The sequence below is a fragment of the Lactuca serriola genome, chromosome 2 (assembly GCF_051521515.1).
Source record: "Lactuca serriola cultivar US96UC23 chromosome 2, Lser_US96UC23_V15, whole genome shotgun sequence".
NCBI lineage: Eukaryota > Viridiplantae > Streptophyta > Magnoliopsida > Asterales > Asteraceae > Lactuca > Lactuca serriola.
The window spans coordinates 39740296-39812384 of NC_136409.1; the positions used below are offsets into that span (position 1 = coordinate 39740296).

General features: G+C 38.4%; 2 protein-coding genes across 2 annotated transcripts; both read left to right on the forward strand.

The window, feature by feature from the left end:
- The first annotated feature begins 32639 nt into the window (after nucleotides 1-32639).
- Nucleotides 32640-33830, forward strand: LOC145089178 (uncharacterized). Its single transcript, XM_079027653.1, has one exon. It carries the CDS (start codon nucleotides 32640-32642, stop codon nucleotides 33828-33830), a length of 1191 nt encoding a protein of 396 aa, XP_078883779.1.
- A 19448-nt stretch (nucleotides 33831-53278) lies between these two features.
- On the forward strand, nucleotides 53279-55786 carry LOC145086177 (ammonium transporter 1 member 2-like). Its single transcript, XM_079023925.1, has 2 exons — nucleotides 53279-53883; nucleotides 54545-55786. Exons 1-2 carry the CDS (start codon nucleotides 53376-53378, stop codon nucleotides 55567-55569), a joined length of 1533 nt encoding a protein of 510 aa, XP_078880051.1. The 5' UTR covers nucleotides 53279-53375; the 3' UTR covers nucleotides 55570-55786.
- Nucleotides 55787-72089: the final 16303 nt, after the last annotated feature.

Below are 72089 nucleotides of genomic sequence, written 5' to 3' on the forward strand. Positions count from 1 at the left end.
ATGACTAAATAAACATATGGGTGTTTTAAAGCGTTTGCTATGGATTGCTAAAAATTCACAAGTTATCTATTAAGTTAAACTCCATTTGTGAAAAAGAAGAAACACTAATACTTGTAATTCAAAATCTGACAATTTTGACCTTTTTGATTGGGGTCCAATAATGGTTAAAACGGATAAAGTAAAGACTTAACATATTTAGATGAATAATTATGCATTGTCAAAAGTACGTCGCTGCAAGTTTAAAAGTGAACACTAAGTTTTGCAATGTTGTAAGTTTTATAAAGACAAATTATAAAACTAATTTGAAATAAAATAAATAAATAAGGTGTGTTTTGAAATGTAGGCATCAATGATGTCTTTTAAACACATTTGGATTGGAAAGTTGTAAAAATACCATGTTAGGTTACTAGAAAACACATTTAAGTTAAGTACAATGCCTAAATGAGAAAGTAGTCAAAAGACTTAAAACAAAAGTTGTTTGATGATCCGATGAAGCTTTTACACATACTATGAATTTTGATGTCATATGTTTAAGTTTTATAGCATAGGATTTAAACACTTTTATAAAAGAAAATATTTCTAAGTTTTTCGAAAACGTGCCAAAATGGTAAGCAAGGTTAAAAATGGTTTATATGCCCTTAAAAGCACATCTATCCATTGAAATGGATTTGAAATGAAATTGAAATAGCAAGGTTAAAACCAATATTGGTTAAATTGAATTTTGAAGAGGAATGTTAAGTTAAAGCAAGTTGTCAAAAGAATTTTTTTATCAAGAATATGGCTTACATTGTTAGGAAATGTCTACTAAGTTGAATGAAGTGGTTATAAAATATTTTATCGATGATAAATCAAACCGATGAAGCAAAATAACTTTTCGATGGAAGATTAAGAAGTAACGAATAAGTATGTTAGTGTAGCTAATCGTACTAAAATACTAAGGCGAGTACAAGGCGAGTACAGATGTCTTTTCCCCAAGATAAAGGACAAGAAAAATTGTTAGTAAAACGTTTTATGGTGTCAATGCAGTTTATGACCTTTTATAGAGGTCAAAGGGATATCCTATGTTAAGTTTTAAGCTCAAGGTGGAAACAACGTAGAGCTAAATCGGAGCGTAGTAGTAAGGTCTCATTTATGCGTTAAACCTCAGTGTCTCCTCGTGAGTCAAATTGGGAATGCTCTCCAATGATATCCAAGTGGCTTCTTAGAAACGACTCATCTACCTCCTTACGCGATGCTCCAATTATCATTCGTGTCGATATCAAAACGCTTTTTCCTAGTTGTAACTCTAATACGAAGACGGTGAAGAGGTATTAAGGAAAAATTGGTATAGGTTTCGAATTAAGATTATTACTAGTGCATATCTAGCTACTAACCTTACATCTAAAGTCAATAGTTACCAAGGAATACCCATTCTTAGTACTATGTGCATTTCTCCTAGAGCGGCTAGTGATATAACCTAAGTGGTTAACCTAGCACTTGATAAGGGGTAAGAATATTTCTAATTAAAGGCATTGTTATAAAAGTACACTTAGTTTCTAAGTGTATCTAGATGAATGCCTATAATATGCAATGCTCGTACGCACACCGAAAAATTTTGTTTTTCAAAAGTTTAAGTTGAAAATTGCTTTGAACATAATTCTAGTATAACCGTTTCCAGCCTCACATTAACTTTCCTTAATTAAGCATAGTTGGCCAGGCTATACTTAATTAGAGTCCAATGACGCGTAGTCAAATTAGTTATACAAGTAGTATGTTCAGTATTTTAAAAACGTTTAGAAATTTTTTGGATATAGTTGTGGTTTTCCAATGGAAAACCGGTATTCTCTATAACCTTCGGCTCTGATACCATTTTCTGTCACACCCCGCTAAAGCGGAAACATGAGGCGTGGCAGTATAAAGGGTTTCATAGCAAAAGTTAAAAGACAACACCAATTATATTATTAAAATCATTACAAATTTACAATGGGTTTGAACAACTTTTAAAAGAAATTACAATGAAAATTGGAATACAACACATGCGAATGCTCCTAACAGTGAAGTGTCCCTAAGTGCCACTTACTCGATGATTCCTGAAAAAGCATGTAAAACGAGCGTCAACTATAAAAATAGTTGGTGAGTACTCACAAGTTTAACAAAATAATATTGGTTCATGAATTGAAATCAAAGTTTTGATAAAAGTTTCCAATAATAAAAGTATATTGTTAAAAGAAGTAGATAAGCTTGTAAAAATGAAGTTCTTTGTCATCATGAGAGATAAAGTATGTTGCCCGAATAAGATGCAACATACATATTCTCATGGAAGATAAAGTTCGTTTCTCAAACAAGTAAACAAGTTTCATTGCTAAAATGAGCAATCAATTTTGTTGCTACAATGAGCAAACAATTTCATTGCTAAAACATGTATATAAGTTTTCAGTAATAAAAGTTCGTTGTTGTAATGAGAAACAAAGTTCATTGCTATAATTAATAAACAAGTTTATTGCTATAATGAGTAATGAGTTTCGTTGCAAAAATAAGTATTCAAGTTTCATTGCTAAAATAAGTATACAAGTGTCGTTGCTAACATGGGAATACAAGCTTCGTATGTGCATAAAGAATAGTATGTGCATCAAGTTTCCATTCATGAGTTCACAAACCAAGCCTAATGACCGAATCGTGACCTATTGACTACTATGTGTATCATAAACATAGTATATAAAATGGTAAAATGCACTCAAGCGAATCGTGCGAGCAAGGAGTTGTCTACCTCCTGATAGCGCTATCCATAATAACCATAGGCTCAAAAGAGTTAATGAGTTGTGTCTTGAGATTCCAGGGACTTAACCGCGATATAATCCTCATGAATTAAAGTAACATACACATACATAAGAAATATAGCAACCTAGTTTCATGCAAGTCAAAATAAATACAACGAACATAAATAGTTTAGGACATGCTTTTCCACCCCAAAATATTTAAAAACCGAAAATAGGGGAAGTCGTGAATACTCACAATATGCAAAATATAGAAACCAAGTTTATACGAGTCAAATAAAAACAACGAATATAAATAGTTTAGGACATGCTTTTCCACCCCAAAACATTTAAAAACCGAAAATAAGGGAGTGGTGAATACTCACAATATGCTAAATATAGCAACCAAGTTTATACGAGTTAAATAAATACAACGGATATAAATAGTTTAGGACATGCTTTTCCACCCCAAAACATTTAAAAACCGAAAATAGGGGAGTGCGTGAATACTCACAATATGCAAAATATAGCAACCAAGTTTATACGAGTCAAATAAAAACAACAAATATAAATAGTTTAGGACATGTTTTTCCACCCCAAAACATTTAAAAGCCGAAAATAGGGGAAGTCGTGAATACTCACAATATGCATTGAGATGATGTAAATGGTGCCTTGACTACGCTCCACTCGTACCACTATCGATTCCTACAATAATGGTATTCACTAGTGAGTCTCTAATCGAAATCTAACACTAGTATACTTACTATTACAATAGAGTTATGCCAATAGTGTGTCAAAATTTAATATTGATAAGTTAGAAACATTTTTCTGTAAAAATTTAATTTCAATGAATCAATTGTTATATAACAATTTAATTGGAAAATTCACATTATTGAAATGTTAATATTTAACATTTTAAGAGGTGTTCCAATGTTTTAATATACAAAAACTAAATCAATTTATTTCTAAAATTTCCCAAACTTTGCATTTCAGTTTTAATTAAAGTCAAAGACCTCAACATAAATTTTCTTCAACTTTTGATTTGTCTAACTATTTTTCACCATTTTAGTTTCTTGAATAACGATAAAATCATGAAAAATACTAAAAAGTTAATAAAAATTACCAAACTTTAGACTTTGGTTATAAATGTATTAAACGACTTCTAGATAAGTTTTCATGGATTATGGATATGCATAACCATTTTTCATATATTTAATTCTCTAAATGTATAAAAACTCATGAAAAATAGAAATCAGTTTATAAAATGCCCCAAAGTTTTTATAGTAATGTAATTGCACATACATAAGCTGGGAAAAATATACAAATCGTTTTCTAAACTTTTTAACTCAAATTTTATGATTTTTATGCATTTATTCTAATAAAAATGGTGATAAATAGAAAAAAGTTTCCAAAATTACCCAAACTTTTTATATTATTGTTATTACACATTATTAAGCTGAGAAAAATATAAAAATAGGTTTCCAACGTATTTAACCCAATTTTATGATTTTTGAGCATTTATTCTAATAAAAATTAAAATAAATAGAAAATAGTTTCCAAAATTGCCCAAAATTTTAGTAACACTTTTATTAGTCATTATTAACCTAGGAAAAATATAAAAATGAACTTCTAAACTGTTTATCGCGATTTTATGATTTTTGTGTATTTATTCTAATAAAAATTGGGTTTAAGTGTATTAATCTTGGGAAAATAGAAGAAAAATAGTATACAGAAGAGAACAATTATCAAAATTTGTATGTACTATCCTAGTGTACTAAAAGGTGTTCTGGTAAAGTTTCATAATTTTTGGATGACTAAAACTATTTTTCCTGTTTTTAGTCCTTTTATAATTACAAAAATCGGAGAAAAATGGTAATACACTATGAAAAACTCTGAAAATATTTCTATAAGTCTTCCACAAGGATTATAAGCTGCGAAAATTGTTAGGGTGCCCTTTCACCTTCTCTAAAGTGGTTTTAGGATTTATTGAAGCCAAACAAAAATAAAATTCAAAAACATGATAAACAGTAACAAAAATCGATGAAATTTAATGTGAAGTCATTAGCTAGAATAGGTGTCATCCAAGAATTTAACTAGGATTTATAGACCTCATAAAAGTATTTTATATGATTTATTGCCCTATTTTGTTGAAGTAATTATAATAATTCGAGAAAAATGAATTGTTTTCTGGAAATTTACAGATCATCTTATTTTGTTGATGGGAATTTGGGAAAATTGGATTTGGTCAGAAAAGGAGTTTTAGATATTTATTTGGAAATAAATCCTTAATGAACATATTTGAAAGCTTTTAACAACATACTTTGACGATATAGCGTCTAAGCTTGAAGATCATCACATGCATGTTGGTTTAAAGATCATTCATGAGTTTGAAATGTTCAAAAATCGTTTTTGAAAGAAAACTTAGAGTGCATGTGGTGATTTTCCACCAAAACTTATAGAAAAGTGCATTTTCATGATCTTGACTGAGGTTTAGGTCCTTAGATTTCACCATTTACAACATGCATGTTGTTTTTGGGTGAAATCCTACCACCATCATCATCAAAACTGAAGTGAATGAACATGCACACGTATTTTCTAAGAGAAAGGTGTAGAAGAAGAAGGAAATGCAAAAAAAACCTTGAAAACATGGAGGAAAATGAAAGGAAATCGTGTTCTACCTTAATGAACACCACTAGATGATGAATATTTTGAGCATCATGAGTGTTCTTGGACTTGTTTCCTGGAAAATTTCGTGGTTCATAGAGAGAGGAAGAGAGAAAATGTGTGTGAGAGTGTGAGAGAGAAATGAGAGAGAGAGAGAGAGAGAGTGAGAGAGAGAGAGAGAAGTGAAGGAAATGGAGTGTGTGGGAGAAGAATGATTAATGTTTGTTGGGAAGAGATTTCTTGGGAGGTGGAATCCGAATTTTGAATGGAGAGAGGGTCTCCCTCTCTTAAATTTTATAAAATTATAACTTTATTTTATAAAAATAGCAAGTTTTTTATAAAATATGGACCTTATCTTAATTTTAATTCACAAAACCTTGATTTTTTGCTTAGAAAATAAGGTTAAATACCAATGACTTAAATTTTATTTCTCCTTGGTTATATTTTACTAATTTGAGTTACTTTAAATTGATATTATAAAGTCCATACCAATTTTATGGATTTTTAGGTGTTAAAGTTTATAAATTTGAGATTTTAGGGTTTTTAGGGTCTTGAGATTTAATATATATTTGGATATCAAAATAAATTGAATTTTTTGAGATTTCAATTTATGTTAGAGTTCCATAACTCTTTTCTAGTTAAAAAATAATGTTTGTAATTTATTTTTATCGATTTATTGGCATTCTATGTAGTGGTTTCGAGATTCAAGCGAAATTGAGGAATCGAGTATACTAGTCCTAGTTTTCAACTTTCACTTAAGTTTCTATGAGACTTTTAACTAATTTCTACTTCTATGTCATGTGCATGATGTGTGTATATGATTCGTGAAAAGGTGTTCGAGTCAAAGAGTGACCCGAATATGGATAGTCTCTACAGTTTAGTAGTTATAGAATTCACATATCAATGTGAAATCTATACACACTATCCATTGATTCTAATTGTTTCCAAGTTTCTAGTAGGTTATAACTTAGCTTCTAGTTACTAAGTCTAGTATGTGTAGTGCCTATATATGTAACTAAGTTTATTCAAATCTAGAACTAACTCGAATTTTGATGGTTGTCACAACTGTCAACTCTGATCTTTTCAGATACGCGCCCTTTAGATAAGGGATCATATATTCCTCCATTCTATATATCGTATAGACTGAGACATGGATTGAAATCATTCTCTCTGTCTATGTGCTGTTTCTCGATTTCTGATTTATGACGACCGACAACAGACTACATTTGAACACATCAAATTAGTCTTGGCTTGGCTAAGCGATTAGGGTGTCATCACTAAATCATCGAGGGGCCCACAAATATTGCTGTCATCCTACTCTGGATAAAAGGAACGGATAAACTTTGATTCAATGCTTGTTTGCACTCACTCACCGAATCACACACAACAATATGTTTTATGACACCAAGTTACTGCTGCGTTTACAAATTATCAATGTGTAACCGACTCACAAGATACAACTCGCACATCTTGGTTTCAAGAATATAAGATGTTATCATCTCACCAATCACTCCTGATAAAATCCATGAAGTGATCCAAGTGAGTGTGGGTTTAATCCAATGCTCAGATCATATTTATAAGCACTCATGAACATTGCAGCAGACATTTGCTTATGTCTAATACACTTTAGAAAATCCACACACCAATTCACGACAGTCTTCATTCATACCTACTTCCAACATATGAACGACTGTGGTCCGTTCGAATAATTTGGTTGTTCTGAACCAATTTAATTATTCAGGAAGTCAAAACATGAAAAATGAAAGACAAGAATAATACTAATCCCATATGGCCCCAAACTCTGGGTATAAATAAAACATTTTATTTAATCACCATATTGATTACTCATTATTTGTTGTTTCGGGTGATCAACTTCTTACTTGAATTATTACTACACTTGTCCCATGCTCTCAGCATGCACACAATGTTTACATACGGTCCTTACTTTGTGAAATAGATCAAACGGACACATTTCCAATATTATTCTTTTCACAACTCCCAATCCTTATCATAAGTATAAGAATATCAAATTCTTATTACTTATGCTAGATTCTAACACTTTATGCAATGATTCTTTTGTAAAGTCATAGCTCAAAATCATCAAGACTTGGCTAATCTCTATCAAAAACAATTCTATAGATATGATGTCTCTCACTCAAAGTACATTCCTTTGAACATCCTTCTTGCATAAAAGTTTCTAATCTAGATATAGATTCTCAATATCCAACTCCCAATATGGAAACATTTCCATATTTGCCATATGACAACTCATTCTTAATAGAATCTTATCTATTCATAATAATGTCGATATGGTCCATCCAATACCACACTTCCAACTACTCACAAGCGACCAATCCTCAACGAACTTTGGATTGTCCTTTGATAGTTGTTTAATTATCTTAGTCAAAACCGATTATTATCCTTTTTCCCTCTTAATGTGCTAGACATTTGGAAATTTTAGAATGGTCAAATATTATAGCATTTGCAATCGATCCTTTACCCGAAGCGTATGGGATACGATGCATAATAAAGATATGATACTTTATCAATCTTCTGCCATAATATTTTATCTGTCACATTCTCACAATTCGAACTATGAAGAGGGATGCCACAATCATAATCGAAATTTTGAGAACGCACTATGTATCCTTGACTAAATTTGTTAACATTTCACAACCTAAGCCTTTAGATCTGAAATGAAGCATAATATTCTCTCCCTTAATTATAACAAAACAACTATTCAATCCTTACGACTTTGTAAAGTATAACTCTTGTTTTCTATAATTAATATTGCTAACTTGCAATACTTGCCTTAATAATCATACAAGCACAACATTTATGCTCCCACTATTATGATGATTATTATCATATAAGCATAACACTTATGCTCCCACTAGCTTTGACATGATAATCCTTTATCTAAGCTTCTTAAACTTATACACTTTTGGCTTAGATAGCTAATATGTGTGTCTAAACAATTCAGACTAATTGCCAAATATCACAATTCAAATTATGGAAAGGGATACTGTAACCATAATCAAATTTGAGAATACAATTTCAGAATCACTATCTTCTTAAAATCTCTCTTAGTGAAAGCATTTCCTCATAGTCATCTTCATGAAGAAGGAAATCTTATGACACTTAGATTTTAATGGTGTATGTGTTCCTATCCATGCGAATTCATCAAAACCAAAGTTGCGACAAATCCAAATTCATATGGACCGAACCTTCTCAATCTTGATTTCTTGCCTTATGGTAACACGGCTGCCCACCATGTCTTCCAAGTAGTTAAGCAACTCATCCTTTCCTATCAATGTACTTTTCATTGATCAAGGTGCTTGTCTTTTATGCGTTCAAATGAGAACTCATAGAACTCACATGCATAATTAACTCAATTGGAATGGCACATAAACAAAATAATGTCAACACGATAGGTTGTAAACCTCAAGTCGTGTGCTAGTGATGATCGATAAGGTTTATTCTTGATTTGTTCCTGAAACCTTTGAAGACCATTGAGACTCTCACTGACTCCTTGACATATAAGATTCTCTTGTCAATAACCATTTCTTGACAAACAAATATTCAAGAGTTAGTGTAGCTTTTATCAAGACAAAACACTTCACAAAATTGGTCCTAGTTGGTCTTTGTCTTATCCAAGACATCACAACTTTCCAATTTCAAATGTGCAAGAATAAGAAAACCTTTTCCAAATTCCACATTTGATGAATGTTATAAACCTTCTTGAGACTTGTCACTCAATTCACAATCTTAACTTTGAGACTTGATATTGGAACGAAGTATGACTGACTTCTTGATTTAACCATTTCTTCAATTCTTGATTCCTCTTCTCAGACATACAATTACACTAAGACTCTCTTAGAGGATCAATTGAGATATGGTTCTTAATCATTAAGACCTATCATAAAACATAATAAAAAGTACTCTCCCTTCTTCTTGGAATGGAGAAACTTTTATCTTTCTGCCTACTTGATTCTTCTTATTCGTTCTGCTATTGATTTAAACTCTTTCAATCAACTCGGAATTACACTTAATCTTATAAGTATAATCATATTTACTAAACCTTTAGTAAATCATGACGAATATCTTTGTCACTCTTGTGGTGGACTTGATCAACACACAACCTTGTGTACTCGATCTCCTAGTCCTTCACTTGACACTTTGTGAACGAATTAGTCTAATTCCAAATATGAAATTTCTCATTCATCATGCAACCAAGTTGTATGATTCCAAGTTTCTATCCAATTGAAACTTGGGCGATGAGAAACTTTCCCTATTTGCTAAATTCTTGACCTTTCCACAAATAACATAATTAAGAATCAAATCCATTATTGCTAATAATAGAAACTTACAAACATCAATTTTTCATACACGCCATTGCAAGGATAAATAAATAATATAAAATAAAAATTTATTTTATTGCGGAAAAATTTGTCCTTACAATGCAATTCAATTGAAAAAACTATGTTAATACATATTTCTTGGCAATCTATTCTAACTCCAAGTAGTAGGTCAAAAAATCTAATCTTCTAGTAATGCGATCGAAATCCATTTCTTCACGATTAGATTCAGCTCACTTCTTCCCTTAAGCTTCCTTTCTTTTCTTCGATCCTACAAAACATCAAATGTAATCTTATCACATCATGTATTAACAATCTAGAATAGGAACTTAAAAGAGTTAGCTAATGGATTTTACCTAAAGTAGAGCCATACGTTTTGACTCTCCCATCTCTTAGATCTCTTAGGTAAATAGGGCAGCTTCGTCTCCAATGCCCCTTCTCTTGGTAATAAAAGCAAATTGACTCTTTTGGAACAGCACATAGAACTACTTCTGACTTTGCCTTTCTCTTATGATCAAACTTTTCGATCATGGCATGCCTTTCGTTGTCATTGCCTTTTATCCATAGAGGTCTGGAAGGCAGATCCACCAATCAACTTTGCTTTTCCAGTGCGCCAAATCATTGCTGATTCAGTAGCAATAAGCATATAGGTGAGATCAATGAGTTTTACGTTGTGGTTCATCATATAGTACTCTCTTACGAACTCACTATGATTTAGGAAGCGACTGAAGAACCCAGTTAACAGCCAGCTCCTCACAGACAACATATCCCAACATTCTTAATCTACCAATGTGTGATTTCATCTCTAGGATGTGTGCTGACTTTCCTTCTTCATGTTTACTTGCCAAAATGGCTTGAGTGAGTTTGAACTTTTCAATCTTTTGAACTTGTGGGTTAGGGAGAATAATAGGAGGAGGTGGAGGAAGTGAAGCATGATCTCGTGTTCCTCGATCGAATCGTGGAATATCATCTTCATGTGAAAAGCTTGTTCTACGGGATTTGGGAAGACCATAGTTGTCATACTTTGACATCTACAAAACGGGAGAAAAATTAAATTCAAGTTAGTTGATTGATTGAGTCCTTATTAAATCACCCAAATGAGATATTAAGGCTAGGACCCAACACAATACTCTACAACCTAGAAAAGGGATGTCGTAATCTAGTTGCAGAATATTTGAAGGTAAGTGAATGACGATTCACTAATTTCCACCATGAAAAAACGAAAAAGAAATTTACGTTTTAAATCTATTGAAAATTCCTAGATCTTTTGAGATTCATTAACCTTTTCAATGGCATGTTTAAATCTCGATATGCCCCTTTAGTTTGTAGCTAGGATACCGAGGATCACAAAGCGGGTGTGAATAACCATGCAAACTTACAAGGTGCCCCCACTTGTTACAGTCATTTATTCGATGTGCCGGTTAACCACACACACTCCACCGAACTATGACAAACATTGAGTCACCCCTTGCTACCTTTGCTTGGAACCATTTAGTGTGCCGGTTAACCACACACGCTCCACTAACGTCTTCGCAAGGGCACAAAGTGTAATTTCATGGAATTGCATCAATTCACTTTTGCCTAAAGTAACTAAGATTGGGAATTTTATGAAAGCATTTAGTTACTTTTGTACTTCATTATACTTATAATGAAAGATTTATGTCCTATCCTACCTGTTCGGCTAACGACCCTCCACTAGTCAAGAGTGCGGTGGGTAAGAGTGGATACCCATTCAACTGCCATTTTATAGGCAATTTCCTTAAACACCCCCTTATAGACCAGCTTCGTGAATGAGGCCTACTAACGGTAAGATTGACTTTTACTCATACATATATATAATGTTAGACTTTTAATGTTATATATAGTATAGGGTCTATTTTACACTTTTAAAATACTAGGTGGTCTAATTTAATATATTACACTTTTAATTTAACTAAATATGAACCTAAACTTTATGGATTTATTAAATCTCCTTTAATTATACACCTTAATCAATTAATAAAACCATAAGGGTGTGATTTGAACTTTCCAAAACAATACTAGGGTTTTAGAATTTAACATTTCTAAATTAAACGTTTAATCAACTTTTAAATTCCAAAACTTGAGGGCAAGTTTTGAAACATTTCAAAACATTAGGGTTTTAACTATTTAAATTTCAAAACAAAACCTTTAAGTTCAAATTTAAACTATAAAACCTAAAAGGTAGATAATTGAAACTTTTTCACAACATAAAGATCAAATAACAAATAATAGAAATTAAACAATTAATTTGGTCATTATCTATATTTGACCTAATTTCAATTTTTTGCAAGATAAGTTACCCAATTAATACAAATAATCAATCTTTAATCATATAAGGAAGTTATTATCTAATCAATTGGTAATTATCTTTTGTTTGGTCAAGGATATACTCAAATATATGTTTAAAATCGGATTTTAATGACCCAAAACAGTTAAGGCAAGTATCCTCAAGTAAAACAACAAGAAATCCCGAAACTACCTCCTTCTGACGCTCGAACTCGCCGAGTTCCTCTATGGACTCGCCGAGTTAGAGCTACTCGCCGAGTTCATCAGACAGGGGGCCAAAAGATCGATTTTTGAAGCTTGAACAAATAACCAAGGCATCAATACAATAGAAACCAATCAAGGTTCTGATACCACCGATGGGTTTTAGCCATAAGAACATCCTATGTGCTCGTGCAAACCCTAATGCTTGGATCTAGGTTTCTCTATTGTACATGCAATTCATCCAAGAATTCAAACCCTAGTTCTAGCATACAATTAATCATATTAACATATGAATCGGGTTTAGATCCTTGATTGTTATGTAGCAATAACAATCTCAAATCCTCCTTGTAATGACTTTAGAAAGCTTAGAGTCACAATTGTCACTCCTCTAATGGTTCACAAACACCAAGAGCAAGAGGATGAAGAATAAGGAGAGAGGAGGCTGCCTAAAATGTGTAGAAACCCTAATGGAACTCTTAGCCACGTTTTTGGGGCTTAAGGGTACTATATATACATGTAGGCTATTAAGGTTTTCAACTAAGAAACCCTAATCTGACTGCTTAAGCCCTAAACAACCCATGGACCCTTTTAGAATATCCCTTGGACGATTTCTAATGGGTTTCCCCATATAAATAGTGATGCCAAAAATAGTTATGGACTTAGACACTAATCCGACACTGTCAACCTCATACATACATCTCGCAAAGGGGCACTCTCTTCCCTGCAACTCAAAGCATCGCTACCACGTTAGCCTTGCCCGAGTGGTATAGGATCTCGCACTCATAATCCTTTACCACGTCCAACCATCTCCTCTGATGCATGTTCAGGTTGGGCTGGTCCATCAGATACTTCAAGCTCTTGTGGTCCGTGTATATGGTACACTGAAACCCATACAAATAGTGATGCCAGATCTTGAGGGCGAACACCACAGTCCCAACTCCAGATCGTGCGTAGGATACCTCGTCTCATGAGGCTTCAGCTGCCTCGATGCGTATGCTATCACATGTCCCCTCTGCATCAGCACCGCACCCAGTCCCGATATCGACGCGTCACAATATACCACAAAGTCCTCCATTCTCTCCGGAAGGGACAAAACTGGGACTTCGCACAATCTCTGGCAAAGTGTCTCGAATGAGGCTTGCTGCTCCAGGCCCCGACTGAAAGTCACGCCCTTCCGGGTCAGCCTGGTGAGAGGAACTGTAATCATGGAGAAATCCTGAATGAATCTCCGATAATTTCCGGAAAACCCCAGGAAACTCCTGATCTCCGAAAGGGATCTCGGCACTTCCCAACTCATCACTGTCTCAATCTTCGATCGACCAATATCCTATTCTGGCGTAAAGCCTCTCCGATCTCAGAACTCCGAGGATCTCCCTCAAATGCTCCTCGTGCTGCTCTCTGGACCTCGAATATACCAATATATCATCAATGAACACGATCACCGAACGATCCAACATCGGCCTGCACACCCTGTTCATGAGATCCATGAACGGCGCCGGTGCATTATGAGCCCGAAAGGCATCACCACGAACTCGTAATGCCCATAACGAGTCCTGAACGCTGTCTCCTGGATATCCTCATCACGCACCCTCATCTGATGATATCCAGACCTCAAATTAATCTTGGAGAACCAAGACGCTCCCTACAACTGATCGAACAAATCGTCGATCCTCGGTAAGGGGTAACGGTTCTTGACCATCAGCTTGTTCAACTCCCGGTAATCAATGCACATCCGATGTGAATCATCCTTTTTCTTGACAAAAGGATCGGTGCTCCCCACGGCTAGCTACTCCGCTGTATAAACCCCTTTCCCAGCAGCTCCTGGAGCTGCGAGGATAACTCTTGCATCTCTGGAGGTGCAAGGCGATAGGGCGCCTTGGCGATAGGCGTCGCCCCCGGAACCAAATCAATACGGAATTCCACTTTCCTCTCGGGAGGTACACTCGACAACTCCTTGGGGAAAAAATCCGGGAACTCACGCACTATCGGGACCTCATCGACCGACCTCGGTCTCTCTGCACCTACCCTCGTATCCATCACATAAGCCACATACCCACTACAACCCTGCTGTAGACTCTTTTCGCCCTCGCGGCTGAACAAAACGCCGACCCAAGACGGGTACCCTCGCCTTAAACCGTAAGAACTCCCTCACTAGGGTCTCATATGGTCACTAGCTGCCGCTCGCAGTCGATAACTGCTCCAAATTCGCTCAACCAGTCCATGCCCACGATGACACAGACATCTCCCATAGCAATGGGGACCAAATCAATCAGAAACCCCATGCCGAATATCTCGAGTACACATCCTCGAATCACATCAGTGGCATATACTACTCTCTCGTCAGCTATGGAAACTCGAAAAGGTCGACTCAACGCCTCACGACAAATACTGATGTGCTGACTAAAGTCTAACGACAGAAAAGACCGACTCGTACCCGAGTCAAATAACACCAAAGCAGGCCCAGAATACACAAGAAATGTACCTACGCATATCACAATATAAGCATAACACCACAAAATCAGAATAAACATAAGAAAGAATACATACCAACCACAACATCAGGTGCTGCGCGGACCTCCTCCGCTGTCAACTGGAAGGCTCTCCTGCGAGCCTTCGGCGCCTCGACCTTCACCGGCCGACTCTCTGTAGCTCGAACAGCAGCAGGGACAGACCCCTGAGAAGCTCCCTGAGCTGACCCTCACAACTGCGGACACTTGGCCTTCCGGTGTCCAGTATGGTTGTAGTGAAAACACACTACAAACTCCTTGGGTCAATCCTTGGCCATATTCCCCTCCTTGCCACACTTGTAGCAAGACCCTGCTCTGCACACCCCCTCATGACTCTTGCCGCACTTGCCACAAGTGCGGCCCTTCTGGTTCCCAGATCTCGAATCAGCGGGCTTAGCCCACTTAGCGGCCGGCTGGGACTGCGCCAGTCGCCGATCCCCCCTTGAGACCCCGCCTCCTCCCTGGCCTGAGTCTGTAGCTCAATCTCCCTCTTCCGGGCATTTGCCTGAAGCTCGGCAAATGTCCGGTACGTCGAGTTCGCCATGAACTCGCAAATATCTCTCCTCAAAATGCTCAAATACCGGCTCATACATTCCTGCTTAGAAGACACGTGCTCAGGGCAGAACATCGCCCTCTCATGAAACATCCTGGTGATCATAGTAACAGACTCCATACCCTGCTTGAGGGTCAAGAACTCCTGCGCCAATCGCTCCCTTTCCACCGGGGGAACGTACTCATCACGAAACATAGTGGTGAACCTCTCCCAGGTCACCGCAGCAAGCTCTGTAGAAGAATAGTGCACTGTCACAAACTTCCACCAGTCCTTCGCCCCCAAGCGGAGCTGGTTCAGCGCGAACCGAACCCTCAGATGCTTCGGACATGAACATGTGTAGAAGCACCCCTCAATGTCAGAGATCCACCTCATCACATCTATCAGATCATTAGTCCCATCAAACTCTGGTGGCTTCGTGTTGCTGAACTCCCGGTACAGCAACGCGTCACCCCCTGCGGCGTGGCGGCGGCAACGGCCGCAGTGGCTGTAGCAACAGCAACATCAGTAAGAGCAGCATAACGCTCATCAAAAGTCTCGATCAGGGTGGTCTTGATAGACCCGAACATCTATGGAATCTCAGCGCAGATGGCAGCAGCCACCTCATCATGAATCATCTGGCTGAGCTCCTCATCGCTCACACCCGCTCACTAGACCCTGGTCTCTGGCGTTTCCCCACCATGATGTCTCTCTGAAATACAACACAAAATATCAGAGACTCTCTCGAGTGTACACACACTCGATATCCCCATCCTACTTGATCCCTGGTACGCTAAGGATTCTTACTTAGGCTGCGTACTGATCCGTTGCTTTCGGTAGTACGGGCCCAATACTGCGGTCCATACCGCATCAATATTCACCCCAAGTCCTACTCCTAGGATCCCAAATCCCATGTACTCTACTCTCTCTCTATGCACATTCTACTCTCAAGCAGATCTCTCATAAGCTCCCCGCTACTATCTATTCGCTCTCAAGCATCTCCTAGCAGCAAAATCCCTAGGCTAAGGCATCACAAATCAGGCCACTCTAGTCCTCATAAGAAGACCTAACCTACGCTGGCTAATCATACACACTGCTCTGCTCTGCTCTTTCAAAAACTTTTTACTCTTGAGAAAATTTTGTAAATTTTTATTTTCAAAACCTCCCAAATCCTCAGTTTGAGTTCAGATACGCTCGAAGATGTACCCGAATCCCTAAAACCAAGGCTCTAATACCAACTTGTAACACCCAAAATTTCAAAATAATTTTTTTAACATTTTATAAAACACATTTTCATTCATAATCGTTATAAAAACACCATTGTATCACATATCCAAAACATAACATCACATCCCAAGATCAAAATATAAAAACTCCTCGTGTGTGTAACGATCAAGCTGGCGCCTTCCCATGATCCTCATTGGTACCTGAAAAACATAACACAACACTGTAAGCATAAATGCTTAGTGAGTTCCCCCAAATACCACACACAACACCTATTAGCCACTCGAGGCTATAACTCGGTTTGACCCTCTGGTCAATGTGTCTCAGTGGGACCCTCCAGTCCCATAACTCTGTGGGCCGTCTGTCCCTAACTCTGTGGACCTTCCGGTCCTAACTCTGTAAACTTTGTAACATACATAGCATAAAGCACATAAAAATCACATCATGCAAGAACATAAAAATACTCTGTCTCATAACTCTAATTACCACTCTAGGTAAAGTATAGTGAGAAGACTCACCTTGGGTAACTCGGTAAACCTCGAACTCTAAAATACTGCACTAGCCTTCGCCTATTCACAAAATAGTTACTCTAATTAATACAACTTCTAAAGGCTAGGCCAGCCCCTCTCTATAAATCCTCTAAGAAGGGTAAAAGACTATCTTACCCTATTAGTGACTCATAAGTCCAAACACTGACTAAACCCTATTAGTCAACAAAGTCAACGGTTAGCATTCACCGGACTCGCCGAGTGCACGAGGGTGACTCGGCGAGTACACGCCTGCCCTCTTCGCCCTTGGTCCTCTCTTGACTCGATGAGTCAACCCTATACTCCCCAGGTCGTCACAGGTCGCGAGTCTCGGGGCAACCCGACTCGACTCGTCGAGTCTCTTATGGACTCGGCGAGTTTCTCCCATGAAAACTCTCAAAAGATCTCTTTAGGCTAGATCTGCTTCACCAAACAGTAGATCCATCCTTCTAACACTCAAAAGTCACGTAATGGTGCAACCTTTACGTGCATGCAACCCATATCAAGCCTCAAATGGAGAAATAACTCTAGAAATGGCAAGTTAGTCTCCAATTGCTTACTTGCTTGCAAAAAGCTAGAGGGTAGTAACTCTATGGACCTCTTAAGGCCCAGATCTGATATCATCAACACAAGGGAGACATCATACTCCCTAGATCTCATAAAAAGGGGAGATAAAAACCCAAAAATCATGGAATCTATCATATCAACACGAAATAGAAGGAATATACCTCCAAAGGTGAACTCTCAAGATGAACAGCTCCAATCCAAGCTCCCTTCTCGCTTTAGATGGATCCTCTCTTCTTTCTCTAGCAAAATCACCCCAAAAATGAAGATTATAAGCCCTTTCTTGCACTCAAGCCTTTCCCCCCTCTCTCTCTCTCTACGCTTTCTCTGGAACAAGGTGGCCGCAAATGACGGCCATAAGGGCCTTTAAATAAGGCACAAGCCCCAAAAATTAGGGCTTCATTTAACAGCGAGGACTCGCCGAGTCTACGCATGGACTCGCCGAGTCCACGCATGGACTCGCCGAGTCCACTAATTAATCCAGGCTGGGAATGCGCGATTCCACTCGGCGAGTTTGAGCGCCTACTCGCCGAGTCCCTCTATAAAATTTAACGGAAATACTTAAAACAAGATACCTGGGAATCCGGATGTTACAGAGGAAGGGATACGTGGGGATCCCTTCAAAATCAAGGCAATTGAAAACTGGGCGGCTCCAAGAACACTAACTGAAATTCGTCAATTCTTAGGCCACGCTGGCTATTAGAGGAGGTTCATTCAAAACTTCTCCAAGATCGCGAAGCCGCTCACCACCCCGACTCAGAAGGGTGTAACTTTTAACTGGGAGGAGAAACAAGAAACTACTTTCCAAACACTAAAGCAAGCTCTATGCAACACACCGATCTTGTCCCTCCCAGAAGGGATAGAAGATTTTATAATTTACTGCGATGCGTCCAAGCAAAGGTTGGTTGTGTTCTTATGCAACAAGGCAATGTCATTTCCTCTGCCTCGAGACAACTTAAGAGTCACGAGGTCAACCATACCACCAATGATCTCAAACTGGGAGCAGTAATATTTGTTCTAAAGATCTAGAGACACTACCTTTATGGTACGAAGTGCACAATCTTCACGGATCATAAAAGTCTCCAGCACATCTTCGACCAAAAGGAACTCAACATGAGGCAACGAAGATGGGTAGAACTACTAAATGATTACGAATCCAAGATTCGCTATCATCCAGGAAAAGCCAATATAGTAGTAGATGCCCTTAGTCGAAAGGAGTACTCGGGCCACTGAGGGGAGTCATTAACCATGACCATCCATTTACACTTATCCACACAGATCAGGGAGGCTTAGCTGGAAGCCTTGAAACCCAAGAATGTAACAGGTGAAGCCTTGAGAAGAATAGATAAAAACCTCGAAGTCAAGGATGACGATGCTCGCTACCTCATGGATCGAATCTGGATGCCGAGATTCAGCGGATATAGAGACGTCGTTATGAACGAAGCCCATAAGATCAGATACTCCATTCATCCCGGTTCAGACAAGATGTACCTAGACCTTAAGAAAATTTGTTGGTGGCCAAAAATGAAAGCAGAAATTGCTACCTATGTGGGCAAGTGCCTAACTTGCGCCAAGGTCAAGGTAGAATACCAGAAGCCTTCGGGTTTATTACAACAACCAGACATACCTAAATGGAAGTGGGAGCGGATAACCATGGATTTCATAACCAAGTTGCCTAAGAAAATGGGTGGACTTGATACCATTTGGGTAATCATCGACAGATTAACCAAATCTGCGCACTTCCTGCCAATAAAAGAGACTGACAAAATAGAGAAGCTAACCGAGACATAAATTAAAGAAATAGTACGATTACATGGTGTGCCAATATCAATTATCTCCAACCGAGATAGTAAATTTATCTCGCGGTTTTGGCAATCATTACAATAGTCCTTGGGAACCAGACTCGACATGAGTATAACGTACAATCCACAGACTGGTGATCAAAGCGAAAGAATAATACAAACGCTAGAAGACATGTTAAGAGCCTGTGTGAAAGACTTTGGTAAACCTTAGGATACCGATTTACCACTCGTAGAATTCTCGTACAATAACAGTTATCACACTAGCATCAAAGTTTCTCCATTTGAAGCCTTTTATGGCTGCAAGTGCAGATCCACTATATGCTGGGCTGAAGTGGGTGACACGCAAATAGCAAAGAAGCAACTTCCTGACAACATTCTCATCGGTCCCGAGATCATACACGAAACTACAGAGAATATTTTTCACATCCGGGAATGACTGAAAGCATCTAGAGACCGAAAAAAGAGTTATGCAGATAAATGACGAAAACCCTTGGAGTTTCAGGTTGGTGGTGGCGTCCTATTAAAGGTCTTACCCTGGAAAGGAATGATACGTTTCGGAAAGCAAGGAAAACTAAATCCAAGGTACAATGTGTTGGATTTGGTTTCTAAGCCCATAATTATAACTAGGATGTATTTGACCCGATTGTAGCATGGTCCTTTTGGGTTGCCTTCACCAGTGCAATTTGATAGGATGGACTTTTGAGAATAAGGCTATTTGTGATTTATTAATATATTATAAGTATACTATATTAATTGAGAAATCATATTATTTAATTAGTATTGATCAAGAATTAATTTGGAATTAATTTTGTGATCAAAAGAGACTAATTAAATATATGAGGATTGACTATGTAAATCAATGATTCTTATAGTGTGGACCAATGATCCATGGTTATTTAGGATGGGCTAAATCAATGTGATAGTCCATGGATAGTCCATGGATTTTTAACCCATGGAGCCTAAGTAATATTAAAGGTCATTAGCGTTGCAAAGATGTAACCCTAGCACTATAAAAGGAATTCCTCATGACCAAAAATCGGTTACACCATTATTCTTAGAGTTTGATATAGATTTTGTGCTAAGTAACTTATTCTCTCAAGCCTGCACTTGCATTTGGTGTTTGTAGCACATTAGAGGCATCACACTTGAGGTGCTAAAGCTTTCAAAAGCCAAAAACTGCACCCTACATCAAGAGGTATTCATCTAAACTAGTGGTTTTATGTTATATACCCTATATTGTATGCTAGTTAGGATGCATGCTTTAGAAAATTGAAAATACATGTATAATTAGAGAAAAAAATAGATCCAAAGCATCAAGGGTTGCATGTGCACCATAGGAGTGTTGTAGCTCTCAAAACTCAACAGTGGTATCACAGCCTAGGGTTGTTTTTTGTTATACGTGATGCTTGTTATTTTTCAACGTTTAAAACATCGATTTTCTGGCCTCTAACTAATGAAATCGCCGAGTCCACTGGCTGAATCGACGTGTCCACTCAGTAACAAGGGCAATTCGACGAGTCAGTTCATGTACTCGTCGAGGTCATGGTGTTGGTTGTAGAATTTCGAGTTTTCTTGGCCTAGATTGGATTGGAATCACTACTACAAACTATTTTACATCATTAAATCTGTTTTTTATGATATGGTAGTGATTATGCTCATCCAATCACAAGATAATTGTCAAAGTTTTAAGATAATTGTTGATTTATATGATAAACAAAGTTGCATGCAAATTGTTGACTTGATATTATCTTGTTTATTAGTTTAGCTAGATCAATCTTGAATTAATGATAATTTTAGTTGTGGAAAATTGATCTGAATGAATTTTAATGACCTCCATAACTTGTCCTCAAGTTATGGAAAATGAAAGTTTTGACAAGTTTCAAAACTTGCCCTCAAGTTTTGGAATTTGTAAAGCCTCACCAATGAAACTTTAATTCCAAACCCTGGAGTTTTAAAAGTTAAAATTCAACCCTTATATTTTATAATATTATAAGTTTAATAATATATATATATATATATATATATATATATATATATGTATATATAAGACAAGTCAGTCTTACGATTAGTAGGCCTCATTCACGAAGCCGGTCTATAAGGGGGTATAAGGTTACTACCTATAAAATGGTGGTTTAATGGGTGTCCACTCTCACCCACCGCTTACTTGACTGGTGGAGGGTCCTTAGCCGAACGGGTATGATAGGACATTAATTCTCATTAAAAGTATAATGATAATTGTAATGTAACTAAACTTGTATTAAATTCTAAATCTTAGTTACTTTAGGAAAAATGTGAAACTGGTGCTAATCCATGAAATTACACTTTGCACCTTTTTAAGTCGTTAGTGGAGCGTGTGTGGTTAACCGGCATACTAATCTGGGACTGATAATGTGTGGCAAAGGGTAGCTTGATGTTAATCATAGATCAATGGAGTGTGTGTGGTTAACCGGCACATTGATTAGGTGATTTGTAGCATCGAGTTTACCAAGCTAATTTGCATGCTTATTCACACCTTGTTTGTGATCGTCGGCATCGCAGTCACAAACGTGAAGGGCACAATCGAGATTTAAACATGCCATTGAAATTGGTAAATCGTCATTTACGTACCTTCAATCCAATTAAAATTTAATAATCCGTTTCGTTTTTCATGGTGGAAATTGGTAAATCGTCATTTACCTACCTTCAAATATTTTTACAATTGGATTATGGCATCCTTCTTTGCAATTGTAGAATATTGTGTTGGGTCCTAGCCTTAATATTTTATTTGGGTGTTATATTAAGGATGCTCATCTAATCTAAACTTTGTTCTTCTTTTTCAGATGTCTATTCCAAACAATGCTTCAAACCGAATCCCTTCATGCTTTTTCTCCCTCATGAACCTATGTGGGAGGGTCATTTTTGATGGTTCGAACTTCATTGATTGGATTCGAAACATCCAAATGACTATTCTCTATGAGGACAAAGAATATGTCCTAGATAAAGAGCTTAAGGCGATTGATGTAATCACTGCTACTCCTGAACAAATTGCTGAACACACTACTCATGTGAGGGATGCAGCAAAGGTGTTGGATTTTGAGCATTCTAACACTCCTAAGTGTACATGCTACCCTAAATACCTTGGATCTATGTTTTCTCTATTATATATGAAAATATGAATATTCAAAGGTATTTTGCTATCTAGCATACAATCATATGTATTAGGATAAGAAAAACTAGATAGAATACATACCTCTTTGTTGTAGCTTGATTCCATGGAGCTCAAGAGCGTAGTGCCCCAAGTGTGACGCCTCAAATGGTTCACACAACATCAAATACACTTGGAATAACTTGAGAGAAATGATACACTTCATGAAATTGGCTAGCCCTCACCATTCACACATAGTGGCTCCATGGTTGCTAATTTTGGGAAGAATAAGAAGCTTATATAGTGTGTCACAATTAGGGTTACACCATGTATACCTTAATTGTCATGGCCTTTCATTTCCATGATCCATGGGTACAAAACCACCATGGAGCATCCATGAAGCATCCTATGGGTATTAGCCCAACTTGATAATCCATGGAGCATTAGCCTACTATACAAGTATGGATTATTTACATAATCAACCCACATATTTAATTAGTCTCCTTTTGATAACTTAATTAATTCCAAATTAATTCTTGACCAATACTAATTAAATAATCTTATTAATATATTAGAACTTATAATATATTAATAAACCTTAAGTGTTATTTCTCTCATTTTAGTCTATCCAAATGCATGATGCCATGCAACCGAAATGGACCATGCCAATCGGGTAAAGTACATACCAAATATAGTTATGGACTTAGACACTAATCCAACAAAAGGTGTCGTGCCTAATGATTGCTACCATGACCGGTGAGCTGCAAAAGTCCTATGAGTACTACTATCCTTTTGAAATGTATCAAGATTTGATTGAAAGATACCATCAAAGTGCCCAGCAGGAAAGGTATGAGATCATTGCCTCCATGATTACAACCAAAATGAAGGATAGAGAGTCCATCATGGCCCACCTGTAGAAGATGTAGAGATATGTGGACCGCTTGTTATAATTGAATGTCAATTTTGATGAAGAGTTGGCCATAGACATAATTATACACTCTTTACCTTCTTGTTATGATCAGTTTCGTATGACCTATCATATGAACAAGGAGGAGGTCATTCTTAGCAAGCTTTAAGGCCTTCTAAGAACTGCAGAAAGCAACTTGAAAGACAAGTCGGTTGTATATACTCCTACTACTACTTCTGCCCTTGTTCTGGAAATTGGACATGGGTAGGGAAAGAAGAGGAAGGCTCCCTCCAAGAACCGCAATGGAAAGCCTCTTGATGGATCCTCTTCTAGTGGGACCAAATTTGGTTTTACTAATCCCTCTACCAATCTGAAGGATGCAAAGTTCTTCCATTATCATATAAAAAGGCACTAGAAATGAAGTTGCCCCAAATACTTACAGGATATTAAGGATAACTCCTCACATGCTAATTCTTGGGTCCTTGATACAGGTTGTAGATTTAAGATTTGTTCTGATTTGCAGGGACTAAGAAGAAGTAGGGATGTGGAGAACGGGAAGATAAACTTAATCATGGGAAATAGGAAAATGCCGCATGTGACCAAGATTAGAGTTTATTCTTTCATTCTTAGTAATGGTTTAAATTAAATTTGAATAATTGTTGTTACTCAGCCGATATGGCGAGAAACATTATTTCCTTTCATAGTTTGTATAAACAAGGATTTACCTTTCCTTTTAATAATGAAATTGGTGGTATTAATGCTTATTATAATGGTTTATTTCATTTTGAAGCATTACCTTGCAATGGTATATATGAAACTGTGATGGTTTTAGATAACCTAGGAAATAACATGTTGAATATTGATTCGTCCAATGTTTTGGACAAGGCATTCTTGTGGCATTGTCGTCTTGGACATGTCAACAAGAAGTGCATAGCCCAACTCCAAAAGAGTGGAGTCTTGGAGTCATTCTACTTGAAGTTGGATGACACTTGTGAGTCTTGTTTACTTGGAAATATGACCAAGTAACCCTTCACTGGTACTTGTGAAAGGGGTACAGGTTTATTGGATCTCATACACACTGATGTGTATGCACCATTCAGAACAGCCACAAGGGATGCTAACCACTTCTATGTGACTTTTACTAACGATTACAGTAGATATGACTATATCTACTTAATCAATCATAATTCAGAAACGTTTGAAAAGTTCAAAGAGCTTAAGCAGGAAGTGGAGAATCAATTGGGCAGGAAGATAAAGATGCTACGATCCGATCGTGTAGGTGAGTATCTTAGTATCGAGTTCCTAGACTATCTTAAGTAATGTGGGATTATTTGACAATTGACGCCACCTAGGACACCACAGCTTAATGGTGTGGCTGAGAGGTGCAATCGAACCTTGTTGGACATCGTTTATTCCATGATGAGTTGAGCTTCGTTACCTATCTCATTATAGGGGTGTGCCTTAGAGATTGCCTCCCATATCCTTAATCTAGTCCCTACTAAGAAGGTTGCCAAAACACCTCACGAGATGTAAACAAGGAAAGTTCCCACGTTGGATCACATCAAAGTTTGGGGTGGCAAGGATTTTGTGAGAAAAGAAACTCATGACAAGCTCGAACCTCGGAGTGAGCGATGTATTTTCATCGGCTACCTACAGAAATCCTTTGGGTATCTCTTCGATAGACAGGGTGACAGTGTTGTCGTCGTTGCAAGGAGAGGAGTTTTCCAAGAAAGAGAACTCATGTGCCAAGAGGATAGTGGGAGACAAATTAACCTTGAAGATCTTCAAGAGCTAAGTGTTGAAGGAACCTCAAACACTACCACTCAACCCGAGGATGAAACTTAGGTTGAACCAATTAACGAGTTCGTATAGGGGTGTAAGTGAGCCGAACTACTCGTGAGCTACTCGGGATCGACTCGTTAAAAGCTCGACTCAAGATCGAATTAAACAAGCCCGAGCAGAGCTCGAGCCTAGATATGAGGCTCGTTTACTAAATGAGCTCGAGCTGAGCTTCAATTAATGGGGCTCGTGAGCCTAAACGAGCTTAAACGAGCCTCTCTCTCTCTCTCTCTATATATATATATATATATATATACAACACACACACACACATACACACATATATATATATATATATATATATATGTGTGTGTGTGTGTGTGTGTGTATATATATATATATATACATAGAGGCTCGTTTAGGCTCGATTAGGCTTGCGAGCCCACTAAATTGTTCATGAGCCGAGCTCGAGCTTCATTTTAAGGCTCGAATCGAGCTCGAGCTTCCTCAAATTAAACGAGACGAGCTCGAGCTTGGTCATGCTCGGGCTCAGCTCGGCTCGTTTACACCCCTAAGTTCGTACCTCTGAGGCGTTCCAGTAGAGTTAGTGTTCCGCCTGTATTATATGGTTTTCATATAACAGCTGAAGGTGATACATTTATCAGTGATAACACACTAATAAATCTAGATGAACCTAACAAGTACAATAAACCCATGGCAGGCCCGAGTCTGCAAAATGGAAAGAGGCTATGGACAATGAGATTCAGTCCATGTATGACAATCAAGTTTGGAACTTGGCTGACAATATACCGGGTCGTAAGATAGTCGGGTGAAAATGGATCTTCAAGAAGAAGACCAATATGGATGGGAAAGTACACACATATAAGGTGCAACTAGTTGCGGAGGGCTTTACTCAAACTCACGGAGTTGACTATGATGAGACCTTCTCACCAGTAACGAGAATTAAATCTATAAGGGTTATGCTAGCCATAGCTGCATTTCATGACTATGAAATATGGCAAATGGATGTCAAAATCGCTTTCCTTAATGGAAAGTTCGCTGAAGATGTTTACATGAGTCTGCCAGAGGGTTTTGTCAATGCAAAGTACCCTAATTGAGTTGACTATGGTGAGACCTTCTCGTAGATGGAATCTTTGTTTTTATGAGAAAGTCAAAGAGTTTGGATTTTCGAGAAGCGAAGATGAGTCCTGTGTATATGTCAAAGCTAGTGGGAGTATAGTTAGCTTTCTAGTATTGTATGTGGATGACATAGTTCTCGTAGGAAACGATATCCCAACCTTGCAGGAGGATAAGTCCTGGCTTAAGAAGTGTTTCACTATGAAGGACCTTGGGGAAGCTGCATACATCCTAGGGATAAGGATATTGAGAAATAGGAGTAAAAGACTAATAAGGCTTAGTCATAAAACTTACTTGGACAAGGTGTTGAAGCGTTTCAGCATGGAGAACTCCAAGAAAGGTGACCTACCTATCCAAAGCAATACCAAACTAAGTAAGACTCAGAGTCTGAGTACAGAGGCTGAGATAGCAGAGATGAGTCGAGTACCATATGCCTCCGCAGTTGGCTTGATCATGTATGCTATAACTTGTACTCGCCCTGATGTGACCTTTTCTTTTAGCATGCTCAGCAGATATCAAGGGAATCCATGTAAAGCTCACTGGACTGCGGTTCATAACATTCTTAGTTACATACGGAGGACTAAGGACTGGGTCTTTACCCTTGGTGGGAGTGATGAATAAAGAGTGATAGGGTATAGTGACGCCAACTTTCAGACCGATAGAGATAACTTCCACGCTCAGTCGGACTGGGTATTTACCCTTAATGGAGGGGCAATAACATGGACAAGTTCCAAGCAGGAGACTGTAGCCGATTCAACGTGTGAATCAGAGTACATAGCAGCAAGTGAAGAATTGAAGGAGGCGATATGGTTGAAAAACTTCATCGGAGACCTTAGAGTTATACCATCCATAGAGGAGCTTGTGGAGATCTTCGGCGATAATGAAGGGGCGATTGCCTTGATCAAGGAACCGAGAGATCATGGTAGATACAGGCATATCGACAGGAAGTACGACTTCATAAGACATCAAGTAGAAGAAGGATACCTCGTGGTGAAGAGGATGTCGTCAGAGGACAACCCAACAGATCTGTTACAAAGGGACTAAGTAGGGTTATGAAATTGCAGCATGCATGGGGCATTGGGCTAACGGACAATATTAGTTTTAGTGATTAGATAAATAGAAACTTGTAATAGCTAAACTGTAATTGACATTTGATGATTAAATAAAAGGAGTTTTATTTATAAGTAAAGTGACTGTCTTGTGTCAATTATTTACTATTGTTTCACTTTGCATGTATTGACTTCCAGAATAATAAGATTATTCAAACTATCCACAGTCGACCATACCTTGGAAGTTGGTAATGAGGATTGACTATCATGAGTTGGCTTGTAGATTGTCTAAGGCGTTAGACATAGCAAAAAATTTCTACACCATTCATAAGTACTCCTGAAATAAGATTTGAGTATTGGATTAATCCGCGCTCACCTGAATCACTTCATCGAATTTATCACGAGTGATTGTGAGACGATAATACCATATAATCTTCAAACCTAGATATATGAGTTGTTTACTGCGAGTTGGCTATGCATTCATGGCATGAAAACGCATCAGTAAATTGAGGTTATAAAACGCGTCGTTGTGCATTATTTGATGAGTAGCTAGTACAAGCATATAATGTCGAAGTTTATATGTTCCTTTTATCCTAAGGGATTAAAAGCGATATCTTAGGCCCCTCGATGATTCTATTTTGACTATGTTTCGGGCCTGGTCAGAACTAAATTGATGTGTTCAGTTATGTTCTATGTCAGACGAATAGGAAATCGGGAAACAAATTGCAAGACAAAAAGTATGACTATGTTCCATGTATTTGTATGCATAGATATCTTGAGATCAGAGGAATATATGATCCCTTATCTAAAGGACGTGTCATTGACTGGGTCAGAGTAGACATCGGCTTTTGAAAGCTACGATTGATAAGTCGGATCCTGAAGTCACATTAGCAGCTATAGTTATTAGACTTATCTAAGTGGGAGACTGTTGGATGTGGTGTCTAAGCCCATAACTATAACTGGATGTACTTGACCCGATTGTAGCATGGTCCTTTTTGGTTGCCTTCACTAGTGCAATTTGATAGGATGGACTTTTGAGAATAAGGCTATTTTTGATTTATTAATATATTATAAGTATAATATATTAATTGAGAAACCATATTATTTAATTAGTATTGATCAAGAATTAATTTGGAATTAATTTTTTGATCAAAAGAGATTAATTAAATATATGGGGATTGATTATGTAAATCAATGATTCTTATAGTGTGGGCCAATGATCCATGGTTATTTAGGATGGGCTAAACTAATGTCATAGTCCATGGATGTTTTAACCCATGGAGCCTAAGTAATATGAAAGGTCATTAGGGTTTGCAAAGATGTAACCCTAGCACTAAAAAAGGAACTCCTCATGACCAAAATCGGTTACACCATCATTCTTAGAGTTTGATATAGATTTTGTGCTAAGTAACTTATTCTCTCAAGCCTCCTCTTGCATTTGGTGTTTGTGACACATTAGAGGCATCACACTTGAGGTGCTAAAGCTTTCAAGGCCAAGAATTACACCCTGCATCAAGAGGTATTAATCTAAACTAGTGGTTTTATATTATATACACTGTTTGTATGTTAGTTAGGATGTATGCTTTGGAAAATTGAAAATGCATGTATACTTAGAGAAAACATAAATCCAAAGCATCTAGGGTTGCATATGCACCATTGGAGTGTTATAGTGCTCAAAACCCAACACATCGGACCATTCGAGATTCTGGCTAGAATCAGCCTGGTGGCTTACAAGCTTAAACTACCGCAGGAATTCAGTAACATACATTCCACCGTCCATGTGTCCAATCTAAAGAAGTATCTGTCTGAAGAGACTCTTGTAATCCCACCGAGAACCCTCTAGACCGAGAACCCTTGGTTCTCGGTTGGAACTTTTTGTACCGAAATCAAAGTCTTCGGTAGGAAGATAAGCCGAAATCCCATTTTTAAACGGTGGCACATTATTCAATAAGATAAAATACACATCCCAATGTAAGTATCACGTCAATATTACACACACACACATATATATATATATATATATATATATATATATATATATATATACATATACTGAAAACTCCTTCCATAATCTCATTTTCACTTCAAAAACTTCCCAGTTTTTCTCTCAAACCCCATACTTATGTCTTCAAAGCTTCATGTCTTCAAGAACCATTCCCTGTATATATTCAAACCCCTCAAGAACACCATCTAAAATCCCTAGGAAGCCATTTCCTCAAGACTTATTTCCTAGAATTATTGTAAGTACTTCTTATATGAACTAGTGTTATTTAACACTTTAAAAAAAATCATCAAATTTACGCATCTTATATATAATTAAATGCTATTAGGTTATGACTATTTATGCATGTTCTAACTCGAGGATTGTTAGGTGAAATTTGTGCACCTTTTTGCGCACCTTTTAGTCCCATTTCATGCATCTATTAAGCATAATTGTCCATCATTTGTCTTGCATTTCATCATATTTCATGTTAGTCTCGAGAACAACCTTATTTGCACATTTTCATGTCTTTTTTCAGGTAAACCGGTGGTTGGAACGCGCTTTGGGAAGTGTCGGGAAGCATTGGTGAAGATTTTGGGATGATCGGGCGAAGAACGAAAAAGTTGGAAAAATCAAGTTTGGATTCGGAGTCAGAGGGGTACACGGGCCGTGTTGAATTTACATTACAAAATCAACAAGGGCTGTGTTGACCAAAAAGAGGAGTTGTTGACCCTGCTAAACACGGGCCGTGTCAGATTTACTCTATGTCCAACACGGGCCGTGTTCGGCCCAGAAACCAACTTTTGGCAGTTTTTCCTATCTTTCATATTACGGGTTAAGGGCCATTTTTACACAAACACAAGATACCAGAGCACATTTTGAGAGGGGATTTCGAAGGTTATTGCAAGGGATAGATCATTAATCATTTGGAAACAGTATTTCTAGTATTTGTAAGTTGTAATTGCACATTTTCCATCTTATTTCTTGTTGATTTGTTCTTAGCCATGTGTGGCTAAGAAACCCTAGTTTCTAGTTATTGTTCAAAACATGTTGATTTCTTGACTTGAAGCATATGATTTCATGTTTGATTTGTGATTCTATTCTAGTGATTATGTTTTTGTTTAAACTAAAACCCTAAATTTGATTGGTGTTTGATTGGCCACTTTCAAGAATTGAATCTTTGTGTAGTTAATTAACTTTTAGGGAACCTAATCATTCTGTTAAGTTAATAAATGGTAACAAGAAATAAGTTTTCTTATTGTAAAACATATATCACATGTTTTGACACTTCCGGGTGTATGAGAAGAAATTAACATTGTTGGGAAGCTTGTACAAAACTTAATGCAGTTTTTCAATACAATCTAAGAGCGTGTTTAGGTTGAATTAGTAAAGCTAGGTCTAGTCAAAGAGCGTGTTTTGGTTAGATAATTTGGTAAGTGAGAGGTATTACAGTGTGTTAATATCTTTCAGTACCAACTTAGAATAGTAATCACAAATTACATCAAGTCATAATCAGGCTAAATAACAACATTGAGAACTAGAACTGGAAGCACTTTTACAACTTGCTTACAAATCTATTTCATTTCTGCATGTTCCAAATTTGATTGTTATTTTATTATTTCACTTTTGCAAACAAATCCCCCTTCTTGTGATCAAAATACCTTGCACAAAGTGGTATAGACTTTTTCTCCTGTGTCTCTGTGTTTCGACCCTGCTTGCCTTGTACTACTTTTTAGTGCACTAAAGCAGTGTATTTGGAGTCTATTATACCCCTTTATTTGTTGGGTTTGACACGCCTAGAAAATTGGTGCCGTTGCCGGGGACACGATGTTACTAATTTTTTATGCCAAGACCTTTTCGTACAGGTACACCATTGTCACTTGATTCGGAGATAGATAAGACTGTAAGGAGAATACGGAAGCAAGCTAAGCTTCGTAAGAGGCAACCGTTTTCCAGGACTTCTTCATCATCTACTCCCCCGATCATCAAGATTTGGGAGGACATACCCCTCTCAAGTGTATCCGTATCAGAAACAGAAAGTCTCTCACTCTCATCACAACCATCCTCACCAAAAAATATCACTCCACCATCTTCGCCTACTCACACTATCTCAAACACTACACCCGCAAATACCTCAACTCCTACTCGTACCATGGGAGATAACCATGGAGGGAATCCACCTCCAAACCCACCACCCGAACAAACCCTTCACCAATGGGCGAGGCAAGAGGTTACTTAACAACCTCTTTGCATCACCTATCCAGTAGCCACAAACCTTGAGCTAAAATCCGGTCTTATCCACCTCCTCCCAACCTTTAGAGGATTAAAAATGAAGATCCCCACAAGTTCCTCACAGAGTTTCATGTTGTGTGTGTTGGAATGAAACCACATAATGTCACGGAGGACCAAATTAAGCTTAGGTCATTCCCCTTTGCAGTGCAAGACTCAGCAAAATATTGGCTTTATGACCTCCCACCGGGGACGGTCAACAAATGGGTAGACCTTGAACGCCTCTTCTTAGACAAATACTTCCCAGAAATGAAAGCATCAGCCCTAAGAAGAGAGATAATTGGGATCAAACAACATAAGAGGGAAGCCTTTCATACATATTGGGAGAGGTTTAAAGAAGCTTTGTGCCCGTTGTCCCCACCATGGAATTACCGAATACCAACTCCTCCAATATTTCATTGAAGGAATGACCCCAATGGAAAGAAGGCTTCTTAATGCTTCAAGTGGCAGATCTTTACCCGATAAGACTCCAACCGAAATCCACAACTTAATCAAGAACATGACTGAAGATTCTAAACATTCAAGTCATGATGAAGAATGGTACACGGATGCACCCTGAGGTGTAAAGGAAGTCCAAAATCCTCAAATTGAAGCTTAATTGTCCGAGCTTAGAAAAGTGGTCATGATGCTAGCTAAAGACAAGGGTGTGCAGCCCACACCCCGCTCTTGTGGTATTTGCACTCAAGTGGGGCACCCAACTGATATGTGCCCTCAACTTCAAGATGAGGATTATGAAGAAAGAAAAGCTATGGGAGGTTATTACAGATCAAATCAAAGAGGATACGATCAGCCACAGGGCGACCAAAGTTGGAACAACAATCAAGGTTGGGGAGGAAATAAACAGGAAAGTTATCAACCAAGTCAACCAAATCAATACCAACAGAGACCACCTTTTCCACCACAAAACTTTCAGCCAAGGCAGCCATAACACCCTCCTCAACAAGCGGGTTCATCAAGCATGTCCTTAGAGGACAAAGTGAAGAGTTTGGCCACTAGCACCCAAACTTTCCAACAAGAGACAAAAGCAAGTATAAAGAACTTAGAGAAACAATTTTCACAACTTGCTATTTATGTAAGCAAACTAGAATCTCAAGGAAAGTTGCCCGTCCAAACTGAAACGAATCCAAGGCACAACGTGTGTGCCATAACTTTGAGAGGCGGAAAGAGCTACAATAGTCCAAAAGTGTCGGTTGATCAAGAAGAAGAAGAAATAGTGGTCGAAGAGGCAACCAAAGAAGAGAAGAAGGAAGATAAAACAACCGAAAAGAAGCCCTTCGTCACTGAGTCTAAAGCCACACCTGCTCCATTCCCCGAACGATTAAAGAGCACGAAGAAAGAATGGGAGGAGAGTGAGATTATGCAAATGTTCCAGAAAGTTCACATTAACATCCCACTCCTCGAGGACATCAAGCAGGTAGCTAGATATGCAAGGTTCCTTAAGGATCTTTGTGTATCTAAAAAGAAATTGAAAGGAAACCAAATCGTAAAAGTTCAGGAAAATGTATCTGCGGTTTTGCAAAAAAGGATGCCCCCAAAGTGCAATGATCCCAGTGTCTTTACCGTGCCATGCAAACTGGGGAATCTTTATGTACCTCGAGCCATGCTCGATCTAGGTGCATCCATAAATGTCCTACCATATTCTATCTTTAAATCAATTGGTGTAGGAACATTGAGCAAAACCGGTGTGATCATCCAACTTGTCGACTGGTCTTTGGTACATCCAAAAGGTGTATTGGAGGACGTGTTAGTGCAAGTTGATGAATTTATTTTCCCGGGTGGTTTTTATGTCTTAGATATGGGAGATGATGACTCTCCAAGTTCAAGTTCCATACTTTTGGGTAGACCTTTCCTTAAAACTTCTAAAACAAAAATTTATCTCTACAATGGAACTTTAAGTATGGATTTTGATGGTGAAGCTATCAACTTCAATGTTCATGAAGCAAAAAAGGTTCCTTTCGATGTTCCGTCTGTCAATCTTGTGAATTTGATCCAGCCCTCAACTAAAAAGGGCTTAAATTTGTCTAACAATGAATTTCTAGAGTTAGTTTTGTCACAAAAACTAGACAGAGAAAAAGCCAAGGAGATTGAAAAGGAGGTCGATATGAATAATGAGGAGCTGGAGATTTTGGAGTTTATTGATGATGATTAGCATATGAGGACTGATGATATGAAACCCAAGCCACCGACCACCAAAGCCAAATTCCTTCCATCGGTGGAACAAGCACAAGGTCTGGGAGCAAAAACTCCACCGGACCCTTTAAAGCTAATACATGTCGAGAAGGAGAGCACTCAATCGGTCATCAACTCAAATAAACTATCGAAGAAGGAAGAGAGTGAGTTGATAACCCTACTGAAAAAATACCAAAAAAGGATTGAGTGGACAATCTCTGATATTAAAGGGTCAAGTCCTTTTTGGTTTATACGCAAAAAGAAAGCCAAAGGAAGGTTGAAGGTTCCGTTGAAGGGGGTGGCAAGAAGATTGATGTGTTGGAGAGGCCCACATACTTAGAACGAAGCATATTTGGGGGCAACGTCAAGCCAACGACTTAAAACAAGGGTGGCTAACCAGGAGGCAACACGGGGGTATTTTTTTTTCTTTTTCTTTAAAAACATTTCCATTTCTTTGAGTTTTTGGATTTTAATGTTCCAAATGCATTTAAGCATGTTATCAAATCACCAAGCAGACCTCGGGATGCAAAACCATTTCCTTTGAATGAGAGGAGATTTTTTTTGGGTTCAAAAAGTGGGAAGTGGCAAACGGAGCCGTACACAACCCGTGTTCATTTTTGCCTTATATTGAACACGGGTCGTGTTCCAGTGAGGCAAACATTTTCGCAGTCAGAGGGGTACACGGCCCATGTCATTTTTCCCTTATGCCCAACACGGGCCGTATTCAGCCATTTTCAGAATTTTAAACCCCCAACACGGGCCATGTAATTTTACACTAAAAGAACACGGGTCGTGTTCGTGCTGCAGAACAAATGTGTTTTAAGTATAAAAATCGGATTTTATCACCCGATACACCCATAACTCACTCCCAAAACAATTTCTCTATTCCAAGAACCCCTAGGTCCAAAATGTTTACAATTTGTTTTGTGCTTTTGGGCTTGATACTTCATGTAGGCAAGCTTGGAGAGCTTGAAGAGGAGGTTCTTACCGCCAACTGCAAGACTCCAAGAACGATTCAGTAAATTCTTTCCATCTTTCATATTTTGCTTAAAAATTCAATTTGTGTGCACATGTGATTGTTTGGAATCTTACCCAACCAGACACCACCCGTCTCCTCCTCCGTAACAGGTTGTGCTGCCCTCTCCGAGCATCGGGGATGATGCTTATCTTTAAGCTTGGGGAGGGGTAAAGTTGTACACTAGGTTCATTCATGCATATAGGTTCATTCATGTATCATCATCATCATCATCATCATCATCATTAAAAAAAAGTTTCATACTCATGCATGCCTTAAAAAAGTACGAGATGATGACATTCTTTACATACAATAGCTCCATGAAGTGGGAAATCGAGAACTCAAATGAAAAAAATATTGAAGTGACCAGATAGTTACCGGAAGCGTAGAATCAACTATCATAAGTAGGGGACCCAAACACCGTGATTCAAGACCCCAGCCTTAGATAATAATAAAAAATGGCATACTTAAACGTTTTTGTGGGCGGTAATAAAAGCTTTAGGATGATTTGCTTCTGAATGTTTAAAAAGAATTTTTATCGACAACTCTAGATCCACAGAACACGAACCTATTTGTTGACACGCGTTACCCTCGTGGTAACAGAGAGCTTAAGTATCAGATCCACATAGTCAAGAAAGAAGGAAGGGTACAACTGTCATATCCAGTACCCAAATCAAAATTTCAAGTGCCAAAACGAAGAAATTATCATAAATCCAAAAGTTGGTTGAAGAATTCAAGCTCAAAATGAAGATACAAATCCAACTTAATAAAAAATCAAAAGCCACCTCAAAGTCAAATCTGGAAAATGAAGAACTGTGTGATATGATACTTATGGCTCTCGAAAAAGTGAAAGCATAGGAGCTGGGCCCCTTCGGGTGGGCTCACTGTTTCAACGAAAGCTGATTCGCCGTGACGGGTTCTTAAGGATGCGTCGATTCTAATTCTTGACCATGTAGTCTTAAGGACATGAGATCCAGACTCTGTTATTTTCGCCTATAAATCTAATTAAGGTATGAAGTTTAAATAAAAATATGGTTGGGTTATTGGGTTACATCGTTTCGGGTCTTCCTCACTTTGGGAGTCTGTGATATGTGGGAGGAAGCAGGATGGCTGCCTAGGTATTAATGATTGGAGCCACATTGATGCAAAGCCTGATCGTACTTATATAGATGATTTACTTGTGTCTTAAACTTCTTTTTTTGGTACATTTTGCTTCTTTAATGCTTTTGTACATATATTTTTTTTTCTTTTTCATGGTTTTTATTGCATGCATTCATTCCTAGCCTTTAGGATCCTTCTGTCCCTTTTTGCTCTATTTTTCTTTTTGCCATCTAAAAATCGTCCTGTTTTGTCTGATTCTTGTTCTTTTTTGGCGAAAAGAAAGGTCTAAGCTTGGGGAGATTTGTTAAGTGCAAATTTGTGCACCTTTTTGCACACCTTTTAGTCCCATTTCATGCATCTATTAAGCATAATTGTCCTTCATTTGTCTTGCATTTCATCATATTTCATGTTAGTCTCGAGAACGGTTATTTTCACATTTTCATGTCTTTTTCAGGTAAACCGGAGGTTGGAACATGCTTTGGGAAGTGTCGAGAAGCATTGGTGAAGATGTCGGGATGATCGGGCGAAGAACGAAAAAGTTGGAAAAATCAAGTTTGGATTCGGAGTCAGAGGGGTACACGGGCCGTGTTGGATTTACACTGCAAAATCAACACGGGCCGTGATGACCAAAAAGAGGAGTTGTTGACCCTGCTGAACACGGGCCGTGTCAGATTTACTCTATATCCAACACGGGTCGTGTTCGGCCTAGAAACCAACTTTTGGCAGTTTTTCCTATCTTTCATATTACGGGTTAAGGGCCATTTTTACACAAACACAAGATACCAGAGCGCATTTTGAGAGTGGATTTCGTAGGTTATTTCAAGGGATTGATCATTAATCATTTGGAAACATTATTTCTAGTATTTGTAAGTTGTAGTTGCACATTTTTCCATCTTATTTGTTGTTGGTTTGTTCTTAGCCATGTGTGGCTAAGAAACCCTAGTTTCTAGTTATTGTTCAAAACATGTTGATTGCTTGACTTGAAGCATATGATTTCATGTTTGATTTGTGATTCTATTCTAGTGATTATGTTTTTGTTTAAACTAGAACCTTAAATTTGATTGGTGTTTGATTGGCCACTTTCAAGAATTGAATTTTTGTGTAGTTAATTAACTTTTAGGGCACCTAATCATTCTATTAAGTTAATAATTGGTAACAAGCAATAAGTTTTCTTATTGTAAAACATATATCACATGTTTTCACACTTACGAGCGTATGAGAAGAAATGAACATTGTTGGCAAGCTTGTACAAAGCTTAATGCAGTTTTTCAATACAATCTAAGAGCATGTTTAGGTTGAATTAGTAAAGCTAGGTCTAGTTAAAGAGCGTGTTTTGGTTAGATAATTTGGTAAGCGAGAGGTATTAGAGCATGTTAATATCTTTCAGTACCAACTTACAATAGCAATCACAAATTACATCAAGTCATAATCAGGTTAAATGACAACATTGAGAACTAGAATTGGATGCACTTTTTCAACTTGCTTACAAATATATTTCATTTTCTACATGTTCCAATGTTGATTGTTATTTTATTATTTAACTTTTGCAAACAAATCCCCCTTCTTGTGATCAAAATACCTTGCGCAAAGAGGTATAGACTTTTGTCTCGTGTCTCTGTGGTTCGACCCTGCTTGCCTTGTACAACTTTTTAGTGCACTAAAGCAGTGTACTTGGAGTCTATTGATCCCCTTTATTTGTTGGGTTTGACACGCCTAACAAGGATCGTCACTATCCCTTCGTTATCCAGCCAAGAACACACTCGAGGTGAGTTCGTACCCCTATAGTTTTCACGATTTGTCAATGCTTTTAGGGGAGGGGGGTTAATACAAGTAAAACTCAAGAAAACTTGTGTTAAAATACAAACTGTTACATTTATGTTCTTACAAAATATAAATATACATATGGATACATATTCGATTATGGTAAAACTTTAACCCTTTTGTAATATGTTGAACAAAAGAGGTATAATTATATAAACGAAAATATATAATTATTTTATTTCATTTTATTATCATGACCAAATTTGATAATAGTATACAAAGGGTCACAATTTCAACGAAACATTTATATAAATTATAATAGGTATAGTTTATGGAACATATACACTATTTTACCCGGTTGGGGGCACATAAAGTAATTATTTTAAAGAATAATTATTTTTAATACCATGTAAACACTACAAAAAGGTAATACATACAGACATTACAAGAAAAAGGGATTTCATTACACTATACGTCAAACGTTGATATAGCTTTGTGAGACACTATCTTCAAGTACTTACCTAAGTACCAACAAAATTCATGTATTATAACCAGAGTCTCCTGGAGGGAGAACGTGACACTTATGTATAGATCTGTACGGGACTAACAATCCCACACCTAAATTGTTAGCTACATCTAGATTGACAGGTCTGGGATGACAAATGTTGTACCATTCTGACACCTGAAGAACGTCGTAGCAAGTCATCATTCATCTAGTATGGTTATAATAACTCACAATTGGGTATTAACAATACATTTGGTTTACAAATACGAACATATCTTCAACTAAGTTTTATTTAACGATAAAACTACATCACACGATTTTACACAGATATAATTACAGAACGTTATTTTCTAGTATAACACAGTTTACATTTCGGGAAACACGTATTCAAATGCTTTTGTATAAGTATAAAACTACATATTACTATTTTAAGTATGGAAAATACTTGTACACTGCGGTCTTGGAACATTTAAGACTACATTACATATAAAAGAAATTTTTGGATTTTCTGGAAGAAGACACTACCATTTTCAAGGAACAAAGACACTTACTTCTCATAAAAAATGCTTATGAACTCGCCAACTTTAATGTTGACACTTTTTCAAAACTACTTGTATTATCAGGAAATTAGTAGACATGTACCCACATAGGTTTTGGTGAAGATGGAACTTACTATTACTACGTCTTATATTTTTGTTGTATGCTTTTGGAATCAAACAACGATTCAAATACAACATGAACATTAGATTATCAATATGATGTTTGTAATGTTTTGATCTCTATTATTCAGTTGCTATGATACTGTACATGACCTTATCCCGCCCCCGGACATTTCCGCTGTCTCATCGGTTCGAGGGTGTGACAGTTGGGTCATGAGATGCTGGATCAGTTTTGGGAAAAGTAAAATTGGGTCATGAGATGCTGGATCAGTTTTGGGAAAGGTAAAATGATCTTTTACCCTTTAGAAAGATGGACCATAGATTGGGACTTGGATTTCGGGATATTGGTCTTATTATTAATCAAGGTTATATTTATGGTTAGTTTCTGCGAGATTATCCGGTTCTGTGACCCTCATAGTTATTTGGTTAACAACAGATTGATGTGGGTTTCCTCACTGTGTTTGGTGGGTCGAAGGCACCAATGCCGACCCATGGTTTATTATAATTATCATGCTAGTTGTCTACGTGACTCTTGTATGTATAATATCTGATATGTGACTGTATGTGTACCGAGAAGCGCCAGGTGTTAGGCGGGGCCTGATGATTATATTTTATGCTATTTATCTTTGTGATACTTGCATGTATTTATTTGTTTGTATGTATACCAGGTAGGGCTCGATGCCAAGCGGGGCTTGATGACTGACATATCTGTTCCGAGATGCCGGGCGGGGTCCATTTTATGTTGATATGTATGGTATGTGGTATTTTAGGGAACTTACTAAGCTTCGTGCTTACGGTTTTCAGTTTATGTTTAAGGTACTTCTGATTCGAAGGGGTAGAGCTCGAGTTGACGCACTGCACACACCATATTGTTCCACATTTTATTTGATTCTAATATACTTTTAAGTGTTGGTTATACTCTGACTCTATTGTGGTTTTATAAAAATATGTTTGGATTAACGGTTTTATTATATTTAAAAACAAAGTTTTTGGTCTTAATTTTTAGGACGTTTCAGTGGACATGCACAAAAGACTAGTCGTAGACCGAAAAATGACCGGTCCTAAAAATGTAACACCGGCTTATTTATTGAATAAATAAATGAAGGACTCGTAGCCCTAAAATAAATAATGTGTATAAAAGGATGGTCTCGTAGAGTTAATTGTCACACTTTAAGACATTTGGGGTTAAAAGTGAAAAATCCGGACTTAACTTGTAAAGGATTTACATGGATGAGGTTTAAATGGTAAATTATGGCCTAATATTGAAAGGGACTCGGATGGGAGTGGCTTATTGTGCCATTATGGCAAACTTATGATAGAGGCAGGTATTAATGTTCCGCAAACCCTAACCTAACTCCAAGAGTGCAGCCGCCATCATCGGAGTTCTCTAGCCGCCACCATTCTTCGTGGTTCCGATCAACGAGTCCGGTAAGCATGTTGTTTCCCAACCGACGGTAGTCAACCACCAGATACCACCACAGTGTTGCCGCTGAAGATGCTGAGCCGTCACCATGACCTCACCAGTCGGCAAAATGAAGTCGTTCAACCACCAAAGCCAACCATATACCTGTTACCGGCAAAACCACGATCAACCGTTGTCTCCACGGCGTCGCCGCCGTTGGTACCACCATTCGTTGCTTTTTCTTCCTTGCTCGTAGCTCTGTGATGACCCGTCGATGCGCCGCCCACTGAAGATGAAGTTTCTGTTGCCGCCGGTGATGTCAATCGCAGCTCTTGTCGTCGGCGACGACGGGGACTTGCTAGCGAGCAACTGTCTTTCTTTGCTGCTGTTGTTGTGTTTGTGTGTGTGTGTGTTGCTGCTCCTCCGTGGTGTGTAAAGGGCTTCTCGTTGGACAGAAAAGCTCAAGGAGAACCACCATGCCGCCAGCCATGGTGGTTGCCATCGCTCTTTCTTCTCCGCCGCCAACAACCACCGTGGGTGGGTGGCTGTATGCGAGTAGTAGGGTGCTATTGCATATATTTTGAGGGTGAAATTGTGGAGTTGTAATCTTGGCCGGAAATTGAATAAAACCACCACCATAGGATGGTGGCTGCCGCCATGCGCCACCGCCGGCCACCATTAGGTAGTTGTGTGTGTGTATAATTAGATTAGAGTGTGTCCGTGTGTTAATCGGATTGGCGTTGTAAATTGTAACCAAAAATGGAATAAAAGAAATTGAAAACCACCACCTTATGGTGGTGGCTGCCGTCTCCTGCCGCCACCAGCCCTCGTGTCGGGTGGCGGTATGCGTTGTTGTATAGTGACTCGTTGTGGTGTTTGGATAGGAGACATAAACCCTAATGGGCCTAATTAAGCCCTAATTAACATTAAAACCCAAACATGTGTCTAATGGGCTTAATGGACCCTAATGGATCTAAGGACTTAGCTAATGGGCCTATTGGGCTAAAATAGGGGTGGAAACCCTTATTAGGGTTTAGAAAACCCTAATATTGTATTTAAGGGCTTGGACATATTGGGACCCACTTTTGGGCCAACAGAATGGAATTGTGTGATTAAGCCCAATCACACCATATGACTTATTTAGAAGAATGATGGACTTAATGGATTAAGTCCTTAATGGGTTAAGTAGGAAACTTAACCCTAATCATCATTTTATGTCAAACCCTAATTTCACTTGGGTTTATTGTTGGGCCTTGATGATTGGGTTATTAAATGGGCTATCCAAGATCAAGTAAATAGTCTAGAGTAATATAATGGGCCTAAGGTAAGGCCCATGTAAGGGGCTTGGGCCCAATTTGGAAAATTGGGCCATAAATGGGCCATAGTTTGGGCATTAATGATTATATGATGTTGGGCCTTAGAATGAGAGCATGTATAGGCCTAGGCCTAATTTGGATAATTGGGCCATGTGTTGGGCTTTGATTCCTAATTGACTTTGGGCCTATGGTTTGGCCTTAGGCTTGAATAAGCCAAGCTAGGGGTAATGTAGTAATTACCCAAAGAATGTACTTATGGTTATGTATTGAGACCCAATTATTAATTGGGTGTTATTTTGGTGTTGACAGTTCAGGAATCTGTCAGCCAGCAGCTGGGGTCGAGTCTGCGGGACTTCAGCAAGTATGGGATTGTGTCTTCGGGACTTCAGCAGTGTGAGGTGAGTTACCTTCCAATAGCGGTGGGTCTATGGCCACAATGCCGGCCCACCAGTAGGAGTTGTATGTTAGATGATTGTCTTTGTGATATCATCTAGGTTTGCTACTACCTGATATGTTATATGTTCGCATGATATGTTATATGTTGGCATGATATGTTATATGTGATAGTAGATGAGTTCGGTTGTTAGGACCGAAGGGTAGGTCAGACACCCCAAATATGTGTGACAGTATGTGATGATATGTTTATATGTTGGCATGATATGTTATATGTGATAGTGGTAGTAGGAGGGGAATAGTCCCTAAGTTCGGTTGTTAGGACCGAAGGGTAGTTCGGACACCCCAGATATGTCTGATAGTATGTTTATGTTATCATATATATGATAGTAGTAGTAGGGGTGGAATAGTCCCCGAGGGTCGGTTGTTAGGACCGACGGGTAGGTCAACACCCCAGAATGGGTTGACATGGGTAGGTCAGCACCCCATAATGGTTTGACATGGGTAGGACGGCACCCCAGAATGGCCGTACGGGTAGGTCGGCACCCCAGAATGGCCGTACGGGTAGGTCGGCACACCAGAATGGTCGTACCGGGTAGGTCGGGCACCCCATAATTTCCCAGAAGTATGTATGCTATGTGATTTTATGGTATGTGGTATGATGGGGGAACTCACTAAGCTTCATGCTTACGGTGTTCAGTTTTGGTTTCAAGTACTTCGTGTTTAAAGGAAAGGAGCCGGCTTGATCGCAGCGCATCACACTATGTTTTCCGCACATGAGATATTTGGGATTGCACTCTGATATGGTTTTATGATAATATGTTTTGAGTATTGACACTTTGGTTTTGACATGAGATAGCATTATGAATGTTTTTATACTTATGGTTTTATATAATAACTTATTTAAAAATGAAATTTTTTGGCCTTGAAAATTGGGATGTTACAAGTTGGTATTAGAGCCTTGGTTTGAGGGATTCGGACATACTCTCGGGTGTGTCTGAACTCAAACTAAGGGATTGGTAGGAAAATTTTCAAAAGTAAAACCATTTTATAAAAAGGAGTTTGAAAAGAATCTGAAAAGAGAAAAGAACTTTGAGGAGAACAAAGTGTGTGATGCGTGCAATCAGCCGGGCTCAAGTAAGTTTTCCCCAAGATACCCATAGATCTTATGTTATGGAATTATATGATAGGATATTATTATGAGAATTGCATGCTAGATTAGGGATATGGATCCAGGAGGATGCCTTATATGCCCATTGTATGTGCTTGTAGACTTGCATGCTAGTATTGATCAGTCAGTAATAGGATAGACTATTTAGGTTATGCCTGATTGTATGAGCCTTAGAATTGCATGTACAGATTCCTGATTAGAGGACAGAATGATTTGATTGGAATATGATGGTTAGAGTTTCCATTGTCTGAATGTTGCTTGCTTTGTGCTTTGTGGGACTTTTAGTCATGTGAGCTAACTACTAAGTGAATATTCTAAGTCACATGTGGTACATGCTGGATAATCTAAGAGTGACAGATTTGACCCTATTACGCAGCTCTCGTTTTGTGACATCCCCAAAATCACGGCCAGAAAAGACCGATTTCATTTATGCTTTTTTAAATAATTTCAGAGTAAATCCTTTTGATTTAAAAGTGTTGCGGAATTTGTTCCCAAAACAAAACATGATAAAATAATATTTATCAAAGCATTTCATCAAGAGATGCATTTTCATTATATAATCAAAACTCGGGATGTCATGTTCCGATACATACCATAAAGCATAAACGATAACATTACAAGTCATTCAATAAATATATACATATACTGACTTGTAAACAAAACAACTTGATGATTCAACCATCTTATGCCCTCGTGCCACTACCTGTAATACAATTAAAACTGAGTGGGTCAGGCTTGGGAGCCTGGTGAGCATATAGGGTTTTCAACCTACAATAAATAAATTATATTTAATTTCACCAACCAATCACTATCCCGATTACCCATTCCCGTTATCCTCACTTTATGTCCCTAAAACAACATCTATCTTAAGGGACCTAATCTAGGATTTTCATCGGGACGGACATTACTGCTAAGGGGTGTCCTCAACAATAGATATCCTAAAGGCAACCATGAGGGGGATAGAGTACACCGGTGAACACATCGTTCACAACACCTATAGGTTATGAAACTGCTAGTGTTCCACTGGACTGTCTAGAAAGAGTCTGTGGTCGTTATCCATACTCCGCTGAATAACTAGATCAACAACAACAACATTGAGGCCTCTCATCTGTTTATTACACACCAACTATCTACCCATGTTCTACCCAACATATTAGTAGATAAAAATATATATTTTTATACATAGTTTAAAACCTGTATATCATTTTCATTCAATACATATTCCACATAACAGATGAGGCACACCCATATAACACGTATTTCATAGAAAATAAATCAGATCTATGAGATAGAAGAGAGTGAATATACATTCATGCACATAACAACAAAATTATACATATAACACGTATTTCGTATAAAATACTTCATAATTATGCGTTAGAAGAAAGTAACTACACACTCACTTGATCAGAAGATGATCGGACAACACTACGGCTTGTAGAAGTAGTATTCTTCGGCAGATCTGGAAGATCTTCACAAAAACCGGACTCCTCGCGTGCAGAGCTTCGGCTCGGGAATCTTACTTCTCGGGATCTTCGGGACCTCGGGACTTGCTTCGGGGCTCGGGAATGATACCGGGGCTTTGGGATAATTCTTGCACGAAAAACGATGCAAAAACGCGAGAAAAAGGGAAGAAATGAGCAATGAACTCGGTTGCCCTCGACCTCCTTTTATAGGGGCTGGAAGGTCGAATTACGTTGGGCGTAACTTAGGATAACGCTGGGCGTAATGACGATAAGATCGCTGACTCCCCCCCCCCCCTTCGGATAATAGCAGAATATATATATAAATAAAATGTCGAAAATATTTAATAAACTTCAAAAATTCATATCTTCCTCATACGAACTCTGTTTTCAACGTTCTTTATATCCATGCGTAGGTGAGACTACGATCTACAACTTTCGTTTAGACTCCATCGGCTAGTTTTGACTTTATTTTTATTATTTATTTTTAGTAGGCCGGGACAGGAAAATTTCGTTATAAATTCATAACTTCTTCATCCGACGTCCGTTTTCGCCTATCTTTTGATCGTTTTACTCCTATTAATGAGACATTCGATTCTCATTTAGATTGTTTCGGCTAAAAACCGCTCGATCTCAAATCGAGTATTCGGGCTGCATACTGCTAAGTCGAAACTTCGAAAAATCATAACTTCCCCATACGAAGTCAGATTTGGGCGTTCTTTTTATGCATGCTCTCGGTTTAACGAACTCTACGAATTTCATTTAGATCACTAAGGCTAAATATTGCTCTAACGTAAATTTCACTTTTTACGTCATTCAGCGTTGTCGGTTCTGTCGCGAAACTTCGACAAGTCATAACTTCTTTGTTATAACTCGGATTTCGGCATTCTTTATATCTTCGGAATCCTTGTTTCGACCACTACATCTTTATGAAAAGATATTGGGATTATCCCACACTTCAAAATTTGACGCTTATTTAATTCTTAATTCGTAAAATTATAATAATTAAGAAAATAAACACATAATTCACATAATTCACATAATACTCAAATATTTCATCATTAATACTTCAAAAAGAGTTACAAGGGTTAACCTAGACTATTACATCAATGATAATGCCTAGCCTGGAAACGCGGGCGTTACACGTTTGAGTCTAACCGTTATAGGGATGAGTCTGTTACTTGAAGGATTATCTGATCTTTGTTGCATGTGGCTATATTCATGAGGTAGCTAGTTGATATTACTGGGAATCTTTCCGCAGCTGAGGACTGGGTGAGTTCGGGAACCTAGGGAAGCCTAGGATATATTCAGTAAGTTAGTAGTGATGCTCAGTTAGACTTGGGTGTACCAATTGAGGAAGTGACTCGGAGGATCCTGGAGGATTGTTGAGGAAAGTATGGATAGGTGTGGAATCTAGTATTGGGCCTGTACTACTGATAGCACAGGATTCATACTCGAATCGGTGGGAGTCTTGGAGAATATGAGAAACTTCAGGGAAGAGTTTGTGAACCAGTTTGGGGACAGAGGATGTTCCAGTTGCTGCAGCTTAGCCATTGGCAAGTGAGTTAGTGGGCGTTGCAGTGGTCAGAACCTAAGGGATATGATTTCCATGAAGTTGCAGATGCAAGATCGATTTGGATCACTTGAGAAGAGAGGTTTGTGCTAGGTGCGTATAGTAAGGGTCCCGGGAAGAGACCCATGATTTTCAATCATCAGGTGAAAGGCCAGCAGGGTCAGAGTCAGTACAGCACGTACATGACAGTGTACAAGGGAGTTTGTCGCTCCGAGGGTTTAGGCTACTTCAGGGTAGCAGGGTTGATCATGTCAGCAGAAGGTGACTAGGATTCCTCCAGATGTTGCGGGTATGTCATCTTTTACTGCTGCTAGCATGCCGAAGAGTCGTTGATGAACCTACAGAGGGATGCATCTTGCAGAGCAGGTTCCGCATGTATCGTTATCATCCCGGATCTTTGTCGAGATCTGTGCAGGAGTATTGTTTGGAAGATCCTCGGTCAGGGTTAGAGTGATAGTTCTCCATTGAAGTCAGCGTTCAGGAGTTCTATCATTGTTCAGGTATGGTCGGTAATTATCTATGGATGAACATTGGAGTTCAAGGCACTACAGTTGGTAGGGAAGAGCTGGTGACATGAAGAGGGTAGTGGCAGTCGCGGGTGTTAGATGCATAAGCGGTTGGTCACTGGATGTTCAAGAGAATTATGTTTTCGCATGGGCTGTGTTCGGTTAGAGTTCAATGGTACTACAAGATTAGGAGTGGGAACGAGGATTCGTCAGCGAGAGTGAAGATTAAGGTCTTCAATCAACAGCATGTTAGATGGATTGAGGTGTCAGACTGGATCAAATTTCAAGAGTACTCATCGAGATTTCCGAGGATGGGAGATCTCAATGTTTAATCGGCGATTAAGCGCTAGCATTGGCAGGCACAGGATGTCATCAGTGGGATATTAGAAAGCGAGAAGGATTGGGAATCCTTCAATTCTCATGTAATGTGAAGACTTAGTCGAATCTAAGTGAGGGAGAGACTTTTTATAAAGTTCTCCAACTGTGAGTTCTGGTTGCGCAAGGTGCAATCTCTTGGCCACCTTGTCAACCAGAAGGGTATTCTAATTCTTTCGACTAATATAGAGGCCGTGATGCAGTGGGAGATTTCGAGGTCTCCATCTGAGATTCGGAATTTCCTGGGTCTAACGAGTTATTACCGGCAATTTATACAGGACTTCTCCGAGATTGCGGTTCTTTTGACCCGACTGACCAAGAAGTAGGTGGCCCTTCGCTGGGGGCCTGAGCAGCAGACAACCTCAAAACTCTCAGGCATTGGTCGTGCGAGCACCGATTCTCACCCTCCCAGAGGGTGTAGATGATTTCGTGGTTTACTGTGACGCTTTGATCACAGGCATGGGTGCGGTACTGATACAATGGGGTCACGTGATAGCAGGTTTCGGGAACCAAGTTAGAGTTCCGGTTAGGACTCAAGTTCAGTGGTATGTTAGGTCGAGTGTGTGTTCGACCCAGTTTGGGAAGTGTTGTAAGACTACGGGGGTAGCCGTAGGATTCACTAGCAGTCAGTTAGTATGGGAAGTGTTGTAAGACTACGGGGGTAGCCATAGCATTCACTAGCAGTCAGTTAGTATGGAAAGTGTTGTAAGACTACGGGGGTAGCCGTAGCATTCACTAGTAGTCAGTTAGTATGGAAAGTGTCGTAAGACTATGGGGTAGCCAAAGCATTCACTAGCATTTAGTAGCATAGAAGTGTTGTAAGTCTGCGGGCGTGGCCGTAGCATTCACATGGTTAGCAGATAGTGCTAGAGTGATGTAAGACTGTGGGTGTAGCCGCAACATTCACTAGGTTGGTAGATAGCATGAGCGCGTTGTTAGGACGCGGGAAGAACAAGAGTACCCGCCAGTTCGGGTGCAATGGTGAGGATATGGAAATTCACGGATTGGATTATGGATTTCCCAAAGGATATAGATTTGGTTAAGCCGGTGATAAAACGTTAAGAACGTCACTACATATATGAGGTCAGAGAAGCAACAAACTGCTTAAGGACGTGTGAGATAAGGCTATTATTGGTTAGGTGGCAATCACTTTTAGTTTTGGATTTGATGATGTCAGGATTCGACGCATGGACCCGATCAGTTAGATCAGGAGGTTGTTAGAGCCACAGTGGCAGGATAATTAGTCGCAACTAGTTTCAGAGAAGGATCACGTTTAGAAGTCATGTGAGACGACTAAGTGGGAGTCCTTTGGCTCCGCAGCCGGGCAGAAACCCGATATTTCAGATGACTAATGGATGAACTGAGACCAGGAAGGTCTCGACAGATTTTGGGAAACAACTATGTAGCAGCTTACTGCTTCAGGCAGTTCAATGTTCGAGCAGTTTCAGCGTTTGGGCGGTATTAGTATTTGTGTTTGGGTTGCAAATACAGACGGAAAAGCTGGTTGATTGGGGTGTGACAAGTCACTCACAGCAGGATTAGTCGAGCCTAGGCCAAATATAAGTGATATGCAAGGATAATTGGGTCTGTGACCTTGTTTTATAGTGGGAACCGCGAGTGATCAGAAGTAGAATAGTCAGTTGTAGGAGGAACGGACTGGATTCAACGATAATGATTCAGTATGAGTGGTCTGTCAGGGAATCAGACTATCTCAAGGTAACAGATTTCAGAAGAAGTGGATGTGATCTTGTGGTGAGGAATTCGTTCACCTGCATATTTTAGGGCTTTACGAGGATGGGTCATGGCTACCCTGGGAAGGCTAGGGCGTGCCCAGGCTGGTGACCATGCTGCTAGAGTGGTTGGGCGAGTAAGGAATGGTAAGGAATGATTTCGAGGACGAAATCTAATGTAAGTGGGGGAGAGTTGTAACACCCGCTTATTTATTAAATAAATAAATAAATAAATGAAGGACTCGTAGCCTTAAAATAAATTATTATGTATAAAAGGATGGTCTCGTAGAGTTAATTGTCACACTTTAAGAGATTTGGGGTTAAAAGTGTAAAATCCGGACTTAAGTTGTAAACGATTTACATGGATGAGGTTTAAATGGTAAATTATGGCCTAATATTGAAAGGGACTCGGATGGGAGTGGCTTATTGTGCCATTATGGCAAACTTATGATAGCGACAGGTATTAATGTTCCGCAAACCCTAACCTAACTCAAAGAGTGCAGCCGCCATCATCGAAGTTCTCTAGCCGCCACCATTCTTCGTGGTTCCGATCAACGAGTTCGGTAAGCATGTTGTTTCGCAACCGATGGTAGTCAACCACCAGATACCACCACAGTGTTGCCGCTAAAGATGTTGAGCCGTCACCGTGACCTCACCAGTCGCCAAAATGAAGTCGTTCAGCCACCAAAGCAACCCACGGACCTGTTACCGGCAAAACCACGATCAACCGCTGTCACCATTGCGTCGCCGCCGCTGGTACCACCATTCGTTGCTTGTTCTTCTTTGCTCGTAGCTCTGTGATGACCCGCCGATGTGCCAACCGCTGAAGACGAAGCTTCCGTTGCCGCCGCTGATGTCAATTGTAGCTCTTGTCGCGCGGCGACGACGGGGACTTGCTAGCGAGAAACCGTCTTTCACTGCTGTTGTTGTCATGTTTATGTGTGTGTGTGTCTGTTGCTGCTCCTCCGTGGTGTGTAAAGGGCTGCTCGTTGGACATAAAAGCTCAAGGAGAACCACCATGCCGCCAGCCATGGTGGTTGCCATCGCTCTTTCTTCTCCGCCGCCAACAACCACCGTGGGTGGGTGGCTGTATGCGAGTAGTAGGGTGCTATTGCATATATTTTGAGGGTGAAGTTATGGAGTCGTAATCTTGGCCAGAAATTGAAGAAAACCGCCACCATAGGATGTGGTTGCCGCCATGTGCCACCGCCGGCCACCATTAGGTAGTTGTGTGTGTGTGTAATTAGATTAGAGTGTGTACATGTGTTAATCGGATTGGCGTTGTAAATTGTAACAAAAAATGGAATAAAAGAAATTGAAAACCACCACCTTAGGGTGGTGGCTGCCGCCTCCTGCCGCCACCAGCCGCCGTGTCGGGTGGTGGTGTGCCTCGTTATATGGTGACTCGTTGTGGTGTTTGGACAGGGGACATAAACCCTAATGGGCCCAATGAAGCCCTAACTTACATTAAAGCCCAAACATGTGTCTAATAGGCCTAATGGACCCTAATGGACCTAAGGACTTAGCTAATGGGCCTATTGGGCTAAGATGCGGTTAGAAACCCTAATTAGGGTTTAGAAAACCCTAATATTGGATTTATGGACTTGGACTTATTGGGACCCACTTTTGGGCCATTGGTATGGAATTGTGTGATTAAGCCCAATCACACCATATCACTTATTTAGAAGAATGATGGACTTAATGGATTAAGTCCTTAATGGGTTAAGTAGGAAACTTAACCCTAATCATCATTTTATGTGAAACCCTAATTTCACTTGGGTTTATTGTTGGGCCTCTCTATTGGGCCTTGATGATTGGGTTATTAAATGGGCTATCCAAGATCAAGCAAATGGTCTAGAGTAATTTAATGGGCCTAGGGTAAGGCCCATGTAAGGGGCTTGGGCCCAATTTGGAAAATTGAGCCATAGATGGGCCATAGTTTGGGCCTTAATGATTATATGATGTTGGGCCTTAGAATGAGACCATGTATAGGCCTAGGCCTAATTTGGAAAATTGGGCCTTGTGTTGGGCTTTGATTCCTATTTGACTTTGGGCCTATGGTTTGGGCCTTGGGCTTGAATAAGCCAAGCTAGGGGTAATGCAATAATTACCCAAAGAATGTACTTATGGTTATGTATTGAGACCCAATTATTAATTGGGTGTTATTTTGGTGTTGACATTTCGGGAATCTGTCAGCCAGCAGCTGGGGTCGAGTCTGCGGGACTTTAGCAAGTGTGAGATTGTGTCTTCGGGACTTCAACAGTGTGAGATGAGTTACCTTCCAATAGCGGTGGGTCTACGGCCACAATGTCGGCCCACCAGTAAGAGTTGTATGTTAGATGATAGTCTTTGTGATATCATCTAGGTTTGCTACTACCTGATATGTTATATGATGGCATGATATGTTATATGTGATAGTAGTAGAGTTTGGTTGTTAGGACTGAAGGGTAGGTCAGACACCCCAAATATGTGTGACAGTATGTGATGATATGTTTATATGCTGGCATGATATGTTATATGTGATAGTGGTAGTAGGAGGGGAATAGTCCCCAAGTTCGGTTGTTAGGACCGAAGGGTAGTTCGGACACCCCAGATATGTCTGATAGTATGTTTATGTTATCATATATATGATAGTAGTAGTAGGGGTGGAATAGTCCCCGAGGGTCGGTTGTTAGGACCGACGGGTAGGTCAGCACCCCAGAATGGGTTGACATGGGTAGGTCAGCACCCCATAATGGTTTGACATGGGTAGGACGGCACCCCAGAATGGCCGTACGGGTAGGTCGGCACCCCAGAATGGTCGTACTGGGTAGGTCGGGCACCCCATAATTTCCCGGCAGTATGTATGCTATGTGATTGTATGGTATGTGGTATGATAGAGGAACTCACTAAGCTTCGTGCTTACGGTTTTCAGTTTTGGTTTCAGGTACATCGTGTTTAAAGGAAAGGAGTCGGCTTGATCGCAGCGCATCACACTATGTTTTCCGCACATGAGATCTTTGAGATTGCACTCTGATATGGTTTTATGATAATATGTTTTGATTATTGATACTTTGGATTTGACATGAGATATCATAATGAATGTTTTTATACTTATGGTTTTATATAATAACTTATTTAAAAATGAAATTTTTTGGCCTTGAAAATTGGGATGTTACAAAAGAAGACTAGAATGAAAAAAAAACTGGTCGGAGATCGGTCCGAAAAAACAAAATTGATCTAAGACCGGTCCCAAAAAGGTCGAATAGTTTTAAGACCAACATAACATCTGTTTGAGACCGACCCAAGAGTTGTCTAAAAAAAGATTGGTAGCCAACTGCCAAAGCTTATAAGTATATCATTTTTGTGTTAATTACATAATTTTTAATCATACGTTATCTAACTTCTTTCTTTTTTTCTTTTTTAAACTTAAGTGTATCAATTTAATAAATCTTAATCTATCATTTGTTTGTTTTAATAACATATTTGTTAGCAGAAAAACCCGAAACCAAAAATCGAGAAAACCAAAAATAAAATAAAATACCGAAGCGGGACCTAAAAAGACGCACAGAAAGACCACGAAGCCGGTACCAAAGATCTGAGTGAAAAAAAAAAGACTGTTTCGAAAAATTCGACTGTTTCGAAGGATCACTTTGCGACCGCCAATGTGCATCTCTACACATCAAGACATGACATGGTGTTGTGACCAGACTAAGAATAAAGACCTGTCCGAAGAAAAACCAAACTTTTCTGATACTGAACCTAATAAGACTAGATCGTTTTGAGACTGACTTAGACCTGGAACCGACAATGGGCATCTCTACACGATAGGACACATCTTGGTGTCGTCTTTATTTTCATCAACATGAAAATAAGTCGATTAAAACACTATAAACACGACACGCCACAAAAACGATAACATACTACATTATTAATTTAATTATAGGGAATTCTTCACATACCCTCCTAATTACGTGGTCCATCCGTTGTATGATATTTTGTCGTTTTGTTGTCATTTTTTTCGTTTTATTGTGAAATTATTCATTCGTATCATTCATGTCTTTTTTTATCATTCATGTGTTTTTTATATTCAGACTATCTACTTGTTATTTTTTTCGTTCGGACTATTTTAGTGTTATTTTTTTTATTATTATTCAGACTATTTATATGTTATTTTTTGGTTTAGAGTATCTTTAAATTATTTTTCTTTTAAGACACAATATACATCACATTTTTTATCGCTTATCAAATTTCGATTACATTTCATACCGCTTATTTTTGCCTTATCCTGTCATTTGATTTTCGCCCTAAGTTTAAGTAATACAATATTTCTTAAAGTAATATAGTTAAATATATTAAATTATTATATTATATTGTTCCTTTAAATCTTTTACCGTTCTATTTTAGTTGTAATCAAACACTACTAAATTAAAGTCCACATTATTTGTTTTCCAATTGGTGATCACGGAGCGTTGACCTCAGTACTCCTTACAGATCAAGATTTCATCTCTCGCTCTATAAAACCCTAAATCACTAACCACTTCGCTTCCATCAAACACCACTCCCTTCTGTCACCATGGCTTCCCTCCCCATCTGCTCCGCCGCAGAACTAACCCCACTCCTCGGCCTTGCTGCCAACGCCACTGCTGCAGCCGACTACATCTGCACCCGCTTCACCGCCACCTCAGACAAATTCACCAACACCACATACGCCATTGACAACACCTATCTCCTCTTTTCCGCCTACCTAGTGTTCGCCATGCAACTTGGATTTGCCATGCTCTGCGCAGGTTCCGTCAGGGCCAAGAACACCATGAACATCATGCTCACGAACGTCTTGGACGCCGCTGCTGGAGGCCTTTCTTACTACATCTTCGGATTTGCTTTTGCCTTCGGTGGACCCTCCAATGGTTTCATTGGCAAACACTATTTTGGGCTGAAGTCGATCCCATCAGCAGTTTACGACTACAGTTTCTTTCTTTACCAGTGGGCATTTGCCATAGCTGCTGCGGGTATCACCAGTGGTTCCATTGCAGAGAGAACTCAGTTTGTGGCTTACCTGATTTACTCTTCCTTCTTGACAGGTCTCCTTCACTGCTTATCTTTTGTTAATTTTCATTGAAATTATCTAATTACAAAAACTCAATTTGTGGCTCACCTTATTTAACCGTATATTTAATCACATAATTTTCTTGTTTTTTCATTAATTTGGTTATTTAATGATGTATATTTTATATTAAAAGAATTTGCAACATAAGCATATATATGGACCCCATTCAATAATGTTCTATATCTTAGGTCAGCAGTACAACTAATTATTTAAATATTTATATACATATATATTTGTCATATTCCAAATTTTAACATTAAATTTTAATATATGATTATTTTTTATAATAGAAGTTGAAAGACAATTACGAACGATGCTTTTTAAAGATTTTGTTTATCGATTCTAATTAGACCGATCATATTAATTAAGAACATGCATCTTGCTGGTGTCACGTTTCAAAACCCTTTCTTTAACCACAACTTGAACAACTACTATTCAAAAGTGTATAATTGCTGTTTCTTTTTCTTTTTTAATTTTAATGGTGTTTAATTTATTGTTGATTATGTCAACAAAGTCGGTTGATTATACCTAAAAAGTCCAAATTCACCGTTTCATTAATTACTTAGTCTCTCAATATATTTCATACCTTTCTCACTAGCTATTTCTAACAAGTTGATTTAAATCGTACGTTACAGGTTTTGTGTATCCCATAGTGTCACATTGGGTGTGGTCTAGTGACGGTTGGGCCAGTGCCACACGAACAAGTGGCAGTCTTCTCTTCGGATCAGGAGCCATCGACTTTGCTGGCTCCGGTGTGGTCCACATGGTGGGTGGGATCGCTGGTCTTTGGGGCGCCTTAATCGAAGGTCCACGAATTGGGAGATTTGATCGTTCAGGTAGGTCCGTAGCCTTACGTGGACACAGTGCGTCACTTGTAGTGTTAGGCACCTTCCTTCTATGGTTCGGTTGGTATGGTTTCAATCCTGGTTCCTTCTTGACAATCTCAAAATCCTATGGCACTTCGAACAGTTATTATGGTCAATGGAGCGCTGTTGGAAGAACAGCTGTCACCACAACATTGGCTGGATGCACCGCAGCGCTAACTACTTTGTTTGGGAAACGACTACTAGTTGGCCATTGGAATGTGACCGATGTATGTAATGGTTTGCTAGGAGGTTTCGCAGCTATTACCTCCGGTTGTGCAGTGGTTGAGCCATGGGCTGCGGTAGTATGCGGCTTTGTTGCAGCTTGGGTTCTAATAGGATGTAACGTACTTGCGGAAAAGTTCAAGTACGATGACCCACTAGAGGCAGCACAATTGCATGGTGGTTGTGGGTCATGGGGTCTATTATTCACAGGGTTGTTTGCGAAGAAACAGTATGTTCATGAGGTGTATGCAACTGGACGACCTTATGGGCTTTTAATGGGCGGTGGTGGAAAGTTACTAGCGGCTCAGATCATCCAAATACTGGTAATCATTGGATGGGTGAGTGTGACTATGGCCCCACTCTTTTATGCGTTGAAAAAACTCAACTTGTTGAGGGTGTCAACAGAAGATGAAATGCAAGGAATGGATATGACTCGACATGGAGGATTTGCGTATGCTTATCATGATGAAGATGCTAGTGTTCATACTCCAGTAGGGTTTATGATGAGAAAGGTTGAACCGGCAAGTGCAAGTCCATCACCAATTCATAACACAACAAGCATGGTTGTGTAGCTCAACGATCTCCTCCTCTGTTAGGGTTTTACGTTGTCAGGGATAGGATAGAATCAGAAACTTCAACTATGGAAAAAATTGGCTTTCACTAGTTTATTATCATAAACGGGGTTCGTGAAGTAAGTTGGTTATAAATGAACCCGAGATAAATGGTGTCTAAGTAACAACCGATGATTTTCATTTTGAATATGAAAATATTTGTATGTTGGTCTTATTATGTTATTGTGTTTCTACTTCCTTGCTTTAACTGTGATATTTGACACAGTATTTATTTGATGATAAAATGTAACTAATATGAATATTTTATTTAATATAGTTAATGTTGTTTGTTGGCAGCCAACTAATTAACCCCGATATCGACTTTAATAACTGTCTCACAATTTCTTTTAATCAAAAACTGTTTAATTTAACCATTATGTTAATTACTCGCCATTATTATTTATTGTAGCGTATGTACGTCACTGGTGATGTGAAATAGCGGATCAGACAACATTAATTCCCAATTTAACGAGCAATGCCTATTTCGACCAATCCATCACAAGGCAGTCCCATATATGTGTATTTGGACTTTGGTAGTGAATGGATAAAAATTTGTTCATATGTTTTTTTGTACATGATTTTTCCTTGATTTAGGTATTTATGGTCAAGTATGAAATTAGTAGTATGTAAAATATATATTTGGTATTTGTATGTGTATTTTGTGTTTAGTATGTGTATATGTATGTAAAGTGTGTATTTGATATGTGTGTATATGTCTAGACTTAGGTTATTATATTCAAATTAATTATTGTATTATTGTATACATAAATGTACGTCAATCATTTTACTTATTTTAAGAAAGTGATTAATACATATTATTGAATTAAATATAATTGAAAAATATCATCTAATTTAACTAGAAGAATATTTTAGTCAATTAACAAAGATTTAATAAAGGAAATTTGCATATTTTAAGGGATCATATATTTTATTAATTTTAAAAATCCGATTTTACAAATTATACGGTTTTTAATTCGAACATTCTGACAGAATATGTTTGAGTATGTTCAAAAATAAAAAAAATTCTTGAACCATAAAATAATAAAAATATTCTTGAACATATTTCTTGATCATGACTTTAAATTTTTTTGTAGAATAACAAAATTCTCGAACCATCAATTGAAGAATTAAAACAAAAATTATATTAATTCTTATAGAATACATGTAACAATTGTTAAGAATTACATTTATTGTTAAAGAATAAAACTAAAAAAACTTTCAAATCTGAAAAGAAAAAGAAAAACATAAAAATCTAACAAAGACACTACTACATTCTAAAAAAATAATGTTGCTAAGAGGCGTCGTTCAAAATTGGTGGTCTGTTCTTCAAGCATCAGCTTGTTTAGAAACAAATCCAATAATAAATTAGTGAGAAAATATTCATATTCTATTCTAACATAATTGAAATTCGTGATTCCATTCTGATAGAATTAGAATTCATTTACCAATAATTATATTAATTCGGAGAATTCTAACATAATATTTTCATGATTATCATAAAAAACATTCTTTTCTGATAGAATACTATAAAGGAAGAAATACCATTCAGTTGAAGCATTTTTACGAGCGCTTGGTGTGCATCAAAACGATTTTCAATTTCGGATGATAGGGTGTTACAGTTGCAGCAATAAGAACCCTAACCCTAGGAGGGTGCTACAGCCGTCGCTTATACCCCATCCTTCACCTGCCACCTTCTATTCGCCATTGGAGCCGAAAACGTCGAAGCCACCCCCCCTCCTACATCTGAAAGAGAGCGAGCCAGTCGGATGCAAGAAGACTAGGGTTGTCATGCCACCATCCCTTTTATGGTGGCTAACTGCCGTGAACCGCTTAGTCACCGCCATGTTTATATGGCTACTCTGAACTACCGGTTCCCAACCACCGTCGCCGCTTCAACGAGCATCGAAGACGAAGGTCGCCGATTGTAAATGTAGCAGCGAGCGATCGAAAGAAGAAAGATATTGGTTGTCGCGTTGTGTTTTCACGTGAGTACGAGTGTTTATGCTCGTATTTGGATGCGTATTCTAGAATATGTCGCCACATGTGTGCTTGGTCGGCCGGAAGTGCAGTGTGTACGAGAGGGAAAACGTCGGGGGCGACGATGAATAAAAGAGAAGAGGGAAGAGACGAACATGAGGATATATACTAGAAACTAGATGTGAGACCCATGTATTAAATGGTCTTTTTAAAAAAAAAATTTAAATATGAAATTTTAACAATCTGAAAAGTTTGAATTTATAAGAAAAATAAAAAAAATTAAATTATTAAAATTAATGAGGCTTTAATATATTGAATATATTACATATATAAACCCTTTTTAATAAATACCTTACATATATATTACCTTACATATTAAATGTAAAATTTTAATTTAATAAAATAAAAATACAATAAAATGACAAGTTGAAAATAGAAAATTCAAAAATTCTAGAAAATGTCATGTGTCCAAATGAAGGAGAAAATAACATGTGACAATTTATTTATTTATTTATTAGGGAGGATTATGTTTTAAAACTGATATTCCTAAATGAAAGGGATATTAATTGATTTATATATTTACCATCATTAATTAAAATGTATGATTACATATTTACCTTTTTGAAATGGTTGCCCTATATTTATTCATACAATAACACAATAATTATTTTAAATACCTGAACCTAGCTTTATGTGTCTATATGTATATTTGTATGCATAAAAATAGAAATTATATGTATGTGTATATATGTATTTAGTATTTGTATATATGTGTATTTGCATGTAAAATATTATGATTCACAATGTTAGAGTTCAAAAAAAACCGTACGATACTAGAATGCTAATAAATTATTTAAACTAAAATGTTACAATATAATCGGAAAAAAGAAAAATATAAGACGTAAATCTATTAAATTGTAATTCAATAACTTAATTATTTAATGTTTAATTCTATAGTAAAAAAAGTTTTTTTTTATTTAAGTATCATCCTTTTAAATCATCAAAAATACAATACTATAATTCTAAAAAAAACAAAATAAAAAGGAAGTAGGATGCTAGAATTCTAATAAATTATTTAAAATAAAATGTTATAATATAATTTGAAAAAAACAAACAAAATATTAGACGTAAATCTACTAAATTGTAATTTAATAACATAATTATTTAAAGTACAACTTTATAATAAAAAAATAGTTTTTCTTTTTAAAATTGAAGACTCCCCCTTTTAAATTATCAAAAATACAATACTATAATTCAAAAAACAAAAAAGTAGGATGTTATAATTCTAATAAATTATTTAAAATAAAATGTTATAATATAACCGGAAAAGAAAAACTAAAAATATTTGACGTAAATATACTAAATTGTAATTTAATAACTTGAGTATTTAAAGTACAATGTTATAATACAAAAAGTAGGTTTTTTTTAGTTTAAGTCGTTTCCTTTTAAATCATCAAAAGCTTAGAAATACCCGCTCAAAATTGATTTAGTAATTAATTTCAGGTTGTCCCCATTTTGGGACTGCTTTTTGAATACTTTATCTCATTTAGGAAGTGAATGTATATTACATGATTGATTGTTTAAGAAAGATTCGGTTGTTATTTTCGCTTTGCTCTTTGGGTATATATTTATATATATACTTAGGAGCTAAGGTGAAATGCTGCCAAATTTTTCATAAACGGTCAATCATTTAATACACATTCACATATCAGGTAAACTATTCAAAAAGTGGGTTTAGAAGCCTAACTTTGTGAATACTCTATTCGGTTGAGCGTTTACTCTATCCTTATAAATATCTAATCCTAATTTTAGTTCGTGTAGAGTAAACATTAAAACCTAACTTATTTTTCAGTTACAATATGTCTATTGATAAAACATGAACTACTATTGAAAACTGTAACTCTAACTTATTCTTGAGTGGTCCAAACCACATATCGATAACAAAGGCCAAATCAGATGCCCGTGTAACAAATGTAATGTCAATCAATTGATACTAATATTCACAATGAAATTCCATATACTTCAACATGGTTTTAGTCCATATTATATTATATGGAAGTGTCATGGCGAAAATACAGTTCATCCGGTTGTAGAAGACATATTGCGTAGTACCGAGATGGCCGATGTTATTGCTGATGTTATGGGGTGTGATTGAAAATGATACTAACCGCAACGAAGGAAACCCAGATACAGAGGGTTTCGATGTCGATGATGGATTTCAAAAGCTGTTAGAAGAAGTCCAATTCAAATTATATCCTAGATGTTCGTTTTCGTCCTTTGAATTTTTAGCAAAGCTGATGCATATCAAGGTGATCAACAAATGGACTGATAGTTCATTCGATCAGCTTCTTGAGTTTTTACAAACTACATTTCATCCCCCCACCAGATTATGAAGCAAAAAAGACACTTAAAAAGATCGGTTTGGGTTGGGAGTCGATACACGTATGTAAAAACGACTGCTTTCTTTTCTAGAAAGAACACAAGTTGTTGCAAAAGTGTCCAGTTTGTAATGAGAGTCAGTGGGTTGATGACAATACAAAGGTTATGAAGGTACCTCATAAGGTGTTACAATACTTTCTGTGACCCCAAACTACAACGTTTGTACTGTTCTAGACACACAACTAATGATATGATTTGGCACAGTACGGGACGATCCAAACATGGTACGATGCTTCATCCTGTTGATGGTACTTCATGGAAAAAATTGATATGAAGTATCATAACTTCTTGAAGGAACCCCGAAACATACGCTTAGGGCTTGCTGGTGATGGTTTTAATCCGTTTGGTAACATGTGTAATCCTCATACGACATGGCCCATCACACTTACAACTTACAATCTTCCACCATGGCTATACATGAAAGTGTCCTCCTTCATGTTGAACTTGTTGATTCCAAACCCCAAATGTCACACCCCCAAACCAAGGATGGCGGAAACGTCCGGGGGGTGGAGGAATTCATGTATAGTATCATAACCATAATTACAATAGTGATCAAAGTAAACACAACCAACATAAATATAATTGAAAATTTTACACCATATTATGAGTTTACATGTTTCCAAATCAATTACATTATGTTGACAAAAATGAAATGTTTGACGCCTTACGTCCCATCCTCAAAAGCACTTGGTTACATGTTTATGGATTTCTGAGAATACAACTAGTTTTGAAAGAGTGTCAACAATTAAGTTGGTGAGTTCATAAGCTTTTGAAGGTGATGCTAAAATCATTTCCTTATAAAAGTGATGTTTGTTAAAAAAAATCCCATATTTTCTTATGTAATGCATTATAATCTTAAAAGTCAAGACCGAAATGTACAAGTATTTTACCATACTTAAAGAAATTTGTGCAAGTTTAAATCGACATAAACTCGTTAAATTTAGAAGTAAAACCCGTAAATCTTATGGTTGTTAATACCACATGTGAGTTATTATAACCATACTATGACTCAGACGGCCTCGTAATACGACGTTCTTCAGGCGTCACAAGTTAAATGACACTTGTAACCTCAGACCTGTCGGTCTAGCTGTTGCATGCAACTCAGGTGTGGGTTTGTCAGACCCATATAGATCTATACAAAACTATCACGTTCTCCCTACAAGAGACTCTGGTTACAATTTACAGGACTTTTGACTTTGTTACATGGATGTAACATGAAGCGAGTGTCTCACAAATTTATTCATTAACAGATTTACATGAACTGAGAACCTTTGATAAAGAGTTTGAAATGTAATGAAACATAAACTATACCTATTATAGTTTATCATAATCGTTTATAATGTAAAAGCAACATAAACTATACTTCTATAGTTTATCAAATATTTGTATGCCATGGACATAAACTTTGTTTATAACAATAAACTAATTACCATTCTTGAGAAGGTAAAAATCCATTTGTTTTCTGATGTATGTCAATACACTAAGACGAAATGACATATAATGTAAAAACATATATTCATATAATGATACACACCTTGCTCAACAAGTTACAAGGTGCAAATGAAATTGATAGCATTTTTCTTGTATTAACATTTCTATTACTGCTCTTAGAAAATTTATAGAAAAATCATCACAGGTCCAAATCAGAATCTGTAAATTCTGAGAGTTTGGAAAATGAGTCTAGTTTGTTCATAAATTTTATTATGATTTTTAGTGACCTCCAACTTGTGTGAAAAGGTCCTTAATCACAGACTGGTCCAGATTTGTTCTTAAAATGATAGACAGTTTTGTAAAAATCACCATAAATTGTAGAAAACTCATATGAAGATGTGCAAATAGTCATTTTAAAAGTTGAACTATTTGCACCTGGTACAGTTTTGAAAAATAAAATGTTTAAGTTGTCCAAAACAGTCTGTGAATGGAGTCCAACTTTTCTGATGAAAGCTGTTGGAAGAGTTTAGTTGTGTTCTTGCTGTTTTAACTTGTATTCCCCCACTTAAAACTTATGAAAACGTGAAAAGATAGGGGTATGAACTCACCTTATGTGATTTCAGTGGATGGATGTTGAAGTAGAGGAGTGTTCAACTCAAGAACACTTGGAGGATTGCTTGAAGATTCGAGAATTTAACACAATTATGATGGAGTTTGCGTAAGAAATCAATGATTTGAGTAAAAGGGAGTGTAATAACCATATGTAGGGTGATGATACTTACCAAATGTAGAAGGAAAGTTTGAAAAATGCCTTGTAAATCTCGAAATTGTGAGAGAGAATTTGAGAGAAAAGATGTGTTTGATCTTTGGTGGAAATGAGTGAAAATGAGTGAAGTGAAGAGAGAGGGTGGGTTTTCCAGCCCTTAGGACGTGAGTATGGCTGGGAAATGAGTGGGAAAGGACTATGAAGTGACTAGGGATGGTGGGGAGGGGTGTGGGGCGGTCATGGAGTTGGCATGGGGATGGTTGCTTGTGTCAAACACTATGGCAAAGTCAACACTCCACCACAAGATCTTACTTAATAGATCTTATTCTTAAATAAGGATCTCCTTTAAAATATGTTGAATTTATGAATATATGGGACCTTATATGTCAAAATATAAGTTTGGGTGAAAATCCCTCGTTAAAATAATTAAAAACGGACTTAAAACGGAGTCATGGTCGAAAACCGAGTAAAAAGTGGAAAATCCGAAGTCAGGGTGAGGGCCCGGTCTCAGCAGCCTTAGAACCGAATTGATATTTTAGTTGGTGAATTGGACTCGAGGGGGAATGGGCTGCGGACTGAGCAGGTACCGTAGGTAGCTCGTCAGGAGGGACCGCATGCGAATGTCAGATGCGGTGCTCAGTTACGGGTGCGTTTCAGCGCTGTGGTCTTCAGCAGCCTCGGTCCTCAGTAGTTCCAGTCCTTAGTCATTGCAGTCCAATGGTTGCTGTTCCTTAAGGGGGCTTTGTTCTTGGTTCTTGGGGCTTCGGCTCAAGGAGGGTTTGGTCCCTATAGAGAGACTTCGGCCCTAAAAGGCTATTTTCTAAGGTATCATCTCGTTTCGAATTGTTTTTCACTAAGTCAAGTGTCGGGATGCCCCAAATAGTTATAAAACTCAAAAGAGGTTTTGAGAGAGATTTGGGAGGGATTTTGACATACTTGAAGAGATTTCTCATACGGAGAGAGATTTAGGAGAGATTTCACATTCTTGGAGAGATTTCTCATATAGAGAGAGATTTGGGAGATATTTCACATTCTTGGAGAGATTTCTCATACAGAGAGAGATTTGGGAGAGATTTAAAATTATTGGAGATATTTCTCATACGGAGATAGATTTGGGAGAGATTTCACATTCTTGGATAGATTTGAGTTAGGGAGAGATAGTGAAAGAGATTGGGAGAAACTTCTTTTGTGACCTTTTTGAGTGTTTGGCTTTGAAACAAAAGGTTCGAAAACCCCGTTTAGTCATGTTTAAGAGTCTTACACACTCCCGATGAGTATGCAACATTGTTTTATCGGTTTGGTTCATTACTTACCACAGTTGCAGGTTAAGGAAATCTAGATATATGAACTTTTCAATTGATGATTTCTCATTAGAATAACGAGTTGTATAGTAATTACATAGCGTAAACCCTAGTATACAAGGGTTAACTGAGTTGACCAGTTTGACTTGTTGACTTTGTTTGACTTTGACTTGACAAAAATTTAACGGTTGTCACATCATCCCCCCGTTAGAAGGAATTTCGTCCCGAAATTTGCATTTTGACTTGTACTTCAAGAGTTCGGGAAGAGATATGGGTATTTTTGTTTCATTTGGTCCTCGCATTCCTAGGTGAACTCGGGTCCTCGTTTTGCATTCCAATGAACCTTCACAATGGGAATACGACTTTGCTTTGTTCTTTTGATCTCCTGATCCATGATCTCAACCGCTTCTTCTACAAAGTGGAGATTCTCGTTAACTTCGATTTCCTCAAGTGGTATTACGAGGGTCTCATCGGATAGGCACTTTTTCAAGTTTGATACGTGGAAGGTAGGGTGTACGTTATTAAGTTCTTGTGGTAGTCGGAGTTTGTACACCACGAGACCAATCTTGGCAAGGATTTCAAACGGTCCGATGTACCTTGGGTTTAGTTTCCCATGTTTACCAAAACTTATCATTCCTTTCCAAGGGGAAACTTTTAGTAGTACCCGATCTCCGACCTGGAATTCCAAGGGTTTGCGTCGCTTATCCGCGTAACTCTTTTGTCGATCTCGGGAAGCTTTCATTCTTTCTCGAATTTGAAGGATCATTTCTGTGGTCTCCCTTATGATTTCAGGACCAGTGAGGGTGCTATTAGGGACTTGCCCCTGGCTAGCTGTGTGTCCCCCACTTCTGCCCAACACAGGGGTGATTGGCACTTGCGACCATAAAGAGCTTCGAATGGAGCGACTTTAATGCTAGTGTGATAGCCGTTATTATAGGAGAATTCGATAAGTGGTAAATGGGTATCCCATGCTTTACCAAAATCTATCACAGGCTCTCAACATGTCTTCTAGCATTTGTATGGTTCACCCGCTCTGTCCATCGGTTTGTGGGTGATAAGTTGTACTCATGTCCAGCCTAGTTCGCAAGGATTTCTGAAGTGATTGCCAAAATCGAGAGGTAAATCGACTATCCCGATCTGAGATAATGGACCTTGGTACCACATGCAATCTCATAATTTCCTTGATGTACAGCTTTGTTAGTTCCTCCATCTTGTCGGTCTCTTTCATTGGTAGAAAGTGTGCTGCCTTGGTCAGTCTGTCGACGATTACCCATATGGTATCAAGTCCGCCTGATGTCTTAGGCAGCTTGGTTATGAAGTCCATGGTTATTCGTTCCCACTTCCATTCCGGTATATCAGGCTGTTGTAGTAGTCCTGAGGGTTTCTGGTATTCCACCTTGACCTTGGCGCAAGTCAGACACTTGCTCACATAGGTAGCAATCTCAGCTTTCATGTTCGGCCACCAGTACAACTTCTTGAGGTCTAGATACATCTTATCCGAACCTGGATGGATGGAATATCGATTTTTGTGTGTTTTGTTCATGACAACGTCTCGGAACCCACTAGACTGCGGTGTCCAGATCCGGTTCATGAGGTAACGAGCTCCATCTTCATTGACTTCTAGGTTTTTATCCATCCCTCTCAATGCCTCACCTGTCACGTTTTCTGGTTTCAAGGCTTCAAGTTGAGCTTCCTTGATTTGTGTGAACAGGTGTGAATGGATCTTCATTGTTAATGACTTCACTCGGCGACCCGAATATTCCTTTCTGCTTAGGGCATCGGCTACAACATTTGCCTTGCCCAGATGATAGCGAATTTCACACTCGTAGTTGTCACACCCCCAAACCAAGGATGGCGGAAACGTCCGGGGGTGGAGGACTTCATGTATAGTATCACAACAACGAGTATAATAGTGCTAAAAGTAAATACAACCATCATAAATATAATTGAAAAAGTTACACCAAAGTATATGTTTAAATGTTTCAAATCAAATACATTATGATGGAAAAATGAACTGTTTGACGATTTAACGTCCCATCCTCAAAATGCTGTTGGTTTTCCTGTTTCACTGATTTCCTGAGAATACAAGTAGTTTTGAAAAGTGTCAACATTTAAGTTGGTGAGTTCATAAGCTTTTGGAAGTAAGAGTTTAAAAGCCGATCTTTGTAATGAGTTGTATGTTACCAAGAAAATCCAATATTTTCCTTATAAAAATGATATGTAGTCTTAAAACCCAAGACTGGATGTGCGTGTGAGTTTTGTGTTATGTGGTCTCAAATACCGAGACCGAAAGTGTACAAGAAAAATCTATATTTATTGTTATTAAAAGTGATTTTAAATCAACATAAAACCCCTTTTTGATTTATAAAATCCCGTATACATTAAGTTTTGTTAACTCCCTACGTGAGTCATTATAACTATACTAAGATTAACCGGTACTTTGTAATGTACCCCTTTTTGTATAAACCCGATACTTTGTATTCGTACCCCATTTATAAGAATATCCGGTACTTTGTAATGTACCCCTTTTTGTATAAACCCGGTACTTTGTATTCGTACCCCATTTATAAGAATATCCGGTACTTTGTAATGTACCCCTTTTTGTATAAACCCGATACTTTGTATTCGTACCCCATTTATAAGAATATCCGATACTTTGTAATGTACCCCTTTTTGTGTAAACCCGGTACTTTGTAATGTACCCCTTTTTGTATAAACCCAGTACTTTGTATTCGTACCCCATTTATAAGAATATCCGGTACTTTGTAATGTACCCCTTTTTGTATAAACCCGATACTTTGTATTCATACCCCGTTTATAAGAATATCCGGTACTTTGTAATGTACCCCTTTTTGTATAAACCCAGTACTTTGTATTCGTACCCCATTTATAAGAATATCCGATACTTTTTAATGTACCCCTTTTTGTATAAACCCAGTACTTTGTATTCGTATCCCATTTATAAAAATATCCGGTACTTTGTAATGTACCCCTTTTTGTGTAAACCCGGTACTTTGTAATGTACCCCTTTTTGTATAAACCCGGTACTTTGTATTCGTACCCCATTTATAAGAATATCCGGTACTTTGTAATGTACTCCTTTTTGTATAAACCTTGTACTTTGTATTCGTACCCCGTTTATAAGAATATCCGGTACTTTGTAATGTACCCCTTTTTGTTTAAGAACGGTACTTTGTATTTGTACCCCTTTTCGTATGAACCTTTTGTAATGAGTTCGTAACGTAAATGAACATAAACTATACCTATTATAGTCTATCATAATGTTTGTAATGTATATGCAACCTAACTATACCTATTATAGTTTAGTATGTTTGTTTGTGGTGTATAAGAACCCTTTTTTATGTAAGTCGAATGTATGGTAAAATATAACTATATTTATCATTCTTGTTTTGTACTAATGGTAATGGAGGAGGATTCTTACACTTCAGTAAGTATTTATCTCTTATGTAATTATACCACATCAAGAAACACATGTAAAATATGAAACCTTCAATATTAACACTTTGCTCAACAAGTTACAAAGTGCGATGAAAGTTATAAACTGTTATCTAGATTTTTACTTTCCTACACTGTTTTAGAAAAATCCTAGAAAAATCATATGTAGTCGAAAACTGATTCCATAAATTCTGGGAGTTCACAAAATATTTCTAGTTTATTCATAATTTTTCTCATGATTTTTAGTGGCCTCCAACATGTGTGAATACGTCCATAATCACAGACTGGTCCGGATTGCTTCTTGAAATGATAGACAGTTTTGTAAAGATCACCATAAATCATAGAAACATTGTGTGGAGATGTGCAAGTAGTCATTTTAAAGCTAAGAACTGGAACTACTTCCACCTGAAACAGTTTTGAAAACTAAAATGTTTAAGTTGTCAAAAATAGTCCGTGAATGGAGTTGAACTTTTCTGATGAAGGCTGTTAAATGAGTTTAGTTGTGTTCTTGGTGTTTTAACTTGTATTCCCCCCCTTAAAACTTAAGAAAAACATGAAAAGATAGGGGTATGAACTCACCTTATATGATTTCAGTGGGTGAATGTTGAAGATGAGAAGTGTTCAACTCAAGAACACTTGAAGGATCACTTGAAGATTCGAAGATCTAACATGAATGTGATGATGTTTGTGTAAACTATTTATGATTTTAGTAAGAGGGAATGTAATAACCATAAGGAGGGTGATGAAACCTACCAAAAATGAGAGAAAACTTGATGATCAGCCCTTAAATCTCGAATTTGAGTGAGAGGATTTGAGAGAAAAATGGTGTTTGATACTTGGTGGAAATGAGGAAAATGAGTGAAGTGAAGAGTGAGAGAGAGGGTTTTCCAGCTCATTTGGACGTGGGTTTGCTGGGAAATGAGTGAGGTAGTACCATGAGGTGACTAGGAGTGGTGGGGAGTACAATAGTTGGTCAAAGAAATGAGCATGGGGTAGTTGTTTGTGTCAAATATTATGGCAATATCCACACTCCACCTCAAGATTTCACTTAATAGACTTTATTCTTAAATAAATATTTCCATAAAAATATGTTTATATTATGAATATTTAGGGTCTTATATGTTAAAATATGAGTTTTGGAGAAAATCCCGCATTAAAATGATGAAAAACGGGCTTAAAACGGAGTCGTGGTCGAAAACCGGGTGGAAAGTGGCAAAATCCGAAGTCAGGAGGGTGACTCCGGCCTTAACAGCACTAGATCCGGAGGGAAAAAGGGGCTGCGGTCCGAAGGGGAAGGTCCGATGCGGTCAGGAGGCGAGGCTCGCTGGCTGCGGTTGGCTTGCTACGTCTCGCTGGCTGCGGTTGACTTGCTGCGGCTCGCTGGCTGCGGTCAGCTTGCTGCGGCTACCCCATTGCGGTCTGAAGATTGCGGCTGCTCAAGGGCCTCGAACTCAGTTCATGTGGCCTCGGATCCAAGAGGACTTGGCCCCTATAGAGAGGCTTCGGCCCTATGACGCTATTTTCCAAAATATCTCCCCTCTTTGAGTGGTTTCTCATCAAACCAAGTACCGGGATGCCCCCAAATGATCAAAATAAATCGAAAGGGGTTTTGAGAGAGATTTTGGGAGAGATTTCACATATGGAGAGAGATCTGGGAGAGATTTCACAATCTTGGAGAGATTTCACATATGGAGAGAGATTTGGGAGAGATTTCACATTCTTGGAGAGATTTGGGAGAGATTCCATATTCTTAGAGAGATTTCTCATACAAAGAGAGATTTGGGTGAAAGAGGTTGAGAGAGACTTCTTTTGAGACCTTTTTGAGTGTTTGGCTCTATAATTCAAGGTTCGTAAACCTCGTTAAGTCTTGTTATGACTGTCATGTGCCCCCGGGGGTTAAGGTATAACGTTTTATCGAGTAGTTTCATCACTTGCCCTGATTAGGGTTTAGAGTTTCCGAACACAAGAAAAATCTAAGTGATACTTTGCATTAAGAGTGCGAGTTGTTTAATAAAAAACATAATGAAAACCCAAGTACACAAGGGTTAGATGAGTTGACCGGTTTGACTTGTTGACTTTAGTTGACTTTGACTTGACCGAAAATTGACGGTTGTCATAGTAGTCGTTCAGCAGCTCTACCCATCTTCTTTGCCGCATGTTGAGCTCTTTTTGATTGAGGATATGCTGAAGACTTTTGTGATCAGTGAAGATAGTGCACTTTGTGCCATACAGGTAGTGCCTCCAGATCTTTAGGGCGAACACTACTGCTCATAGTTCAAGGTCGTGGGTAGTATAATTAACCTCGCGTGTCTTAACTTGACTTGAAGCATAAGCGATGACCTTCCCTCTCAGCATAAGCACACATCTGAGACCTTGATTTGAAGCATCGCAATATACCACGAAGTCATCGGTTCTTTCTGGAAGAGACAAGACCGACGCGCTGTATAGGGCTTGTTTTAACGTCTGGAATGCGTTTTCTTGCTTATCTCTCCACTTAAACATCACACCTTTTTGAGTCAATGTGGTGAGTGGTTTACCGATCTTAGGAGAAGTTCTGGATGAATCTTCAGTAGTATCCAGCGAGCCCTAAGAATTGTCGGATTTCCGTTGGTGTTGTTGGTGCTGACCAGTTTTCGATCTCTTTGATTTTTGAGGGATCCACATGTATCCCTTTCTCGCTAACCATGTGGCCAAGGAATCCCACTTCTCGGAGCCAAAATTCACACTTTGAAAGTTTAGCATAAAGCTCCTCAGTTCTTAGAGTCTCCAATACTAGTCGCAAATGTTGGCTGTGCTCTTCTTTGCCTAAGAAGGGTTGACACACTCAGTTCATCAGATCCATGAATATCGCAGGTGCGTTTTTTAGTCCAAAGGGCATCACCACAAATTCATAATGGCCGTAGCGCGTTCAAAAAGCTGTCTTGGGAATATCATCCTCTTGAACTCGCAGTTGATGGTAACCCAACCTCAGGTCGATTTTTGAAAAGTAACTTGCTCCCTGAAGTTGGTCGAAGTGGTCGTCTATTCGGGGTAGGGGATATCGATTCTTGACAGTAAGTTTGTTTAACTCCCGATATTCGATGGACATGCGAAAGGATCCATCCTTCTTTTTCACAAATAGAACTGGTGCTCCCCAGGGTGAAAAGCTCGGTCTGATGAACCCCTTGCTTAATAGTTCGTTCAATTGACTAGACAGTTCTTGCATTTCTGCGGTGCTAGGCGATATGGAGCTTTGGCTACGGGGGTAGCTCCGGGAACCAAGTCGATTCTGAATTCAACTTGTCGTGCGAGTGGTACACCTGGCAGATCTTTTGGGAATACGTCGGGGAAGTTGCACACTTCCGGAATGTCTTTGATATCCTTCACCCCTTGTTTCTTGTCTATGACATGGGCTAAGAAGGTGTGGTATTCCTTTAGGAGGTACTTTTGAGCCTTGACGCAAGAAATGATTTGTAGATTTGTACTGGGTTTATCGCCGTAGACGAGAAGGGTTTCGCCATTTGGCAGATTAAGGCGGATGACCCTTTCATAACATAAAATGTCGGCACGATTAGAACTTAATCAATCCATACCAATGATGATGTCGAAACTTTTTATCGTGACCGGCATTAGATCAATTTTGAACGAATGGTTGTCTAGAGTGAGGGTACACCCTATGTAAATATCATTAGTACGCTCAACCTTTCCGTTTGCCATTTCTACGACGTATGAATCTTTTAATGACTGGGGATTTTGTTTAAGTAAATGTTTGAATTGGGGGCTCACGAAACTCCTTTCTGCCCCGCAATCGAAAAGTACGCATGCATAAGAGTTATTGAGGAGGAACGTACCGGTAACCAGCATGGGGTCCTTGACTGCTTCTCCATGCCCTAAAGCTAGGACTCTTCCTACACCCCAACATTGGTGATTCGTGCTTTTGGGCAGTTTCTTTTGAAGTGTCCTGCTTCTCCACAGCCTTAACAGGTTTGGCTTGCTCCGGTGTTGGCGGTCGGGGCGGCTTGAGTGACGGATTGGGATGGCACTTTATAGAATCGAGCAGTGTGCCCCTTCTTGTTGCAATTACTACAGTTCATTTCCCGACAAGCACCGGTGTGGTGGAAGTTGCACTTGTTGCACTTGGGAAGAGTTCCAGCGTATTGCTTTTGTGGGGCCGGAGTGGAGGGAGTAGTGGCAACATGGATGGCAACAGTTTACTGTTTATTAGTAGGATCTTGCACTGGTTGCTTCTTTTTATTGTTCCAGAACTTCCTATTGTTGTTCCTTCCTTTTTCTTGATCGGAGGTGGTTGGCACCGTGACATGGCTGGCCCGATGATCAATGAGTTGCTATGCCAAATCCTTAGCACTGTCAAAAGTGCTGGCCTCGAGGCCAGCACGCTATCTTGAATATGGGATGATAGACCCCACAAATATCGTTCCACCTTCTTGTTTTCTGGTGTAACCATCATCGGACAGAGGAGCGCTAGATCATTGAATCGGGCGGTGTAAGCTGCAAGGTCAGAGCCCGTCATCTTGAGATTCCACAGTTCCTGTTCTAATTTTTGCACCTCACCCCTTGGGCAATATTCCTTCAGCATCATAGTTTTCAAGTCTTCCCAACTTAACGAATTAGTCGCGGGGAGTGTCAGCGATTTTACGTGGCCGTTCCACCAAGTGAGGGCCCTGCCGGAGAAAGTGCAAGCTGCAAATTTGACTTTGTCTCTTTCGGGGCATGCACGGATCTCGAAGACGGATTCAGTCTTCTCGAAACACTGCATCAAAGTGATGATGCCCCCGCTTCCATTGAAAGAATCGGGTTTGCCATTTGTGAAGTCTTTATAGGAGCATTCTCTCAAACGCCCTTGGCTATCTCCTTGAGTAGCGATGTTAATACCGCTCCCTATCCTCCTGGCAGCGTCAGTGCTGATTTGGGAAATAGAAGCCGCCACTGCGGCTGTAACCGCAACCTGGAACATAGCATGATCATATTGGGGAGGCAGCGGGGGTAAATTTGTTTGCGTTCTCTCAGTGCGTCTAGCAGATCTACGAGGTGGCATTTTTCTGTCATAGAATTCAAAGACGAAATGGGTATAAGTCTTTTATTAATTGATATAAGTCGAGTGTCGTGAAATT

Excerpts from the sequence above, each read along its gene's own strand:
- LOC145089178 (XM_079027653.1), top strand. The coding sequence starts at position 32,640 with ATGTCCTTAGAGGACAAAGTGAAGAGTTTGGCCACTAGCACCCAAACT.
- LOC145086177 (XM_079023925.1), top strand. The coding sequence starts at position 53,376 with ATGGCTTCCCTCCCCATCTGCTCCGCCGCAGAACTAACCCCACTCCTC. Across the intron at positions 53,884-54,544 it reads TTACTCTTCCTTCTTGACAG|GTTTTGTGTATCCCATAGTG; the intron begins GTCTCCTTCACT and ends CGTACGTTACAG.